We start from the raw sequence: 72,089 nt of genomic DNA, 5'->3' as shown, positions 1-72,089 counted from the left end.
GAGCTTTAAAGAATGAGAGGACTCTATTGCTAAGCAGCTCTAGTATCTCAATAAACCTTTTAATGCAGTTTTTAAGTGACAAGGAGCATTGGGGAGAAAAATAAAATGGCAGATGGGTTTCTTTTACTTCTCTTTAAATGATGCAGCGCTAATCTAGGGATATTTTATGAGGCAAGCGGAAAAGCACTTTTAACTATCTATTTCCTAGAAAATATGGCGCCAGGAGGCAGACACTCAGTGGGGTCAAATAATGCGACATCACCCTTCCCCCCACTTCTAGCGGCTTTGTGCAAGATGAAGTATTTCTAGACGCAAGCACCAAAGAGAGATGAGAGCCATTTTTCCTGCTGTAAAGACTCAAACCTTAACCAGTCGTTGGTCTCGTCTTAAATTCAGGAGCCGTATGTCTATCCCATGCATGTTTAATCCCCTCACTGTATTACCCTCTACCACCTCTGCTGGGAGGCTGTTCCACTTATCTACCACCCCCAGTTAATAACCGTCGTGTTGAGATGCTCTCCTACCAGGAAAAAAATGTCTGCCGGGTAATATATTGATCAAAAGAATCTATGCAAATCTGACATTTTAAAATATTTAGAGAAAGACAAAGCCTTTCTGCCTATCATATTTTTTCCTTGTCTTTGTGGCTTTTGATTCAGTATACAGTACATTGGTATCATTTCAACAGAGTTTTTGTTTTTTGCTATATTAGAGAAAATATAAAGATGGTCGGGGGGGGGGGCTTTTTACGCCATCATTTATTAAACACATGATCTGCATACCTTCCATATTGTAGTCCGGATACATTATTTACTATGGATAATGGAGAGACTGATATAGCCCGTCATCAATCACAAGGCGGATTGAATAATGCTCTGCTGCATTGCTGATTGATCACCCCGGAGCACTGTCACAATGTATCGCTTGTTAATTTTAAAGAGGCTCTATCACCTAAACCATAAAGGGACCCTGTCCTATTTCACAATCTCTGAAGTGGGTACGACAAGCGATAAAATTGCAGACGCCTTCCTTCAACGTCATAGATCCAAAAAAAGTTGGGCTCTCAATCTATTTGGGTTGTTCTTAATTTGTGGGATTTGGGTTAAGCAAATTAGCTTAGTGATGTCATAAGTGTGATGTAGAACTGAATTTTGTCATTTTGCTTTCTATCTATACAGAACAGAGATAATAAAATATTAAAAAAACAAAAAAAACTTCTGTAACGTAGCAGTCCGTTAAGGCAGTCGCCTATCATATCTTGGCAGTGTGCCTTAAAGAAACATAATGTATTAATTTATTTTGTAGATGTTCCTGTGCTCTACCCGTCATGGGGCGCAATTTAAATATACAGGTGCCCTGAAGGCCAGGACCTTGTTCAATAAATTTGTGGCCACTTCAAGCCTCTCTCTTTTACAACCCTTGGCGCGTTTCTCAGCCTCAGACCTCTAGATAGTCGGTAATGCTATTAGAGGTTGGCCGTCTGTAATGTTATGATGATAAATAGCATTTTGCACGTCGAAGGCAAATTATGCAACACACGCTAATCGATCGCCGATGATAACGGAGAGTTTCGAGACTATTAGGGCTTCAAACATATTGAATGAAAGTGTTCCAGATAATCAGCGGCGAGCGTGGCGACTCGCTGCCGAGCTGTGATTACAACGCGCTTGGTTTGTGTGAGAGCGGCTCTGTCTTCGCCAATATTTCACCCGGAAGATCATAGAACGTTTCCAAAAGCTGCTTAGAAGTGGAAGCCATTGATTTTCAGATAACCCCGCTGTGCGACTTATTAGTTTGAGTTCCACGCCAGACTCAGAACGCAATGGGGGGGGAAATGTTTCCATCGCGCTCTTCGGTTTTCCGTGACCGATGGCACGCCTCCCATATCTCTGCATGCATTAAATTGTAAGTTGTGGTTGCCGGGATGGTTAGGTGATTGGGGGGCACCATTGATATGGTAGAAGATCCTATGAAACCAAGAGGACAAAGAGCCAAAACACAGAGATCTAAGGAGAGAGAAGAGCAGGGGAAGGGTGCCTTGTCCTACCTTAGAGAGCTTCACCTAAAAGCCTCATATTACCCCTTCATACTGTCTGATCACGTGGAGGGGTATAATGTGGCACCTACCTTCTTCAATAGGGGGCCAACACTCCCATAGATTCCAAACATTTAACCTTGTTCTTCTTCAAGGGGTGGAAATGGACCAGGAGTGGTTGATGTGTGATGGCTGACCCGTTGTTCTTGCCATGACCCATTATTATTCCTCCTCTTGTTATTATTGTTCCATGTGCTGTAATTGTAAGTATTTTCCTGGAGATATTCCCTGGATTCAGCTGGGGGAAGCTATCTGGCAGAGGCGCTGCCAGCACCATTCTCTCTCTCCCTCTCTGCATGTCCAAGACAAGTCAACAGCAACAAAGCCCAAGAAAAGTTGTTACAAGAAAGGGGCTGACGGTGAATGACTTGCTAGTCGACGACCATAAAGCTGCTTCACATTAGGTATCTGCCTCTATTAGGTTTATTCACTAAAAAGGGTGTTTGCAGACGAAAATGATTGGAGGGCCGGAGAGAGGACGTCACCGCAAGCGCCGGCATATCGCCATGAACTCAAGTGAGTGCAAAACGACGGCACTTTAGGTGACGTCCTCTCCCCCGATTGGAGCATAGAGGAGAGGACGTCATGGCACGCGCCGCCATTTTAGCAGAAGTTCCTGTCGGATTATGTCCGCAGAGATGTGGACGAAGATAGAAGAGAAGGCAGAAGATAGAAGAAGAAGAAGGTGCGGAAGTGGCCAGAGAAGGTAGGGAAACATTTAGAGTGTAAATTTCTGAATGAAAGAGAATGTGGGCACAGGGGAAATATGTAATTCCCAAATCAAAAATGCACCCGAATTTTCAGTCGAACCCAATGGGCAGGGAACAAAATTCGTTGTGGGAAAAAATGTTCAGAATGATTTTTGGCCCATTTGCACGTCTATTAGTTGTCATATTCATGTTCTTCCGTGTCATATATCCTTTCCATAACAAGCTGTCCTCCTACAAAAACATCACCAAAAATATGCGGAAGGTTTTCTAGTTACGAAGGTCCGTTAATTAATGTGTTTGGATCATGTGTTACACATTCACGCGCTTTGAACTCAAACGATGATTTTGTCCATAAGAACCCGGCCTGAAGAAGAGAAACGTTGTAGCTAGAAAAACATTTCTATTGTTTCCTTCCTCGTTAAATGCCGCAGGATAGTTCCACTTCCTTGTGGTTTTGACGTAACGTTTCCAACAATACTTAAAAAGTTAAAAGCTTCTAACTCATTTCATCAGGAATTCTGCGCCCCGCGCCGTCAGAATGGATGCGATCGATATCATAACTACCTCTGTTTGACCACAGCTGCTTTCTAGAGCGACGTTTGGAAGGATCTGCGACTGTTCCGGGCAGAATTACGTTCGGAATAATAAAACAAGTAAAACCAGCTGTGTTTTCAGCGATATTCTGCTTGGTAGGATGAGATAAGAATGCTGGCTAAGGTTCCACGGATACATTGGCACGAAAGGCTGTTGGTGTCGCTCCTGCATGGAATTATTCCAAACATTGTTGGATAGTAAGATAGATGGAGTGTTCTGGAAGTAGGATAAGCTATTTAATGATAGCCTGTGAGATAAAAGCTTGGTCTTCTAAACGGTTCTCCTATTAGAGTGGCCCTTTTGGATTTTTCTACCCATTGGGAAACTGTTTGACTTGGGGTCCTCCAATGAGGTCATGCCCTACAGATAGCTCCATCATCTCTGTCAGACCTCTAGCGCTGGAGGTCTTTGTTATCATCGGAGTTGTCATGTGTGTTGGGAGGTTAGTGGGATGATAATAAAAGTTTCTACAAATAATATGGAAGTCCACAAGCCAACGGGAAGCACAATTCGGATGGTACTCGTGTATGGTGGACACGGCCATCCCCCTCAGAGCCGGCCTTAAGTGTTCTGGTGCCCTGTGCGGACTACTCCTCTGGCGCCCCCCCATCCCCAAAAAAAGAAAGGAAAAAAATCTCCCCCCCTGCCCCTTCTCACTGCCTCCCCCCCTCTGCCCCTTCTCACTGCCTCCCCCCTTCTCACTGCCTTCCCCCCTGCCCCTTCTCACTGTCTTCCCCTCTGCCCCTACTCACTGCCTCCACGAAACGCCGGCACCGCGACAGAGTCACGGAGAGTGAGGGGCGCCGAGCCGTTTGTTGTTAAATAAAGTAAAAAAAAACTTTATTTAACATGGAGGATGTTAAATAAAGTTACAAAAAAACCAAACTATGTTATAATTTAAGTCCCGGGCGGTGCCCCTGTTGCCATGGCGCCCTGTGCAGCCGCACAGGTCGCACACCCCTAAGGCCGGCCCTGATCCCCCTCAACAAACAACGTATATTAAAAAAAAAACAGTACTATAAGTATTTAAATAAGCATTTGTTAAGCTTGAATACATATAATATTTATGTTTCTAGACACTGATCGGCTGAGCACATCTATTTCAAGCCACAAAGTAGTGGGGAGAAGGGGCAGTTACAGGGGCAAATGCCCCTGGGGGGGTTCTGCAGAATGCCTCCATGCAGTTACAAAGGGGGCAATAATGACATTTAAAGGGTAAGAGGAGACAAGGAAATACATAGTCCATTAAATATCAGGAAAGATTATCCTTCCTCGTATAATTATATACAAATGAACGAGAATAATCAAGGAAACGTTCCGTATGTAGCGCATCCATCTGTGAGAATCCAGAATTATCACACACGGCAGAGAGATGACTGGCGCAGGCGTTTTCTGCCCTGATTTAGGATAATTATACTGGTTTCTCACAGTCCTCGTCTGAAGATGTATAAACAAAAGTGGTTACTTAACAGTTAATTATGTAAATGTACGTAAAGCGGCGCAGCTATATCTGGAGCTTTAAATATAAAGTGTCATCTCGTTCCTGGGAGACGCACAATGACTTCTGCGACCCAGCTATAATTAAACATCTCACAATATTATATACGTTAAACCCTGGTAACGGATAACGCAGTAGGAAGTTGTGTATAAATTCTGCATTCTACACAATGAGTGTGTGTGTGTGTGTGTATATATATATATATATATATATATATATATATATACATATACACACGATATGGCCAAAAGTATTGGGACACCTGACCATTACGCCAACAGGGGCTTTGATGACATCACATTCTAAATACACAGACATTAATATGAAGTCATCGCCCCTTTGCAGCTATAACGGCTTTCGCTCTTCTAGGAAGGATTTACACGGGATTTTGGGGAGTTTCTGTGTCAATTTTTGCCCGTTCATCCAGTAGAGCGTCTGTGAGGTCCGGCACTGATGTTGGACGAGACGCCCGGCTCGCAGTCTCCGTTCCAGGTCATCCCAAAGGTGGTTGATGGGGTTGAGGTCGGGGCTCTGTGCGGCCGGTCAAGTTCTTCCACCCCAAACTCATCCCATCATATCTTTATGGCATTGTCCAAAATGTCTTGGGCATTTACACATTACAAGGATTGGATACCCGTATTTATTAATGCCGCACAGTAATAGCCGAGGAATAACGTGAATTATCCACACATCAGAACAATGCAGTCTCTGATTTATCATTCCCACAATATCCATACCTGGGAGTTCTCTGGATTTGCTCCCAAGTCTCAGGGTTTTTGCCTCAGTTTTAGGGTGAAGGGGCAGATTTTCAGGGTCACACAGAGCTGACCCCTTCATATTCACGTGTATGTGTTGCAGTGTGTGTGAGTATGGGTATGAAAGTGTTTGTGTGTGAGCATGGATATAAGTGAGTGAGTGTGAGGATGTATGTGTTTCTATGTGAGCATGGATGTGTAAGTGCACATTAGCATGAGGGTGTAAGTGTGTGTTAGTGAGTGTGTGTGTGTGCATGTATGTTGGCTTGAGTGTGTAAGTCTGTACATATGTGAGTTATGGGGGGGCAAGGGGCTGATGGAGGAGGAACCAAATATAGGATCCGCCCCAGGTGACAAATACTCTCGGTACCCCCTGCATAGGCGCTATACTGGGTATTAAGACCCGAGGCATTTTTATGAATCAGTTCCATAGCTAGTAAGGGCCCTGGTTGCTGCGTTTAATCCACCACTGAGTATAAAATAAAGGATTCCCCAAATATACAGTACATGTCCCTATTATACAATCAAATAAAAGCGTTGTCGTCCCGTCAGCTAATTGCTCACCTACCTCCAGCACCAGCTAATACGTTTCTTGTACTAGAAGGAAGAGATTGTGAATGTTATCCTCTCTCTTACGGTGTCCATTTCACGTACTTTCTAAGTTACCAATTAGTTCTCACGGATATGGTTTCCCATAATTGGAATTATTTAAATATTTCCCATTAGCAGTTTGCATCTCCTCGCCTCTGCATTTTTCATGTAATCCCCAATTCCCGCGGCGGCCATTTCCGATCTATTAGGAGCAGCTTCTGTCTTCCCTCGTTTACGGACGGAGCAGGACGGAGACAGCCAATTCTCACCGTTACGATACTTAAGGATACATTTCTTTATCGCATGTAATAGGGAATTACTTGGAGGAACGTACCCGTTGACTGACCCGGACGGCCCTCTAAATGTTAATCCTTTAACAGTCGGTAATCAAATTATTCCAGCACCGCTCCGTATGGAAACTTTAACTTGATTTAAAGGTGTCAGATGCTTCATGGTGCTGCCTGTATTTCTCTGTCAGTAGCTAATGTTTCACCATGAAGATATTCTCTGCTTAAACTGCAAAGCCAAGGAGAATTCAGGCAGAAAAGAAAGATGTCTGCCGGTCTCATTACTTGCTTCTGTAAACTTTTTCCATTCATATTTTTGATAGAAAGTGTGTGTATCTGTGTGATAGAAAGCGTGTGTATCTGTGTGATAGAAAGCGTGTGTATCTGTGTGATAGAAAGTGTGTGTATCTGTGTGATAGAAAGCGTGTGTATCTGTGTGATAGAAAGCGTGTGTATCTGTGTGATAGAAAGCATGTGTATCTGTGTGATAGAAAGTGTGTGTATCTGTGTGATAGAAAGCGTGTGTATCTGTGTGATAGAAAGTGCGTGTATCTATGTGATAGAAAGCGTGTGTATCTGTGTGATAGAAAGCGTGTGTATCTGTGTGATAGAAAGCGTGTGTATCTGTGTGATAGAAAGTGTGTGTATCTGTGTGTGCATATACATATATATGTGTAAGTGTATGGTGTTAGGGTGAGTGTGTGTATAACCAAATGGTGTTAGAGTCTATGATTATTGTATTATGTTAGAATGTGTGTGTTTTAGTCTATAGTGTTAGCGTGAGTATGTGAGCATATGGTGTAAGTGTGTGTGTGAGCCCTATGTTGGTAGCGTGAGTATGTGAGCATTTGGTATTAATGTATGTGAGGGCATGATTTTAGAATGTATGTATGGTGTAAGGATGAGTGTGTGTTAGTATTTGGTGTTAGCGTGTGTATGTGGGTAGATGGTGCTAGTGTAAGCGTGTGTGTCAGCATACGGTCTTAGCGTGTCAGGAGGGAGCCGACTTCCAGCACACAACAATAATTGCAAAAAAGGAGTATTGTAATAGGTATTTTTTTTTTTTACTGAACTAACACAGTTTATAGGATGAGCTATAATGTATCAACCTCTGCTTATCAAGCCAGAAGCTCAGGTCAGGCGTTTGTAGCCGTGCACAGGCCGCAGAAAACCAGGGTACAGGTCACATCAGTCTCTCAGAGGATTAGAATGCAGAGGGGAGGGAGAGTTGGTCAATTACACACGAGCGTTGAAAAAGAAAAAAAAATATCTAGTTATCGGCAGTGAAGAACAATTACTGTCAATGTCAGAAATGTTACAACGTTGGGGTAATGCGTCAGGAAACACTGTGTCCGGATTTTAGTGCCTTTAGTACTGAATTGAGTGCCTGCATCATTGTGCTTTCAAATAGCTTTTCCACTGAATATCCTTGAAAATCCCTTTCAATGCTTTGGTTTCTCTTTCTGGATGAATTAATACCTTGATTTCAAAGTCTTTTTTTTATGTATTTAGGAATATTATCTCCGAAGTTAAAGTTAACCAGGCAATTCGTCTTTTTTGCCTCCTTTTCCTCCTTCTCCTCTTATTCCTTCTCCTTCTTTTCTTTCTCCTTCTCCTCCTTTTGTTTTTCTCCTTCTTCTCTCTCTTTCTCCCCTTTTATTTATTTAGCACCGGCATTTCCAGCAGCGCTTCTTACAGCGCAAACATTCAAAAGGTCTGACAAAACTAGAACTTACAGACAAAGGAGGAAGAAGAAGAGCGACATGTTAGGTAAAGAGGACCCTGTGCGCAGGCATAAAACCTAGAGGCAATGTAATAAAGTAGCAAATAAATTCAATCAGGGTGTGCCTTCAGCCAGCTCATCTCAATCAAGTCCTGTTTACATACACACATGCAGTTTTCCTCGCACACACGTATAATATCGTCCTCCCCACCCCTATAATGTTAATGATCGGTGATAGAAGGCAGCTTAGGACAACATACACACACGCACGCACACGCACACACACACACGCACACACACACATACCCTCTATGTCCTCCTCTCTTTCCCTATCCCAGGCACCACTAATCCTAGGCTCACTGCTCACGCTGACACACACACTCATGCTAACACTATGATCCAGGAGCGAGGCTGCCCAAGGTGCAGGACAGCTCCTTTTGTTCTTTAATTCAAGCATGTGTGGTCAACCTAATGTAGAGGCGATAGCAACCTCTTCTTGTTCTTTGGTGATGTTATCCACCCTTTAGTTCCATTCACCTGAAAAAGTTTTCCAAGTCGGATAAGAACTGTATGTGAATTTGGGCAGAACACCAATCCCTTGGACAAAACAGATTTTTCAGTTTCTGAACACTTTGTAAGCTGGTTGTGTGATATTCCGGGTCAGCAGTAAGGGTTAATGGTTAGAGTGTCCGTTATCTGTATAGAATGCTGCTTGATCTACTTCAAGATTTATTCCCAAAATGCTTGTTTCCTCTCAGTTTTGTCAAAAAGTTGTGCATCCGTCACGCTGTTACCTCTCCTTCGTGATGAGAATATACAGTTATGGAATAGATTGTAAGCTCCTAAGAGCAGGGTTCTGTTTGTATATTGTTAAGGTTACTGTTAATTTTCACTCTCCTATTTTGTGATAGCGCTACTGAATCAGCTTTTTTATATATTTTGCAGTTTTTATGCCTGGTGGATATTCCACTGCTGCGTTTCAACAGATTTTTCATTATATTGTGATTTGCGACGAGCAAGTTTTTGTCCAAATGGGATAAGATTTTTTTGCTGACATCATGACAAAATAGAAATGTCACTGCTACATTATATTGGTTGCTATGGTGATGGGGTAGAGTTCCAATCCCCATGCCCCTCTTTCCTCCCTTATTACCCTCTCTCCTCCCCCTGATGCCCCTCTTTTCTAGGAGGTCGGAATGTTTGCTGGGTATGAGGGGATCGCAGGGTTCTACGGTCCTAAAAGCCCCCAATAATGTGTATAGAAACAGCAGGGAACGGCTTTATAAATTAAACGGGGTAAATAAAACCCATTATTCTTCTTCTAAATGCCCCACTCAGTTACAGAAAAGCCCCAGCCACGCCGATACAAAAAAAAATATCTCTTTTGGACAATTTATTTTTGTGAATTCCTCCATTACTTTGTCTACCGCAGCTAAATAGAGGAGCAAATCGATCTCTATGGCATCGGCCAAAGTGTAGAATGGATTGTCCTCTCTGACTCCTTGCCCAATATCGAACCGGCCATCATGAATTTGCTGTTGAGGTGACATCAGATCATAACGTTATTTACTGCGACCCTTTAGGGAATTCCCTTTATTTATTCTATTCATTAATCATGAGATTGGGCAATTCAGATCCTGCCTTTACTGACCCCCCTTGTAAACATGGGTTGGCTAAAAATTTACAACCCCTTAAGGCATCACAAAAGTGCAATTAACCGGGATATTTCCTGCAATAAAAACCCGCCAGACAGAGCTTCACACTTCTAGTTCCAAGAGCCGGTGATTCCTTTTTAAGAGTTTATTTGGACAGGACTCTTACTGAATAATGCGAGCGGTGATACATATCATTTAATTCAACGGTGAAACCAGCTCTGGCCTTTAATGTTGGTGTAAAGTTACCTCTCATTGAGTGAAACTAGGGACGCCATCTTTTCCGACGCATTTCTCAGACACTCTTAAAGAGGCTACACCAGGGGTGTAGCAGAGAAAAAGGAAAGGAGAGAGAAAAGAGATAAAGCAGGGAGAGAAGAGGAAGGAAAGTAGAAAGATTTAGGTGAGAGGAGAGAAAAGAAAAAAATAAAGGAAAGGAGGGTGAAAGGACTAATGACTGAAAACAGAAAGGGATAGAAGGTAATAGAGATGGGAAAGAAAAGAGAGAATGTAGAAGATGAGATGAAAAGAGAAGAAACAAAGGGTAGGATCAAGAAAAGAGAGAAAGGATTAAAATGAAGAAAGGACAAAAGAGATGGATGATACGAGAGAAAGGAGACAATAGATATATTCCAGAACATTCCAGGGTCCTCCTAGGTGTGGCTGTTCCTTTTACTTGTCCGAAAGCTGCTCATTCCTTCGCCTGCAGAATTGAGATTCACATGGCCACGGTTCCAACATTTCCATTGTGTCATAAAGAGATACATGAGGGACACGAGACTTACCTCTTTGTTCTGGCACCCTCAGTGAACCCCACCAATTAAACGGTTAAAAGCAAACCGTTAGCAATCATAGATACATTTGAACTTAACATACCTCGCACATTGCTATGTTGGTAATTGGACTTAATTCCCCAACAGCATTTAGGGTTAGTGGCACCTGGGTGCTGTATTTCTTCCCCACCTGCCAGGCACTTGCCCCATTACTAAAATGCAAACACCCATGCACTCGCTCTAACACTTTTCCATACCAACACATACACTCCCTCGCCCAGACACCACTAACCCTAGGCCCCAACACACACACTGCAAAACCATATGCGGATACACACCCCACACTAAACACTAACATACACACAGGCAATCTAACACTAAACACACATACTCATGCTAACACCGTGCACTTACACACACTTACACACGCTAACACCATATGCTCACACACAAGCTAACACTGTATACTAAGACACACATACACTGACGTACACACACCTACACACTCTTAACACATGCAATTCAACACATAATATACACATACTGTAACGTGGTACGTGACCCCGTTGAACATCTTGGTAGCAGATGCAATCAAATTGGGTGTGGCTTAGTAGAAGCCCAGCCCACATTCACCAGGCCCTCCCTTTTCCATTTTGATCAAAGAGATGTGTTGCGTCTCATTAATGTGCGTTTCCGTAGTATCTTATGTTGGGTGTTTATATTTAAAAAAAAAATGAGATACATAAATCTTGGCATCTTCTCTTACTTTTTGTTGCTTTTCTGCAATGCTCTAATGTTCTAAGGTTCCGTAAAGAGATTTTTACAAATATATATTGTTTGCACAACAACCAGATTTATATATAATACACATAAAGTATATATATATATATTTTTATAAAAAAACATGTCAGTGTTATTTTATTTAGCACAAATAAAAGTAATATATTTACCATACCGGTCTACTAATAGATACGGAAAACAGAAAACCAAGTTCAAAAAACGCTGCGTAAGAGGGATATGGGTTATATAATTCAGGATTTAGCATCTTTTCCACTGTGCTGAGTTAGACCTTTTTCATAAATTGTCCCACAGGGGAGATTAAAACCTATTGCAGAAAGTAGATGCATAAAATATGATATATCTACTAAATTGTAGAGGGAAAAATATAAATTAACCTAAAGGGGTCATTTATTTAATGAAAAAAATCAAAATATACATTAACGCCCTATTTTAATACTAATCCTTATCTTTTTTCATTATGTCTATAAAAAAAATATGGTGTGAATTAATATTTTTAGCTCGTTCTAAAACAGAACCCTCCCTTCCTGGGATCTAAACCAAAACCAAACAACAAAATCCTCAAATTTGGAAAGCGTCTTGATCTGGAATAATAAGTATTCATCACTATTTTTTCCTTGAGTTTTTGTTAAAATGTCTTTGTTGGGAAAAAATAGAAGAAAAAAAATAATATTTTTACATTTTGTTTTAAGCTCATTGAATGAAATCTGTTGCTAAGATACGCGAGTCTGCAATGAAAATCATTTTATTCCCAGCATTCTAATAAAAGTATGTGTCAGGAGCTACTCCAGAGACTATTATGTGTTCTTTCTACTAAAGCTACTTTTGTCTATATCACGAATAGACTGCAAAATCAAAAATGGGGGAATCTCTTCTCCTTTTGTACCAGAATTTCTTAACATTCACGGACTCCGATGCTTTTTACTGGAAGTAAATCGGTGCAGGCGTTCTTTAGTTGTTGGCGTTAGAAAATAAGACTTTTGTCTCACTTAGCTCCTCCCCCAGCTACCTCTACAAAAAACAGGAAGTGTTCATATATAAACTTCCTGTACACGTTCTCCCATCGAAGTCAGTGAAGCAGCAGCCAATCACAAGCATGCTAGCAAAACATCAGTGTTCGGATAGCATTGGTAGCTGAATCCCATTCATCGGAATGGAAGTTCTACTGCGCATGTGCACGGAGCATACTGCAGTAGAGGCCGCTGGGGGAGGAGTAAAGAGGCAGAAGGACCCCCGTAACTACAGAATGCCTGCACTGATTCGCATGCAGTAAAATTCTCTGGAGTCTATGCAAAATTATATATGTATATGTACGGTTTTCTACAAGTATTATTAAACACTCATCTATAGACACCAGACAAGCCAGAAGGCATCAGAAATCTCATGCTGCTGTCACAACCACAAGGGATTCTGGGTAGGCGCATGCAAATAAGGTCAACAATGATCACCTTTTGCCTCTATATCCACTTTATACATGGATCCCTTGAAAGTAATCACCCGCTGTACAGGACACCCTTTGACAAAACTCGGGAAGAGGTGCGATACCCAGATCACCGCTCATGGACATCTTTTTTTTTTTTCTGGAAGCCCGAGGTGTGCGCTCCTCTATGTGCTGCATTCTGTGCTTATAAGGCCTGTACCAGACTAAATTCCTTCCCCCCTCTGCAGGAGGGCCGGATCTTCGGGTCAAACCCTGTAGGGTAAGACCCCTTTAACTTCAGGTCAAACCCTGAAAGGGTTCTACTATACCTCTACCAGCTGAATCTAGCTGCAACTACAGTGCAGTGCCCAAAAACATAGCGAGGACTTCAGTGCATATCGTGCGCACACGTTTCACAGTGGATGTGCAGGCCGTGAAAAAGTGACTCCAGCATTGCACTAGGGCAAACAAGCACATAGGGTTCCTTGCTACCTTGGCCCTAAGACCAGAGGATTAAGTGTTTCCCCCTCCTCCCTAAGGGTTTTTTTTTTCTTTTTTTCTAGCCCGAGGTGCCTGCTCCTAAGTGCGGCATCCGTGCTTGGAAGGCAGTGGAAGCCTGTAAACTATTCTGGGTTCCCTCAAAGGGAAAACCCAGACAGAATTCCTTCCCTCCCCCATGGGAGGACCGGATCTTCAAGTCTCACCCCAAAGGGTAAGACTCCTTTATACTTCGAGTCAATCCCCAAGAGGAATGACCCCTTTTTTGGATGGAGGGAGGGGCCATAAGGCTCCCTACACCTCCTACAACGGAGACAAGCGCCACTGCTAGAAAAACAGCAACCAAAAAAACATAGCGCCAAAATCATGATCCAAATCAAAGTGATGGCTATGCCGTGGGTTCAAAAACCATGCATTAACCCTAATTAGTAGGCACTTGTGCAAAAAGGTGATTGGCTAACAAATAAGGGCCAGCCATTCCTGGCAAGATTGAAAAAAAACTTGGCTTAACCCCAAGCCCATAAGAGTCAATGGGAGAAGCATAGATCAGCAAGGAAAAATCTAAGCGAGATCATGCACAGCAATATGCAAACTATGCTTTTCTACAACATCTAGTGGCATCTCACTAGAGTAAATCCATACCTCATGCTCCTTACCAGCCTAGCCCTAAAGCAAGAGAATCAAGTTTCCCCCCCATGCCCTAAGAATACCATGCATGATTTTAGCCAAGTGCAGTACAGCTAGCTTATCCTTAACAAGACTCACTAGCATGAGGCTGAATCCAGATTAATTGTCTAGGCGTGGGGTAGCTAAGAAATACCATTACATAAGTTATGGTGAGTAAAGGTGATGGAAAACCCTTCCATTTCAATTTAAGGGGGTAGTAGAAGTATTATTAAACACTCGTCTACAGACAACAGACAAGACAGAAGGCTTGTTTTTCCCTCAGAAACCTCATGGCGCTGCCACAGCCACAAGGGATTCTGGGTAGGTGCATGCAAATAAGGTCAATAATAATCACCTTTTGCCTCTATATCCACTTTATACATGGATCCCTTGAAAGTAATTGCCCGTTGTGCAAGACAACCTTATCTGCATGCGCCTACCTAGAATCCCTTGTGGCTGTGGCAGCACCATGAGATTTCTGAGGGAAAAACAAGCCTTCTGTCTTGTCTGATGTCTGTAAATGAGTGTTTAATAATACTTATATGACCCCGTAAATTTAAATGGAAGGGTTTCCATCACCTTTACCCACCATAACTTATGTAATGGTATGTGTATGTACATATACATGTCATTTTGCATACAGTATGTATATGTATGTATTTAACATACATATATGGTTGGCATGTTCTTTTAATGGGATTTATACCTCATTCTATCGTAGAAGCACAAGTCTGCTGGCACTCTACAAATAAAATGTAAAATGAGTGTTATTAACACTTAATGGCAAGAAGTAGAAGATCGTGTGACACCAGCTTGGTGACATAAGGCTAAAATAAACAATAATCCTTGCCACGTGGTCTAAAATAAAACCTTTTTCTTTGTGCAAAAATGTTTCCAATTTTTGTAATGTCTTTATTGTGTGACCTTGGAATGAGGCCAAAATTTAGCATAGCTCTTAATTCGTGTCCTTGTCACAAGAGCAAAGATCCCTCCAATTCTTTTAACCTTTAGGTAATAAAGGGATAGAAGAGCTTTGGGTGTTTTTTTTTCTGGTAAATGCCAGCTGTCCCTCCGCTATCTCCAGCTCTTATAATAAATCACAGATGGGGGAATTTATTCCTGGATAATATCCCGGTTTTTCAGTGAAACTCAGACGTCTGCTGGCAAATACTCAGTCTGGAGAGAGAGATACCCCTTTATTTGAATAAATAACTCAGCCGGAACGGGTTGGAAGGCGACCCCGTCCAAAAGCTGGACCTGACCAACAGGTGAGACATCACCTGAAGGAACCCGTGAATGCAGAATACTTGGGCAAAACCTGAATTTCATGCTTCTTATCCATTGAAATAATCTTTTTTTGTAGTATTAGCATTTATTCAATTAACCTTTAAGTGGTAACATCAAGTGTCTTTTTTTTTATCATTTTGTTGAGAAGATCAGCCATCTGCCACGTATTTAATGACTTAGCCACCGGCATTATTTTCAACTCTGGAATATAAAACTAGAAATAAATTCACCGATTTAATATTTATAATTTATTGTGTCATCTGAAATCTTTTAAAAAAATGGTAATTTTTATAATTCATATTTTTTTTCTTCAAACCTAGATGTTATTAAAAAAAAAAGGGATCTCTGATGAAACACTAAATTTAAAGTACACAGAATATGTTTTAAATAAAGTTACTTATTCTGTCGCTGTAATCTTTTACACAAATACTATCATACAGGCTGGCATTTCATTAATATAATATATTATTATTGTTATTATTATAACTTATTGAGTGAGTGATATAGCGCCACTATACTGCACGTCAATTTCCCTTCCCTTTTGCTTGTATATTTACATCGTTTTATATTTTAACTTTTAGTTGATTATTTTTTCAAAGATAAAAAAAAACAATAAAATAATAAAAAAAAAAAAATTCAAAATTGCAATAAATTAAGTTTACAAAATTACCTCTTTTGCTTTTGGCCATTTCACATTTTGTATGATATTTGTCACAAGAGGAAACTTATTGTGGTTTTCTTTTTCTTACCTTTGTTTTATTGTTTCTGTACTGCATGTTTTTTTTTTTCCGGTTGTAATATAATTTTACTAGTAATATTTTTTATTATACTGATTATTGATAATAATATTGCACATCTTGTTGTTGAAAGCAGGAAATAATAATAAACATAATTTCAATTATTCTTTATTGAAAAAAAAAAATTCAATAAGCCATTAAATAATCACAAGGCTGCATGCAATGCTGACATTGCAAAACAATAAAATATGGGTTTTTGTAAGTGCCTGCAACTTTTAACTCTGCAAGTTTCAGGTGAGGGCATGTACATTTTTTCAAATTATGAATAAAAACAAGAGTGTCCTCAAATTTACAAAATGTAATAAAATCAGCCCCACCCGCAATGTCCCTGCATTTTAAAAACATAAGAGAACAACTTGGAGTTACTACACATTAGAAAAATGATTATAGAAACAATTAATTTCATCAAGGGATTCAATTACACCCAAGAAAGAATCATTCTTAATTAAAACAGGCGTACCCAAACCTCAGAGCATGATTTATGCCTACTAAAGGATAATTGGGGAAAAAAGTGGGAAAACTCTGCCTCACAGAATGAGTAGGAGATGCAGTTTGTGAACGACTAGCCAGAGGAGAGATGGCATCTTCTGCCCCTTGCCCTCCCAGCCATGTACCTCACATACACACTGGCAAACATACACAGTCATGCTAACACACATACACACTTTAACACACATTCATTCTAATACACTTACTCCCCCTACACATATTTACACATACACATTCATGCTCACATGCACTTACACATACATATTCATCCTAACATACATACACATTCATGCTCACACACACTTACACATACACATTCATCCTAATACACATACACATTCATGCTAACGCATATACACATTTATTCTCACTTAACATTCATGCACACATACTCACTCCCTCACCCTCTCATACCCCTTTAACCTTAGCTTTATCTCTGGCTCCTTGCACAGCGCATGAGCAGCCTCGTTTTTACTGCAGGGTTATGCGACTCTGTGACCATGTTTCAGCTGGGCAAAGAACCGGGAGGTAAATGCATAAATGGCACGCGTCTGCATCATCGAAAGAGGAAAGACACAAGAGGAGGACCTACCAACTATGAAAGGTGACTCAGATCGAGCCCGAATAGCTGTTCCATGAATATTAAGTAAAAAGGGCAGACTAGATTGGGCTTTTTTTTTTTTTTGCTGCGTATCTATAACTTTTCCTTTAAAACATAAAATTAAAACATAAATGAAAATCTTGCTGGAAGATACTATAAAAACGCCATGCTAGGTTATACTTTGACCTCAGTCATCCAATATTTAGCTAATAAACATTTTACGGTGGCTATTCATTCAACTTTCTGTAATGTCACCATCCTGTTATCTGCAATTTGTTCTGATTATATGCCATAAACCAGAATCATTTATTACAATGAAATTTACATTATTTCCATTAGAAATATTCATGTTTCATAGTCTAGTTTGCTCTTTAATCGTGGGGTTACCGTGGCCCCATCAGTTTTTTTTAGAATCGCTCCTACTGCTGATGAAAGCAAAAGCCCTTACCAGAAATAACCCTTAATAATGTAAAATGTTTGCCTAATTTCAAATTTGCATATTTTATTCATTTGTACGAATCTCGGAAAACTAAGTGAGACCCAACAAAAAAACAAACAAAAATGAACCAAAAATCTCAGAACTTTTGTTTAAAATTTGTCTCCGTTGACTACTTCCGTGTCTGGCACCTCCGCTTTTTTCTCTAGCCTATTCTTCACCTGCTTGTTCTTCTCTCTTCTGTCTTCCGTCTTCTTTCTTCGTCCGATTCTCCGTGGACATGACCTATCCGTGAACTTTTGCAAAAATGGCGGAGCTTCCAGTGACGTCCTTCCCCCTGATTGGAGGGCGAAGAGAGGACGTGACCGGAAGCTTCAGCTTTTTTTGCAGAAGTTCACTGCAAATTATCCACCATTTTTGTGGAAATTCAGCGGGAGGTCACGTCTGCGGAAATGCGAACGAAGAAAGAAGACGGAAGACAGAAGAGACAAGAACAAGTAAAGGAAGAAGAGGCTAGAGAAGAAGCTGGGAGACACAGAAGCGGAAGTGCTCAGCGGAGGAGGTATGGAGATATCCAGAGAGCGTGAGAGAGTGAATGAGAATGTGATAAAGTGAGAGTATGAGAGAGCGAGAGGAAATGTGGATGTCAGACAACAAACTTTATTTCTGAATTTTAAAAGCCCCACAATTTCCGTCCGAAACAAATGGGCAGGAAATGGATTCTGTTGTCTGAAAACTATTGGGTCAAAAATTAACTGAAAATGTCCAAATTATTTTTGGCCCATTTGCACATGTCTGCTATTATCCTGTTTATATCCTTCAATGGGCTCCGTAGACTTGAATAGGGCCCATTGAAGTCAATGGAGGGTACAATGCAGGCTTCTTTCACTAGAGGCCGCTGGTGCACAGCATGCCGCCATTTTTTAATCCAGTGCAGTTGGGGGAAGATGGGTTACCTTTAACTTTTAATTTTTGGAGGCAGGTTTTTTTTCAGCTGGCTATTGTTATTTAACTTCTAGTGGACCATTTAACTTCAGCACATGGTGGATGTCTGGCCACATTCCTCCCCTCTGAAAAGGCCAGCTGTTGGCCCATCGATAGGCTACCCTGGCATCTTTTTTCAAGGAAATAAATCAATATCCTGAGTCAACATAATTATTGGGAAACACTTAATAATGTCAATGTACAGCTTGGAGGCAGGGAGAAAGATTGGAAACGAAAGAAACATTTAGATGCATAAAGAAGTTAAAGAAAGGGTATAGTATAACCAGAGACATAGATGTAATAACATATCTCACTGAGAGGGCACTGAATAAGTGGAACAGCCTCTCAGCAGAAGTGGTAGAGGCTCATATAGTGAGGGGATTTAAACATGCATGGGATAGGCATATGGCTCCTGGCACCTGAATCTAAGACGGGACCAAGGACCAAGTAAGGTTTGAGCTCCTACAGTAGCCAATAATACCGGCAGACCCAATGGGCTCACACAGTTGTCAACGTTTGTGTCCTAAATATCAGTCACATCTCCAATATCAATTCATTAATTAATCAACCCTACAAATTATTAAGTTCTCTGGCTTTACTGTCGAAGCCTCTGAAACTTTACGTTTGTAGCAAGAATATAATCCATCAAAGTCACTCTGATTCCAAATAACGGTACAGAGGTCCCACCAGAAATGGCCCTCGCAGCAGATTGTGACTATCACCACACCATCACTGTCGATCACTCAGCCACTCCCGGTGGAACTTGATGTTCTTCAGGGTTCTGTCATAAGAACATTTGGAGTATCAGCAAACCATTCCTACACTGACTTACCAAGACTAAATCGGTTCCCGCAGAGACATAACAGAGGTCACTGGCGCCCCAGGGGAGAACTATAAAGCTTCATTTAGCAAAACTGAAAAGCATTTGAAGGAAAAATTACACTTTGAGAGACGTTAACTCCGGGGAGAATTCAGGCACAGAATTTCTGCTATCTCACGGCTAGCCCCAAAAAGCTTCAATCAGCTGTAAATTTAGGGCAGCTTCTCCAACAGATGATAAATTAAATTCGTCCTTAAGTTCAATGCTTTGTTTGCTTACCTGGTTATCCAACTAAAAAAGGGTAAATTATTTTAGAAGACCAAAGTAAATGAATGATGGGGAATCGGCCACAAGTCTTCTTTCATGTTCAAAAGTAACAGACTCCAAATCACATTGAGGGTTAAGGAGAACCCTTCTTCTCCCCTCTTTGCCTATGACGACACCCAGGAAGGTTGGATATCCTAGACTCACTCTAGAGATTCGGACACTGAAGGTGATGGCCAAAAAGGACAACTTGCTCACCCCAAAGCCAAGCCTCTCAGGCTTATCTCTCTAGTACGGTATTTAATTCCACTGTGACATATCCGGTGGACATACTAAGAAAAACATGCAAAACTGTTGCATTAAAAGACGTTGTTATCACAAACCATAAGCATGCATGCTTTAAAGTCAGATCACTAGATGCCACTGATATTTTCAGTATAATGCTGTGTGGCAAAGATGTCACTGACAACCTGTTTGGGCACAAACATGTCACTAATAAGCAGTTTGGGGAGAAAGATGGTGCTGACAAGCTGTTGGGGAGAAAGATGGCATTGACAAGCAGTTTGGAGGCAAAGATGGAACTGACAAGCTCTCTTGGCACAGATGTGGCACAGACAAGCTGTTTGGGGGAAAAGATGGTGCTGACAAGCTGTTTTGGAGGCAAAGATGACATCGGCGAGCTTTTTTGAGGGGTAAATATGAAACTGACACGCTATTAGGGGGCAAAGATGGCACTGACAAGCTGTTTGGGGGACGAAGATAGCACTGGCAGGCTACTTGGGGATAAAGATGCCATTGGTAAGTTTGGGGGCAAAGATGGCACTGAAAAGCTGCTCTGTGGGATGTGGGTAACATGTTATTTCATGAAGTTGGGGGTGAATGGTTGTCATAAAGAGAATGGGTCGTGGTTAGAAGTGTCAGGTTTGTTATAGGGGCAGTTAGCAATACAGCCACACTAACCTGTTGCATTCTGGCATCAGTGACCCTAGGCTCGGCCCTGAATGGCCATAGTGTCCTTGCTTAGTTTGGCCAGTCTCCCTTCTTCCCTCCCATGATGCGCCTCTCTCCTCCCCCGATGCCCCTCTCTTCTCCCCCGATGCCCCCTCTTCTCCCCCTGATGCCCCTCTCTCCTCCCCCGATGCCCCTCTTTTCTAGGAGGTCAGAATGTTTGCTGGGTATGAGGGGATCGCAGGGTTCTACGGCCCTAAAAGCCCCGATAATGTGTATAGAAACAGCAGGGAACGGCTTTATAAATCGTAACTAAAATTCAACTCCCAAGAAAACATTTAGTTTATGGGTTTTAATGCAGTGGATTATGATTAATAACCCTTGATATAAAGTGGTATCTATTACTCTATTAAACGTATCCCTCAAGCTCCATCCTCAAGCAGGTTAATGTCAAGGCCAGGACCCGGTTTGCATTTCTATGCACAGAAATTGCAGAATTCTATAATTTTTTTAATTTTTTTTTCAAGCAATACCTCTCACGCTTTATTATCTGCTTTTCCAACAAGTTAATAATGTATGCAAGAAATTAATCTTTGCTATTACAAATCGCCACCCCGCTAACATTCGCATTACCGTGTTTACAAAATATCTGCCTCGGATGTACTCACCGACAAAAAAGAAAAAGTCGTCGTGGGCGGAAATTCACAGTAAACACAAGAGACATTTTAATTAGATTTGCTCTCCGTGGGGGGGGGGTACAATGGAAGATTTAATAAAAACACGCGGAATGTCGCCGGTTTACGGGGAAATGGTGGTCGTCATCAGTGACGGCGTTCTGCGTCTGGATACCATTCCGTGTTCAGTTTCATTTCTTCCTAAGAAGATAGTTGAGATATGCGTCCATATGTGTACATGATAGTGAGTCATACGTGTAGCGTGTTTTTGGGAAGGCACACGTATAACTTAACATTTGTTTTGGGGCGTCAATTAATCTCTTTTTTATCGCCTGCTCCGCGTCTAAAAATATGCCATTTGTGGACCCATGCCTTAGATGTTTCTGTGATTCCCCATTTTTTTCGATGTGGGAACCAATAAATATATAATAATTTACAATATTAAATATCAGAATTGTTTTGATAAAATTATTCATGTATTTCCTCAAATTTATGGAAAATCTAGATTTTTTATTATTTTTAAATGAATTAAAAACCTAGAATAAAAATATCAGCGTTTGTCTTTCCCTGAAGGATCTAGACCTACGTTTTCCTTGATCTCCACCAACGGAGGTCTTTTGCGTCAGGGGTCTTGGGGAAGAAGGCGTTTCCTAATTGTTTAAGATCTTTGGAAAAATAGTTATATTTAGTAAACGTTACAAAAAAATAAAAGTAATACGGAAAACGAAAAGACATTATTATTTATTGTTTTAATAGCGCCATCATATTCGGTATCGCTGTACAAAGGACATAATTAGTATATAGCATAACAAGAAGAAACAGCAGTTGAGGACAGCCTGGCCCAAAGAGCTTACAATCTAGAGGTCCAGTACGCAGAATTTAGATTGTAATCCCATGGTGCCTCTGAAAATAGCGCCCTCTTGGGTCCAGGTTGGAGAAGTACGGGGCTATTCCTTGGCACCTGGGTTTAGTGAATACCCGGCAGATACAATGTATCAGTTATCCAGCGGTTAATATGTAACAAGCCCAGAATTCCTTGAATTCTCAGCCTTTGCCAGAAAATCATAATAATATCTGGCATCGTTTCCCTTTAACACTTAAAAAACCAGAATGAGCTGCGACCTGCTGGCGGAGCGGACAGTTTAGGAGGATATTAATTCATACAACAGCGGGCCAAAAGAATTCAAATGTGATGTCATAATATCCGTCCCGATCAAATACTTCATTCAATGGATAAAAATACAAATTTTAAAAATCATTGTGTACATTTTTTGTCTTTAATATCCTTTTTTGGGCTGTTCTTTTCTCTTTAACCATTACCTACCTAAACTACAGCCGTACTATTATTTTTCTATTATTTTTTCTCCAAAGTCACCGCGCCCTTTTATTTTCAGTGTAAATGTATGTTTTTTGGTGATTTTTTTTTTGCTGATCACCTGCTATGAATCTCTTCCTCCCCCACCCTTTTTCAGGTTCGCCTCTCCCCCCCCTCTCTCTCTCTCTCTCTCCCCCCAGTCTCCTGTTTTACGCTCTCCCCCTCCCACGCCCCTGTAATTGTGTTTGAGTGAATGTCAGAGCGTAGGAAGTAATGTCACGGGGAGGGCGGGGGAGGGAGAAACGGCTCCTGAAAGCTCAGTTGCCCCTGGATGGGAGAAGATACTAATTAATGCCCATTTTGGAACGTAGTAACATGCGCAGCCTGTACTGATTGGCTATTTTGCCTTAATTTCGTGTTTTATCGCGTCTCGCGCGCCGCCGTCATCACCGTTTAGTAAGTTTAGACTCGAGGCATGGAGACTGACGGTAGATAAGAACCGCTCGGTCCATCTCGTCTGCCATTATTTTCCCTGCTGTGTCACCGCACTGCAGAGAGGAGCCGGTAAGACGACGATGCTTTCCCCGGTCCTCCCAGAGGCTTGGATGCAGTTGCCATGGAGACGCTACCTCTGAGTCAGAGCTATTAAGAGTCGCCATGGCAACAAGTGCCTCATTTGCAGAAAGTGAGCTTGCGTTTCTTTGATGACTCTCACGCCGGGTAGTAGGAGGGAGGATGCGGCGGGCGAGCAGGAAGTAACTGAATTTTTTTTCCACAGTTTTCTTATTTTTTTTATTTTTTTGCGTTTGTTGGGATCTAATTGGACGTCCTGGGAGGGAGAGAGGGGGGACTTGGTGACGTTATAGTTTGTGAGAAGTTTTGGTCCTGCCGTAATGTCCGAAGATTAACCCCTTCAGTGCAAAGTGCTGAGATCTGTTCCAAACATACTGTGACCATAAAGGCAGTGTGACGATTCTGGCGATAACTGTAGGGCAGTTACCATAGCAACCGCTCTGCATATCACTTCACCGGATTTGCTTATAGCTTGAACCCTCTGAACACCGGAGGTGTTACCAATCCCATTTTACAGCACTACTGTATATGATGGCGCTATATAAATTAATAATTACCATTAGCGCATTCCGGTGCCAGAGCGTTAGGCGACCGGGAGTGATACAGGACTTAACTATTTAATCTCCAAAGAGGGGTTAAATGCATCGCTTTGCGGTTTACTGCTTAACCCTTTGAGTACCAAATTCATTTACAATGCCCTGCCATGCACTATAATTTATAACCCCTTGAGTACCAAATGATAATGATGATGGTATAACGCCACGTCCCGCTGGTCGTCAGAGGTCTAAAGCTATATTCTTCTATATTGATTACTGTTTTTTTAACCCTTTTCCTGCAGCAAAATTCATTTATGGAAGGCTGCTCGTCCATCCAGCATTGAAGAAGTTAAAGCTCTTTAATTGTCTCTGAGGTGCTACAAAACCATTCCGTCTCAGCGTTAGAATTTTATCACTTTACTTTAATTCTAGAAGTATATTCTTATATTATTTTCTAGTTCAGAGCTCAGCAATTCACTAACATTTAACCCTTTGAGAAACAGAGACAATTCATATCAGGGCCCCTTTATTATTTCTTATAGTAAAGACTAAAATTACTGATAAATTGATAAAAACTTCTGATTTCCCCCCAGGGTTCGATTCTTTATGGTCTTTTGTAGCTTCCTCCCTCATTGTAAAAAATATTGATTGATTATCGTTTTTGAGATTTTGTTCCTGGTATGGCGTGAATCTAAAGGACTTGGTAAGGGTTAAGTGATCTGTGGATATTACATATAATATTTTAATATCATACCATATGCCTAAAATATTTTAATACCTTATGGCCTCTGCCTACTATATAAATCGATAAATAATAATAACATTCACTTCACCTAAACCCTGAGACCCCAAAAACATGTCAAAGCATATGAGGCCATGGACACGATACCCCAGATTCTCCAATAAGTACTATTTTTACCCCAAATATCTTAAAAGGTCTGAAATGAGTGTTATTTAATATTATTTACATCAACTCAATTTTCTGTATTGATTAGTAAAATTACTTATTAATGGCAATTGTTGTATATTGACATTTTACCGCACTTTAAACGTGCACATTTCTGGGAGAGAACTAAACAAAGCTCATTCCTCATTAATGAGTTAAAAAAGGGAATTTATTTCTCAAGAGGCTATAGGAAGATAATCCAAAAATATACAGACTATTAATGCTAAATTGTTAAAACAAATACAACAATGTCTAAAAAAAAAACCCCTTAAAATAAATCATTAACCTAATCACTCCATCTAATAGATTGTAAGCTCCCAGGGCAACCCCCTCTTCTCCTCCTGTGTGAGTCTGGATTAATGTTAATCTTATATTTTGTTAATTTTAATGTTAATATTTATTTAGCGTTATGGAATCTGCCGGCGCTCTATTACTATAATGTAATATAATAGTATTATTAATAAAATGTAATACCCCCCCCCCATGACACGTCTGACCAGGAAGTCATGGAAAGAGACGTTCTTGATGAATACCAGGCAGGGAAAAAAAACACCAGATCTGCTTTTATTTGTGTTATTCCTGTATTTTTTTTGTTTTTATCATAAGACCTAATTATTTGACCCGGAACGTAACTGCCACTTTTTATCTTCAGTAATCGCTGGAGCGTGTCTGAGCTTTCTTTTTATACGGTTTGACGGGGAACAGAGCTTTGAGGTTCACACGCCACGTCTCTGGAGTGACGGGTATATGTTGGATCCAGGTACCCCTGACAGCCTGTCATACGTGCCTCAACATTTGATAAACCTGTTACTGAGCCGTTCCCTTTAGATTATCAGCAAACAATCTTTATTTTAAGATCCTAAAGTGAGGTTTTTATTTAATTTAATAAGGGGGGCGAAAGAAATATTTTAAATCCTGCGCAGGAAATAACATATTGTGGATTCCAGTGTATCTCTCCAGCAAAGGCATAACGAGTTTCCCTCTAATTGCTGACAAAGCTCATGGTTGCTAACAACCATGTAGAAACATTATCAAAGACTCGAATCCATTACCATTCTGCAGGGTGGTCTCTTTATAGAATGAGTTCGGGCAATGTGACATTTCCTTTTCAAATCATAATCCATCAAAACTTCCAGCAAAAGACAGAAAAGACGGAAAAGAGCAAACATGATCATAAAAAAAATTAAATCATGTATATTGTTGAATTTTAAAGGATCCAGGACTCCAATGCATTTTATTCCATGCAAATCGGTGCAGGCATTCCTGAGTTATTGCAGTTAGAAAATGAGACATCGGTTTTATTTGACTCCTCCCTCAGCCGCCTCTGATGAAACAGGAAGTGTAAGCAGGAAGCATTTGTATGTACACTTCCTGCACATGCTCAGTAGTACTTCTTCAATGTTAATGCTTCCTGTCTCCAGCAGAGATAGCTGGGGGAGGAGTTAATTGAAACAAAAGTGTTATTTTCTAACTCCAGTAACTAAACAATGCCTGCACTGATTTGGATGTAGTAACACGGACAAATTCTATACTCTTATGTTTTAGGTTGTGTAATGCAAGTGAGGTCTCAATTATATTGCTTATCGTAAAGCAGGGCTGTATGGTGGCTGAGGCTGACTAGGCCTAGGGTGCCACTTTAGGAGGGCATAAAGAGCTACCCCCACGCCCGCTCGGATGCCCCTACCTAAAGGCCCCCTGTGTGGTAATGTGGCACCCCCCTGCTAAATGGCACCTGGGTCGGTAGCGTAGGTAGGGGGGTCACGTAACGCAAGGTGCCTCACAGCTAGAGGGAAAGCTGCAGTTGTGGTAAGGGGGTGAGTGAGGGAAGGAAGGAGAGGGGAGGGAGTATGCATGTATGACTATGTAGGTTATAGTGTATAAGTGTTTGTATGTGAGCATGTATGTGTATGTATAAGTGCGTGAGCATGTACAAGGTTGGCACTGTTAAGCTATGTAGGGACAAACATGGCAGAGACAAACTGTCTGGGGATAAAGATGTCACTGGCAAGCTGTTTGGAGACAAATATGGCAGAGACAAGCTGTTTGGGCACAAAGATGACACTTTATGTATGGACCAATATGTGCTGCAGCAGCTGGAGGGCCGCAGCTTGGACGCCCCTGCCACAGACCATACTTTTGAGAACTCCTTTGATAAAAAAAATATCTGTCTAGAACGTATTTCTGGAAATGTACCCAATTCTTCTCAAATTTCATCCATCTTTTTGCACAGTTGTTGTGCTGCTAAAACGCAAGAACTTCATAGATAATAATTATGGTTCTTCAAAGAGCCTTCAAGCTGAATCATGGAAGCTCAAAGTTTTTTTTAGCGCTGCCAGATGATAAGGAATCAGACAATGGCAGAGGTCTCCTAAGTGGAAGATAACGCGACCTACTGATAATTGTTAGGTGATGAAACACACGGCCCTGCGTTTATTTCCCATCCCTGACTCTTTTATTCCATGTAAACCTCTGAAAATCCCATAATCTCCCTCTGCTTCCCAGAACACGGCGGAAAATGGATGTATTTTCTGTAAAATGCCCAATAAAGGGGCGGAAAGTACCAACAGCTTCCGAGACATTAACAGAACGACCTTCGTTAGGAATCTAAAGTGTTACCCTAATGGAAGCTTCAAAAATCTTATTAACCACAAAGAGACACTTAAGATAGTTCTGTTACCAATTCCTAGTCTGTAACCGCGTTTTAGTTATGCATTTATATCTTAAACATAAAAACATAGAACCTGCCGGCAGATCGGCCCCCATCCGGCCCCCGTCTAGTCGCCCGTTTCTCCTGCTGTAAAGACTCAAACCTTAATCAGTCGTCGGTCTCGTCTTAGATTCAGGAGCCGTATGTCTATCCCGCGCATGTTTAAATCCCCCCGACCAGGCTTGGTTTTTTCTCATTTAGTCAACCAGCGTTAATTAACTTTGGGAAGAATACAATTATTTTGCAATAAATAGCTATTTCTTTAGATTCTAGGAATAAATTATTGGATTTATAGAAATCAGTCATAAAGTCCTAAAGGGTTGCTCATTCTATTCATTTTTAGAGATTATTTTCCGGAGGCAAACATTTCTCCTTCGATGTCTTCTTCGAAGAGGTCAGCGTCCGTGGGCTAAAGTGACCGGCGTAGGGCGAGATAGATGTATATATTATTATACCCTAAATAATGAACCTGTCCTTCCAGAACTCCCGCGGGCGACCTCTTGCTATCTACTCCAGGGTGATCATACGCAGCCTGCTCTGCTCCACGGGTCTTCGCATCAGGAAAACACCAGCTACAAGATGTCAGTGAACTCCATTCCTCAGATCAGACTGACTTTATATTTCCTCCCCGTGGAGAAGAATTCCCATCCAGGGCATCTCTATCTAGAGGCTCCTGCCGGCAGACAGCGTGTCGGTACCAGCTGGGTGTGGGGCTCACCAATCACTTGCCATCACATTTAGTAGATTATTTATTTTAATATTATACAATATATATATGCTTTATTTGCCCTAAGCTTTACATGATGTAATTATTTGTAAACCATGGAATGGCCTGGAAAAAAAGATCTTACCAAGGATTTGCTATCAATCAAGGAGCCCTCGGAGATCTGTGACCTAGGGGTGGCACACCATGATATATTTATTTGGGGCTAAGTTTGGCCCCTAATCAGCACCCCGAGTCGCTCACCGGGATCTACCTTGCACTGTAGTCCACTGAGATCTTATTTCCCAGTAAGGTCCATAAAGACATGGATCGATGAGTTTGGGGTGGAAGAACTCGAGGGGCCGCACAGAGCCCCAACCTCAACCCCATCGAACACCTTTGGGATGAACCGGAACGGAGATTGTGAGCCGGGCGTCTCGTCCGACAACAGCGCCTGACCTCACAAACACTCTACTGGATGAACGGGCAAAAATTCACATAGAAACTCCCCAAACTCTTGTGGAAATCCTTCCCAGAAGAGCGGAAGCCGTTATATCTGCAAAAGGGGGGATGACTTCATATTAATGTCTATGTATTTAGAATGTGATGTCATCAAAGCCCCTGTTGGTGTAATGGTCAGGTGTCCCAATACTTTTGTCCACAGTAAAGTGTATTTTACTGTTGATTTAACAAAGTCTAATGAAACGGGAATAACACAAGCGTCTCGGCGGGAGGTTACAGCGTTACCGCTTTTAATGTTTACTTGAAAACCAACCCGGGTTTTAATTCCAATAATTATCGAGTTTGAAATGTTTGTCGCAAAACCGTGAGTGACGGATAATTGGGGCGGAATATAGGGGGAGATGCTTTAGAATGTTATATTAACCTCTTCATTGCCAGGGGGAAGTTTAGATAGGATCACACCTGGGAATTTCGTTAATGAGCTGACCCTGAGACTCTAGAAATATTAACCCTTTAATAGCCCACCATGAGGATTCTATGTAGCGACTCATCAAATGTGTTACCCAAATGGCTCTAATACCGGCCCCCATGGAAACCTTGACTTGTCGTTATTTAAAGATACACTTAATTGGGTCACCTGCATTCAAGCAGGGATATCAGCCATACTGGGAGCAAAAACACCAACTGGGGGTCTAATATATGATCCCAGCGAGGGGGGCATAGGAAGGAGTCAGATCCAGACTGTGTGACCTCGAGAATCTGCCCCTTCACCCTGAGATTGGGGTAAAACTAAAAACCCTGAGACTTTGGGGTTAAACCCAGAGAGCTCCCAGGTTTGGACATGACCATTAGAAGGAAGATTACACCGGAAACGATGGAGCGATAGGGCTGCCAATAAACGTTATTTTCCCTGTTCCGCAAGAAGAAGAGGTAACGCCAGGGCAGAAAGGGCCGCTTCTTCTTCTGCGCAGGGGTTAAAAAAAACCACAAAACGCAATGACGGAAAAGTCAACAAAGACGTAATAAAATACTCGAAGCTAACGCACCAGACGGTTACTATGGCAACTGTAACCCAGACTAAAGTAGCTTTGCATAAAAATCAGAGGCTTAAAGGGCACAGGAATAAACGCGATCGGATTTTAGATCACACACGTATGGATTTGAATCCAGTTTTTGGTGAGTTGGCCGGGTCCTTATGGTGGAGGTGAGCCGTTCCGCGATATCTTCCGATCCCGGGTATAATATCAACGTCAGCTATTACTCTCCATTGGGTTCCTGGAAGCCCCGCTGACTTCCATCATCAGTCGCACCAATTCCCAAACCGATGCAGGTTTTCAGCCTGAAATTGGTAAACCTGGTAGTTACAAATTACTAATGAATTAGAATAAAATAAACTCATAGCTGCATAAAATAAACTCATAGCTGCTAACAGTCTTGGATCTCCTTAGATGTTCTATTGGCGTTGGCAGCTCTGCACGTGTTAAGTAAAAAATAGACAGACAGACTCTTGATGTCACAGCACCGCGCATGTATCACACACTCTAGGGTGTTCTAGAACCTCGGTAATGGACTATATCGCCTTATTGGATTTCCAGTAGTACTGCTTTGGGGCCTGCGATGTTGTCAAGGAAAGCAGGGATCTTGCTTCAATCAGCAGTCCAGAGACTGGTAGCACCCCATGTTCACCCGTGAGTCCAACCCTTGAGTGTCGGCGTTCTGGTGCTGACTTTAGGACCTTTAGACTAATCCTCCCTAAGCCTCACTCACCTGCAGACGACTCATTATACCGGCCAACAAATTAACTCCCCATTGTACAGCGCTGCTGAATATGATGGTGCCATATAGAAAAAATAAAATAACAATTAACAGACAAAAGAATTAACCTCTCACCTGACCCTAGGTGTTCAGTTACTCGGGCTGTTACTCGTAACTGAGCGCTCCGTCTGTGCCCCACCTGTGAATTCCTTTTGCTGTTTCGTGGCCCTGATCCAGTCCCTTACTGTTATCTCCATTTTAATCTCAGCTACATCGGGGACTTAGAAGTTATGTAACATGGTAGCGTGGTTTATTAGTGGAACAGCTTTCCAGCAGGGTTGGCGCAGTTTAATAAAGCAAGTGAATTTAGAAACATAATTTCCAGTAATACTGAATAAAAAAAAACTTTCACCAGAAATAGTTCTTTAATGGTGTAAAACATTGCTTCATTCTATTTTTTTTTTTTGCTGGGAGAACCTATTTGTCATGTGACTCACAAGCAGGCATTGATAGGTCGTTGCCATACAACATGAAAAAAAAAGTTGTGTTCTTTTTTTTACGCAGTTAAAAGGAAACATTCCAAAGAGTGCTATCGTTTTATCTCAGCGGGACTGCACCTTTAAGCCTGGATCGATAGACAAGGCTACTCCGAACATAAGCCAAGGCCTAGGATCAAGTAAGGTCCGTAAAAAAAAAAAGAAAATTACCCAAAAATCTTACAGTATCCAAGAGGCCATTAGTGCCGCTTTGCCAAGAGTTCCTGCAGCCGGAAGTTGGCCAATAACGTTAAATAAGGGGTTAATACATGTTACCAGGCATACAGGCGCATGAGCCGGGCTCCGAAGAGATATTCCCAGGGCTGCATCAACAAACTGATGATTCTGAGAAAACATTGATCACAGTAAGTGCTGATCGATGGAGGCTTTTGTGTTTGCGTTGAAATGGTAATGAATCCCATTTTATTAAATATTGAAACATAGAGGAGAAGAAATAAAAGTGTTTGCTTCTTTGCTTATGACGCTGGGATCTGTAAAGATGACTTACTTATCAGGAAGACGGGGCGCGCTCCAAAAAAAGTTTTTAGCCACTTTACGGAGAACTCGTCTTCTCCCAACACCGACTTCCTCTATAACTCTGGAATACAGATTAAAACTCATATATTAATTCGTTGGCAGCGGTCACCTTAACTTCCTGTTCTTTGTGATTATTCCTCCTTATTTAATTATCTCTAATTAGGCTAATGTATCTTACTGCATGCGCAGGAAGTGTACTTAAGTATGCTTCCTGCTCACACTTCCTGGTTTCAGCCGAAGCAGACAAGGGGCGAGAACAAAGGGAGATGATTTGCACGCAGTAAACCGCATTAATGTTTGTGCAACATGCTTTGAAATATTAGCCACTTTAAGGGCGAGGGCGTGCAAGGGGAAAGAACTTCAGGAACGGAAATGGATCAAATAATATCAGCTACGCCACAGGCTGCCACCGATTTCACACAAGGGGTGTTTGCTTGAAGATCTAATGGTTTAAATGGGACCTGGGAGTGGTTGTGGGAGGTCAGACTGCTGAGGTGGAATACATGGAGGTGGATCTCTTGGAAGAATGACAGGTCTCTGTTGCTAAGCAGCTCTTGTATCTCAATAAACCTTTAAATGCAGTTTTTAAGTGACAGGGAGCATGGGGGAGAAAAATAAAATGGCAGACCTTATCTGGGGATGTTTTATGAGGCACCCTTGGTGGTGCAACACCTTTGACAGCACCTCTTTTATTTGATACATTTCAAAAGACAGCAGCTAAACGTATATTATAAAGGTAATCATGTTTAGCAAAGTTTTTTCGGATACAATCCTCCTCTGACACATTGAGTGGGGCTGAGCGGCCGGGTTAGGTAAGGATGGAGATTTACCGTATGTTTGAGCCGTTACAGGATTAAATTTGTGTGCGGATGACTCATTCCTCAGACGTGTAGGAGCTGAGAATGTCTGTAAATTGAAAATAACTCTGATGCAGTCTCAGTTTATGCAACAACAGGGGAGAGGAACATCAGGTAATAAAGAGATTTATGAAAAGCAAAAAAAAAAGAGAGATTTGTGAGGCCGGGAGCAGCAGAGAATAAATGTGATTTGTGAATTGTAATTCAGTTGTAAAGGAGACTCAGAGGCAGCATCGCTAGGAGAAAAACAGCTGTAAAAAAATCACTATTTTTATTATGTAGATTATTATATTGTCCAGCTCCCACATCCACCAATGGCAAAGATAGGGCATTTCAAGCAAATCCCCCTCCGTTTCCCATGATCCCACAGCGCATGTGGTATCGGAATCCTCCCGTCAGCCCGAGCAGGAAGTTGGAAGCCACTTCCTGTTCTCTCCCGTCAGCCCAAGCAGGAAGTTGGAAGCCACTTCCTGTTCTCGCCCCAGGTTGTTTTAGCGGACGGCGCAGGAGCCTCTAGCGCTAGAGATTGTTTCCAGCCGCGCAGCTCCTCTGTAACGCTATTATCACAGATATCTCAGGGCGACGGGCGATTTATACCCTGTGACGAGGCAGCAAGATGGCGGCTCCCACATGATGGGGAATAACAGGTAGACTGGTACCTTGGTTGCTGCGTCCACTTGAAGACTTCAGGGGTTCCTCTCTTTGAGGGGGACCTAGAAGATCCAGCCCTCTATGGAGGATAGGAAGGGACCACATATCTCAGTGGGGTTGCAGAAGAAGGAGATTGGGGACCTGGGTCTACTATGGCTTTCAAGTTATTTCGGAAGGACTATTTCTATCATCGCACGACACCTCAGGCTTTAAAAAAAAAATTATTTCTACTTAAGGCAAAAGGAGAAATAGATGGCGTGCTCTATATGTGTGTAAAATGAGACAGTTGCCTTTTAGTGGATCTCTCCGTCTGAAGTTTAATTGCCATGATCTGAGCTTTTAGCGAAGGGCACTTCAGGGCAATATTTGAAAACTATACGTCGGTGCTCTTAATGGGCTCCCCTGGATCGGTGCCAGCTGGCACAGGTCCCTGGTAATAATCAAACATTTTATACCCTGGAGACTCGAGGGGCCAACATTCAACACCCCCCCCCAGATCACCAAAACCCACAGTCAGCATGAAGACTAATGCAGATCAGAGTGACAGGCATTAATGAAGAAGTGGTGATGGATAATATGATCATTTATTTATGTGCCAACCATCCTTAAAAGATTCCGTTAATATTTAATGTTACATTAATATAATAATATATATCGAGAGGGGCATTCTTATCTTTAATAAACAGCTTATTGGGACTGCAGCTTTAAATTACAGAGAGCAGCGATGACTTTAAACTAGGAGGAGTCATAAATTATTTAGATGGCCTTTTTAGATTTTAAGCAGTGGAAGCTATAAATGTAGATTGTGGACGTTCCCTACGTGTAGAGAGCTTTCATGAAGGCAACAGGGAGAGCCTGACGTTAATGTTCCATTAGACACCTTACCGAGCCTTGTTTGCAACACATACGATAAATACGAACATAAATTAAGTTTGTGTGGATAAAACACACATGTAATAATGTCCACTGGTGAACAACTTTTAACCCCTGGTGGGAAATGTTGATTCCTTTTCTTGAGATGTTTTGTATGATGAGACACCAGCTCAGCCATTCTTGTGGAAGACTCAACAGGGTGGTGGGCATTCATTTTAAGCTAAAGGCCCGCAAAGCTCGGGGTGAGGAGGGTTTGCGGGGGGCCACTTAGTTCTAATGACTCGCTCCACGGCCTGGAAACTGACCTGGAGACCCAAAGGAAACAGGGCCTCACCTGGAGACCATACCTGGGAACGTCCACCTTAGTTACACCTGGTGGGACTTCTGCTGGACTTCCATCTATCACCCCTCTATCCTGTCCTCCTAATGGTGACCACATAGGCCATTTTTCCCCAGACACATACATTTTCCATGTTGCTGAAATTGTTAATATTTTACAAGGCACATAAAAAAATAAACCCTAAATTAAAATGATTTTTTCCTGGTTAAAATAAATTTTAATGAATAAATAATACTAAATGGCCATTGAGTTCTAGAACAGCCCCGGAGGGAAAGAATTGGACAGAGGGGCCACATGAATGTAGTGCGGACGAGGTACCCATGGTCAAGCCTGTTTAAGGGGTTAAGGCATGACTAAGCGGAAATTTTGGCACTGAAAGCGTTAAGTACTGGTGGCACGTGCAGGGCCAGAGGGGAGGGGGTAATTACCCTCCCTGAGGGGTATATAAGGAAGGGTCGTGGCCTAAAGGGGCAATTATTTTCAAGAGAATGTGACCGCCGTGCTAGGGGACGCCAGCAGTTCCAGCAGAGATACAGGTGGACGCCCATACCAGCAGGTTATTAATTTGGTTATTAAGTGGTTATTAAATGGTTACAATTGGTTATGTTTGCTTTCATTTTGACAACAAATTATTGATATATATTGTGTCAAATTTGTGTGTTTATAATATTTGACACTTTGTGACATATTAATAAAGGTTGAGTGTCGCGGTGCTGAAGTATTTGAAGTCCGCACCGCGGACAAATAATTCCATATCTGACGTTTAATAAAATTTTTGAAATAAAGAAGTGTCTCTTGTTTTTATTTGTAAAAGAGGTACCGAAACTGGACGCTACTTCATTCATGGTTTACAGAAAGGGATTGAAATCAAGGAATCGGGTGATTCTCATGCGCAGAATACTGATAGAGGAGGGCGGAAAGAGATTCATTTAGAAGCTTCTTTTCCTTAACGGAATCTCCCATTAGAACAAGGAATCAGGTGACCCCCAGCATGACCTTTAATTATCCAATGAGCCGAATTCCTTTTATCATGCAGTTGATTCGATTAAGATCCATTCTTTCCGCTGAAACAAATGACCAGGTTGTCAAAACGCGACACTCGTGCCCTAAAGCTCCCTCGCTAAAACAGTAACAATCAAATGAAAAGTATTAACCCATTAAAATAAATTAATAAATTAAATAATAGAAAAATATTTTCTTTAAAAAAATGAACCCATTAAAATAAATTTTAAAAATAATAAAAAATATTTTAAAAAATATATATATTATTAACCCATTAAAATAAATGAATGTAAAAAATAACTTAAAAATTTTAAAAAAATATTAACCCATTAAAATAAATTAATTTAAAAAAAAAATTTAATTAATAACCCATTAAAATAAATTAATAAAAATATTTTTTTAAAACAAACAAGTTGTGAACCCATTAAAAAAAATTAAATTAAATAATAATAAAAAAAAAAAGATCATGGTGCACCGAACAAATTGCTTTATTTAGATCGAGTGTGTTTTTGTCAAAATTAAACATTTCTAATAAAATAAATCCTTCCCTAAAAGACTTACATTTTACTTTTGGGGTCACCCTTGGTTTTCTAAAGTTTCAGGAAGACCAATAAGTTTCACATAACCCAGAAAAGTATATATTTCTGGATTTTTCTAACGAATATTGTGCTATATTTTATTGAAAACCTATTGGCTGGTATCACATACAGCCTGAAGGTAATCAATATGCCTTTCAAATGGACCTCTCACCCCTGACCCGGCCGTTAGGTCTTTAACGGGATCAGGATTGTGTAAACTGTGCGAGCGAGGGAAATAGTTTACAGGAAATTGGAATTGTGACTGGTATGGCAATCTATCAATCCACCAATAAGAATGATTTCCTGTCAGTCTCGGGCACACAGAATTTATGCGATCAGCAGAAAAAAATGGTATTAAATACACATTCTGTCGATACAATGTGTGACGGATACGCAGAGCCATGGATAAATGAGAGATGGATAGATAGAGGGACAAATAGATAGATAGATAGATAGATAGATAGATAGATAGATAGATAGATAGATAGATAGATAGATAGATGATAGATAGATAGATAGATAATGGATAGATAGATAGATAGATAGATAATGGATAGATAGATAGATAGATAATGGATAGATAGATAGATAGATAGATAGATAGATAGATAGATAGATAGATAATGGATAGATAGATAGATAGATAATGGATAGATAGATAGATAGATAGATAGATAGATAGATAGATAGATAGATAGATAGATAGATAATGGATAGATAGATAGATAGATAGATAGATAGATGATAGATAGATAGATAGATAGATAGATAGATGATAGATAGATAGATAGATAGATAATGGATAGATAGATAGATAGATAGATAGATAGATGATAGATAGATAGATAGATAGATAGATAATGGATAGATAGATAGATAGATAGATAGATAGATAATGGATAGATAGATAGATAGATAATGGATAGATAGATAGATAGATAGATAGATAGATAGATAGATAGATAGATAGATAATGGATAGATAGATAGATAGATAGATAGATAGATAGATGATAGATAGATAGATAGATAGATGATAGATAGATAGATAGATAATGGATAGATAGATAGATAGATAGATAGATAGATAGATAGATAGATAGATAGATAGATAGATAGATAGATAATGGATAGATAGATAGATAATGGATAGATAGATAGATAGATAGATAGATAGATAGATAGATAGATAGATAATGGATAGATAGATAGATAGATAGATAGATAGATAGATAGATAGATAGATAGATAATGGATAGATAGATAGATAGATAGATAGATAGATAGATAGATAGAAGGGTAGATGGATGGATAGATCTGCCCCATTCACCCCGACACCCTGTAACTGGGGTAAAAAGGCATGTTATACTCTGTGTCAGCGTTAATACGTCTGTATAATGTTTCTACGATGGACAGAACCGAGCGCTTTAATTGAAACAGGAAAATGCATTAAAGAAGCCAAAATAAATGTTAAGCTCCAGCAACCAAAAATGGAACAGCCTCCCTGCAGAGGTGGTAGAGGCTAAGTTAAATATACATGGGATAGTCATTTGGCTCCTGAATCTAAGACGAGAGTCGAGACTTAATGCTGAAAATGTGTATTTCACCCTTATTTTTATTAGCGGCAGGCGACAGGTGGAGCGGATGGAAGTTTCTGCCTGTTGAATTGCGTAGATTGTCCCTGGCGTTGGCACAGCATCACTCTCTGGGTACCGGTAGGGGGTTAAATCATATATCTCTTAAGTGTAAAGCAGGGAGCTGGGCCAGTCCCCGTTCTTCCCAGCAATGTGCCTGGATCTGCCGGTACCGGAGGTAGTCGCTAATTAACAAACGGAGCCATGTGCGTGGAGCTCACTCCTGGCAGAGTTACAGCAAAATTCCTGCTAAACGATTTCATAAATTGATTAATTAGAGGCCATATTATCCACCCACAGCATACCGCCGCCATACTTTGTTACCCCCCCTCCCCCGTAACCCACAGAACTTGGTGTGAATAAAATCGGAGCCGAAACCCAGGATTAAAGGTGCTGTACCACTTCTACAAAACAGTAGATAATAACTATAATAAAAGTATTTTCTGGTAAACATGTCCCATAATCGTATGACGTATGGAAAAATCTATTTCCTGCACCAAAAGCTGGCTGAGCGTTCTGGGAGTTGGGACATCATTTTGATATTTTCCTAACAGTTTCGGTGTCTTTTCCTTGAAGAAGCCTCCCAGCCACACCCAGTAATCCCTGCGAACAATGGAGATGAGAAAGCGAGCCCCTCGGCCTCCGTGTCGCAGGCGACGCTGCCTGCGGCTTATTTCTTACGTGCTGTAATTTAGGAAAGCAAATCAGTGAAAATAATTAGAAAAAAAAATGTGTTTCAATATTTCTGTTTAATGGAAAATTAGATTATTAACCACTCCTCCTAGACAGAAAAGATAGTTTTATCTGTTTTATGGTAGGTTGATTGCTCCCCCTTCTGGTCAAGAGAGGTATTGCACATGTACAAGGGTTTGTACACTAAGGCTATGAGATATTATTATTACTATTATTATTATTATTTATATCGCACCATCATATTCTGCTGCGCTATAGAATGGGCTGTTATTACTATTATTATAATTATTATTTACATTATTATGTTTTATTTATATAGCGCCAACAGTTTACGCAGCGCTTAATACAATACATATATTCAAGGGGTCTGACGAGACAAGAATTGACAGAGTAAGAAAAACCGATACATCAGGCGTAGAGGCTCGGCTCGCAGGCTTACAATCTAGAGGGAATTGGGTGACAAACATAAGGCACAGAAAAAGGGTGAGAGGTAGTGTGGGGGGTATCAGTGATGGGGACGTTATGGGGAGGCTTCTCTGAAGAAGTGGGTTTTGAGATATTTCTTGAATGTGGGGAAGCAGAAGAGAGGCGACGTGCAAGGAAGATAAGCTTAGCAGCGGCATTAAGGATAGACTGTAGAGGAGAGAGTCGAGACAGTGGAATGCCAACCAGAAGAGTGTTGCAGTAGTCAAGACGGGAAATGAAGTGAATGAAGCAGAGTTTTTGTGGATTCTTGGGTGAGGAATGGGCGGATACGAGAGATGTTTTTTAGGTGCAAGCGGCAGGATCTGGCGAGGGACTAAATGTGAGGGATGAAGGAGAGGTTTGAGTCAAGGATGACCCCAAGGCATCGGGCCTGGTTAGTAGGAGAGATAGTTGTGTTGTTAATGGTGATAGAGAATTCAGGTTCTGGGGTGGAGATGGAGGGAGGGAAGATAATGAGTTCCGTTTTAGAAAGATTAAGTTTCAGGTAGTGTTGTGACATCCATGAAGAAATAGCAGACAAGCAGCTGGTAATACGGGACATGAGAGACGGAGAGAGATCAGGAGAAGACAGGTAGATGATACTGGAGGCCAAGAGAGGAAGTATAAAGAGAGAACAGCAGAGGGCCGAGGACTGAACTCTGGGGGACACCAACCGAAAGCGGAAGGGGCGATGATATATGGTTATATCGCACCATAGTATTCTGCAGCACTATAGAATGGGCTATTCTTACTATTATTATAATTATTATTATTAGTTATTATTATTTATATCGCAGCATCATATTCTGCAGAGCTATTATATTGGGCTATTATTACTTTTATTATAATTATTATTATTATCATTATTTTTGTAGCATTATATTACATGGACTTTAGAAGGGATGACTTCTAACTAAATCAGCTTTTTTGCCGTGATGGGAACAATTTTGTCTGGGTGAGGATAATGGGAGTTGTAGTTTATCAATAGCTGGAGACAATAGCTATGGCAATGGAGAGAAAAAAAAAACCCATCTCGCTTCTTGTTTTTGCGTTAGCGTATTATGCGTTTTTTGTGCAATGATTATGACAAAAAGGATTAGTCGTGTAAACTCTCCGAATGACTCAAAAGAAAAGAATGGGAGATTTGCTTTAATTAACATAATAATATTCCCCCTCCAGGGCTCTTATCACGCTCACAGACAAAACGGCTCGTTATACAACAGTCTCTCGCTAACAAGACAGCAAGGTTTTTTTTGTTTTTTTTTAGTAAATAAGTGAGTCAAAGAATTTGATTAATTTTCCTACAAAAAAATAAAACACTAGCTTGAACTGGCCTCGTCCCATTGGCTGGTGGGGGTTGGGACACATTTTCCCTGGCAATTGTCTCTAACAATATTAAGGCGACAACATATGCACGATTCCGAGCTGATGACCGTATTTACTATTACATTATATAATGTAGAAAATAATACGGGGGGGGTTCCAGGAAATATTACTTTACGGAAAGGGTAGTGGACGCATAGAATAGCTTCCAGCAGACGTGGTAGATGTTAATACAGTAAAGGCATTTAAGCAAGCATGGGATAGGCATAAGGCCAAGCGAGATATAGGATAAGGGAAGGTACTGAGGAAAGTACTTAGAGGTCGGGCAGACTGGATGAGCCTACTGGTTCTTATCTGCCGTCACTTTCTATGTTTCTATGTCTCTTTCTCTGTGGATCCGTCTGCATTATTCTGGCCTCCTGGAGCACTTCCACATCTGGGCGGAGCCTCGACAAGCACTACGGCAACAACCTCCCCGCAGATTGGATGTTGTCCCTGTGGTGTGCGATGAAGGTCCGCCCTGATGTAGAAGTGCTCCAGGAGGCCAGGGTAACACAGCGATCCCTGGGAGAAGAAAGAAGAAGGAAGAAATGGAAATCAAGAAAAAAAAGAGGAGATGGAGAGAGAGAGAGTGTGAGATAAAATGTGTGACAGAGTGAGTGAGACAGTGACAATGAATATTGTTTTCCAAATAAAAAAATTTCCTCCAAAAGAGTAGAAAATGGAGAAAATTCATTGTAGTTGTCTATTGCCCATATAATGATGTCACGTAAGAAATTACCCCGGATTTGCTGTTTTTCCTTATTTTATTATAATATAACAAACCCATTATGGCTAATTTTAGAATTTTCCATCTAGTCGCCCGTTTCTCCTGCTCTAAAGACTTAAACATTAATCAGTCGTTGGTCTCGTCTTAGATTCAGGAGCTGTAATGTCTATCCCATGCATGTTTAATACCCTCACTGTATTACCCTCTACCACCTCTGCTGGGAGGCTACTCCACTTATCCACCATTGCCTCAGCAAAGTAAAACTTCCTTGCATCACATCTAACGATATATATGCTGTATGGGCCAAATGTTCCTTGGCAATGTTCATTTAAAACTCCTTCTCCCGCCATGCTCTCGGTAACATTGTATCTTTTCAGTATTAAGACGTTATCGCGCTCGCTGAGGTGTCTGACGTTCTAAATCCACAGAGGATTCCGGTGGGATTTCCACGGCTCCATAAAGCCTCCAGGCAATAAATGTGACGCGGATCTCGTATGAAAGGAGAGGCGGAGGTTTCGCTGGAAATAACGAGAATTGGAGTACGGGAAAATTTCATACCCCTCGGGCGCTTTGCTTTAAGTCGAAATCCTCCGCTTTCCCCGGAGCGTCGATAAGATCTGCTGAATCATCGTTTCTAAAGATTCCTTCTTCGTCTCCTCCGTGCTATGAAGTGCTTTCTTTGGTTCAAGAAAATCCAAATGATATTTTTTATTTTTAAATTGGACTCTTAAAATTGATTTTTAATATTATTATTTTTTATTTTATCTTTTAAACAGGCAGTGCGGTGTCCATGAGCAATGATCTAAAGAGCCGCGGGGAGGATCAGTTACTGCGAATGGAATTGGCCGGAGCTTCAGATAAAAGTCAACGTCCACAATAAAAATAAAAAATAAATAGATTACTTTGACACCAATCTATTCAAATAGGGGGTCTGTGAATATTTATTATTGAAGAGGAGTCTGTCACATATTGCAGAAGATTCCTATAAACTAAACTAGAGGGTCAGAGGCTGAGATGGAATGGAAGGAAGTTTTACTTTACTGAGAAGGTGGTGGATAAGCGCAACAGACTCCCAGCAGAGGTGGTAGAGGGTAATACAGTGAGGGGATTAAACATGCATGGGATAGACATACGGCTCCTGAATCTAAGACGAGACCAACGACTGATTAAGGTTTCAGTCTTTACAGCAGGAGAAACGGGCGACTAGACAGGGGCCGGATGGGGCCGACCTGCCTGCAGGTTCTATGTTAAACTGGCTCAATCCCTGATGATATCCGAGGTGCCACAGTAGGCATTAAAATAATTTCTCTATGAAGCCCAAAAGGACATGCGCCCCGTCGTGTGACAAACAGGTAGGGGCCACAGCGGAAACCAGGTCCCCTGTGTTTCTATTTTGGGGCTGGGCTCCCCACGGGGATACTTGGCCCCTTCCTCTTCCTGAAGCCAGAGGACAGGGTCCCCAAGAAGAGGGGTCTTCAAAGGTTTATGATGGCCAAACGCTGAGAAAACCACCAAAGATCAACTCAAAAAGTCACACGGGGCAATTTAAGTGAGAGGGGTAAACATCAAGGGCAGGGCCGGCCACGACAATGGAGCCGAGTGGGGCACTTTGCCGCCCCAAACCCTTTTTTTTTTTTAAAGCCAAGAAGAGAGAGAGAGAGAGGGGCGCCGAGTGGTTTTCGCTTACCAAGTTGTCAGTACCCGCTCGGCGCCCCTCTCTCTCCTCTGCGAGCCCTCTAACTCGTTCTCGGTGCCGGCTTGTAATGTTGAGCGCCGGAAGATGACATCATTTTAAACTTCGCCCCAGGTGGCATTTTGTCTTGGGCCGGCCCTGATCAAGGGATGCATAAAGAAGTGTCCCGGGTGCTAGAAGGGGCACTTACCAGCTTGTGCATATATGGTAACAAAAATGCCCCCGCACAGCCCCCGCAGGTGCGGATCCAGAAACCTTCTTTTTTTTATAAATTTACAAAAAGACCACTTCTGGGGAGAAAACAACAACAGCATGTCGCATATTTAGGGTTAGAGCTCACCCCCTTCCATCTGGGGCGGAGGCTTTATATACACCTGGCCCCAAATTTCCCAACAGCCAATGCTTTTAATAACCCAGAATTATAAAAACACATTTATTAAACAAAATAAACAACTTTATAATCATCTCTAGCACTAGAGGCTCCTGCGCCGTCCCCTAAAACAATGCGGGGAGAGAACAGGAAGCGGCTTCCAACTTCTTGCCGGGCTGACGGGAGGATTTGCAAGAAATGCCCTGATTATGCCTAGGATGGAAAATATAAATCCGAATAACTTAAAAACCAAACATTAAACTAAGATAACAATAATAATAAGAATATTATTATTATTATTATTATTATTACTTATAGTGCTATATTGTTTCCAGCGTATATTAAAATATCACTCTCTATTATTGTGGAGGTACTCCGTAAAATATACATTTCTGTCATATTTAATTATGATGGATAACTTTATACCGTATTTACACCGTATATGGATTTATTTTTATGAATTTATAAAAATGTATTTCAAAAGAAATATTTATTAAATAAATAATACATTTGGCAGCGGGGTCATCGACATTTCCCCAGGTACATAATATGTTTCTATAACTCAGGTATAACGAATCTCTGCCTGTCCGTGGAGCCCAAGCCGACGCAGCGTTGGGGCTCGGGTGTTTAGAGGGCGCGTGTCCACTCCCTACCACTAGGTGTCGCACTTTCCAAGCTTTCCGCAGAGCCGTAAATTTGAATAATTGAACCTAATTCAGCTTCACGCTGATAATTTTCACCTTAAACGTTTGTTTTATAGCAAGCATTTCCACGGGCCCGCTGAGCGAGCGCTTCTATATAAATAAAACCGTGGCGTTTCCCTCTCCTTATATCACGTTACCTAGCGGAGTAACATCGTGGTTCAGTGTTTGGCTTATTGCAACGTTTTTTGGGGGGTTTTAGGTTTGTTTTTAGGTCACACAAATATAATGTCCGATCTGGAAATCTGGGATTCGAAGGGCTGTGTCCTCGTCACCCATAGGCACTAATTATGCAAATTTCCATCTTTCACTATAATGCAGTACAAAATATTAATATTATTAGTAAAGATGACATCAAAACATTCCCTTAAATGTTAAATGCTCATCGCTGGCCATTACCAGCAAAGGGAGCGACAGGTAGAGAAAAATGTGGGATTTATTCACTAAAGCAGGAGTTTGTAGGCAAGGGTGAGCCTAAGGTCAGTGCTCACCTTCTCCCGGTAACTAAAACACTCGCACATACTAAAACACAGACTCACGCTAACACCATACACTTACACATATACACACACTATCCCATCACTATGCTCAGCCCTGATACACCACACACTAACATACACACACTCTAACGCTTTAATTACACACACACACACACACGCTAACCAGCATACACTCACACATACTAACAATAATACCATATACTCACACTAACACCATACACCAACATACACACTCTGACACCATACAATGACACACACGCTAACCAGCATACACTCACACATACTAACAATAATACCATATACTCACACTAACACCATACACCAACATACACACTCTGACACCATACAATGACACACACACTAACCAGCATACACTCACACATACTAACAATAATACCATATACTCACACTAACACCATACACCAACATACACACTCTGACACCATACAATGACACACACGCTAACCAGCATACACTCACACATACTAACAATAATACCATATACACACTCTGACACCATACAATGACACACACACAAGACCAAACACTTACACATACATACACACACTTACACATACAATACATACACTCACACAGTTCACCCTCCCTATCCTCCACCCTTTTCTTACTAGACAAACCCCCCGACTCCTTATCATACTGCCTGTGGGGAACAATAGAATGGCTCAGTCTTAATCACTAAGCCGGACTCTCTGATTAATGAAAGTCTATGGAGGAACGGACTTCATTAGCATTACTTATCTACACGCATACAGCACTGAGGTTTATACGCAAGGAGAAATATACATTTCCCTTTAAATACTTCATCAAAACAAGATCATTGTTGGCTTGATTGTTCTTAATGCCTTTACAGGGCACACGTCCTCCATAATGCCTATTTGAACATGCGCAAGGACTGCTTTGGCTCTTAACAGTCCATCTACTCAGTGCATAAGAACTCAGGACATTAGCATGGAAGTCCCGGCAGGATAGAGATGCGGCCATAAGAAGGACCCGGTGTCCGTTGCGCGCGTGATCAACCCAAAAAGGGCAAGCTGGCCAATTCCGGCAAACAGTTGCCGCGTCCGGCTTCGGCTTCTGATCAGCGGATCTGGCAAAAGTTTCTAAAAATGCCAACAAGGCACTTGGTCAACCTGCCAGGGGCAGCAACTGGTGGCGACATAAGCGCTCACCCATAACGTATACAACGTACACAATGGCACACATTGCGTCGGAGTCCCCGTTCTAAGCCTCGTCCATCTGTTGTGTTGCGACCGTGATGCAATCGCCCTTTGTTTTTGTAATTAGTTTTTTTTTTTTTTAAATCAGATTCATATTAATCCAAAAACCTTAAACGCCCTTAAAAAAAAAAAATGAGCACAGATAAGGTCTTTAATTTAATTAGCCGGATAGGCGCTGGTTGCGTGGAATATGTCGGGTTGGCAGCGTCAGTCGGTTTGCGTCCCACCTTCTGTCTCCCTGGTCGTCCCGTCCAAAAACCACAACCGCAGGCCGGCCTCGCTCTGGTATCGGTTAAACATATGGTACGGTCTTTGGAATTAATAGACTCATCTCAATCAATGAGACCGTCAGAAAAAAAGGGGGAAATTGGTTACATTTTCAAAAAGTACGTTTATTGTTAGCGGAGAACGCAGAGGATTCCGAAACGATATCGCTTAATGGTGATTTGTTGGATTTGCTGGGAAAAAATATATATATATTCTTTATGGAGTTTAAATAATGTGACTTTTTTAAAATGACATGTAAAAGAAACAGAAGGTTGGGAGCAGATGGATTCGCCGGAGAGAAATGTAGAGAATCCTCCTAGACTCGAGTACGGCAGCCGCATCAACAGCAAATGTGTTCTTTTAAAGTTAACGTAAAAAGGTTTCATTATTTTATTCTCGGGGTATAATGAGTAGAAAACAGGGGAACAGCACATGGTGGCAACCAAATGGTTAAAGTAACGGCCCTTACGGGAACTATGACTGGTGAGAAGGTGGAGATATTCGGGAATGAAGTCACCTGTGCTCAAGCAGGGAGTCCAGCTGTGGTAAAGTACCAAACGGAATGCTCAGATATCATTAGATCAGAGGAGAATATGAAGGTGATGTTGTCCATTTACCCCGAGAACACGAGATTGGGGTAAAAATCCTGAGAATCTGCCCTTTCACCCCAAGACCCTGAGACTGGGGTAAAACCCTGAGAATCGCCCCATCCACTAAGACTCTAAGATCGGGAAAGATGTGTTGCCCCCTAAAGAAGCCTAAGGACCATAAGACATAGGATTTACACCCCACGTAGACTGCTCAAAAATGGGAGGAGACTGGTAAAAATAGGGCGGTGCCACCATCAATGGGCAGGGCTACCTTTAAGCCCCCCTACCTATCACATGGCTATAGGCGGATGCCTAGTTTACCTTCCTATAAAGCAAGCCAGCACCGCCCTATGTCAACAAACGGTTAAAAAGAGAGCAATTCTCCGTCAATAAATAATAAATCATATATAATAAAATATACCCGATGCATATAAATGAAGAGTAAAATATTCTGATGGCACTCAATCCAAACTTAAACACAGACAGGACCAGGTCTCCGAGACAAGCCGTTCCTCGGCAACACCCGGGAACATTCTGTCCAAAACATCGTCTATTTATATTTCCCATGGATTCGCGTTCACTGATTAAACATTTTTTATTCCGCGTTTTTGTTTAATATATATCCGCCCATCGGCCGCGAAAGCCGGAGAAAATGGGGGCCGTTAAAAGCCAAGATCGGGGGCAAATGACTGAAGAAGGTCCAGGAATCAGATAAATATCAGAGTTTAACCCGTTTACTGATACAATGTTTCTCTTTCTCTGTTTTGGTTATATTTTATCATTTTTATCATTTTTTCTTTTCTATCCGAGGATCACCGGACCCCAAAATCTTCCAAAACCACATGACCGGAAGGGATATGCATACTGGGGCATCTCCATGGGTTTTGCCTGGAGACTCCGAGTCGTGAGAGCGGCATTGAGGCACCCCAACTCCTTACTCACCCCCCCAAAAAATGGCTTGTGTCCCGTGATGTCAGGGAGATCGCCTATGATGTCAGCGAGACCACCAATGATGTCAGGAGGACCGCCCACCAACACTAGCAGGTTCTCCTAGCTGGAGCCATGAAGTTCCCATGGTATGGTGATAAACCACCCCTTCCCTCCTCGGCCGAAGCCCCCAGGAGGATCCGATTTTCTTGGTCCCTTGAAGTCTTGAAGGAGAGATGGGAGCCATAATCCAGCTGCACCTCCCCCGCCAAAATAAAAAGAACGTTCTGAAATTGGGCTCCACTGGGTACAGAGTTTCCATGTGATACATTTTATTACAAAAAAAAGAGAGCGGAACCACTGAAGTCTTCAAGGCAAAATGTTGGCCAAAAGGCACAGCCCACCAGCACCACCAAAAATCAAGTCTTATCGGACGCTGCACAGCTGCAGCATTTAAAAAATGCACAAAAACAACAAAAAAGTGTAAAACAATTGGTGCCATTTCCAGCCGCAGTCCATGGCCTGTGTTATAGACCGTCCCACATTGTCATAAAAAAACAAATCCCATTCTTTTATTTTTATTATTTATTGTTTTACATAGAGCCATCATATTCCACAGCGCTGTATTTTATTGCATGTTCAACTCTTTTCAGATACTAATTGGGCAAACTTGCGTATAAAGCACACGCTAACACCGCGCAAGACCCCGTAACCCAATGCATGGTCTACTGCGGACCCCCAACTGCATAGAGGAGTTCAGGTCAATTTAGGGCTTTCAGAACAAGAACTGCACTACCCGGTTTGTCCAGTAGATGGAGCTTCTGCTTCAATCCTTTTTGCGATGAGCCAGAAGCGATTGAACGGAACCAATTATTGGCCATAAATGATCAATATTTCTCCTTAATGAGTGTTCCAGACACATTCAACAATAGCCCGAAGTCCAGCCTTTACATTTTGTCACTAGAGTCTCTAATTATATAGGAAACACATTCTAAGGGGAACAAATCCTGTTCTTTCTTTTATTTTAAATGCAATGGAATTGTATGGATCAAATCCGTTTTGCACGACGCATATTCTTCATAAAATAGCAAAATGATCTATATTTTAAATGTGATTTTTACATTTTATATGGTAAGTCATGGGGGGCATTAAATCCTGTAGGCATGTGACACTAGGAAGAGATACTAATTGACTTAAATGCTTTGTTGCCATAGCAGCAGAAAAGTTTTTCTATTACTCTTACATATGGAAAATTTTCAGGACAGAAATCCCATTTGAATAAATTATTTTTTTTGGAGATCGGTTAAGTCCGTTACCTTAATGAGCGTGTTTTGTTACTGAACACGATACTGGGATTAAATCTGCATGGTGACTATTATCTCATTGCAGTACACCGGGGCAAACATACTAATAAAACATTATTTCCTCCTAATGGAAAGAGAAAAAAGCAACTTAAATCACACTCTGCAAGTATTTATTCACAACTTGCCTTTGCAATTTTTTCAAACGAGCCCCTTTTATGATTAATTAATATTTCTTTATGCAAATTGAGTCATTAGCTCATTTCTCCTATCGTGTCGGGTATTAATACAGTAGGAGGCTGCTTTGTACCACACGTCAGGCTTCATTTGGGGCCTTGCGTAATTGTATATTGTTGTTTCAGAGCACGAGTTACAATGTAAACATGCTTCTGCGTACGTTGTCGGAAATAAAAAGCCGTTCAAATAGCTTGAAAAAAAAGAACACAGAGATATCTACCTGCGTACAGATCGTACGCTGACTCACTCACACACACACACATGCTAACACCAAATACTAACACAACACACTAACACACATACACACATGCTAACACCAAATACTAACACAACACACTAATACACATACACACATGCTAACACCAAATACTAACACCGTACACTAACACACATACACACATGCTAACACCAAATACTAACACCGTACACTAATACACATACACACATGCTAACACCAAATACTAACACAACACACTAACACACATACACACATGCTAACACCAAATACTAACACAACACACTAATACACATACACACATGCTAACACCAAATACTAACACAACACACTAATACACATACACACATGCTAACACCAAATACTAACACCGTACACTAACACACACACTCTAACACCATATACGAAAACACACTTTAACACCCCACAGTAATACTCACACACATAAGCTAAAACATACACTTGGATATGCCATTACAGTAACACATTCCTTCTAACACCATTCACACACACACACATGCTAACACCATTCACACACACACACATGCTAACACCATTCACACACACACACACATGCTAACACCATTCACTAACATACACACAAACACACTCTAACACCATATGCTACCACATACACGCACATGCTAACACCATACACACACACACATGCTAACATCAAATGCTAACACCATTCACTAACATACACTCACACATGCTAACACCAAATGCTAACACCATTCACTAACATACACTCACACACACTCTACCATTCAGTAAAACATACTCACTCTAACACCATACACATACCCACTCACACACACTCCTTCTCCCATCATCAGCACAGCTCTCCCTCCCTTCTTACACTCTCCATGCGAGCTGTCTCACTGCTTCCACCCTGTTGCCATGGACCCGTGGCACTCACTTTAACACAGGTTGAAACAGAGTTTAAACGTGTAGAATCTGGGAAAAGTGACATTTTATGAGTGGCTACGTAGGCTTTTCACAGCGCTGTCCCCTTTATATAAAACTTACTTTCAGGATTTAGAGAATGAGGGTTTGGGGCTCAGAAAGGGAAAATAGTTCGTTTTTAATAAATGGCAGCTAATTTATTACTCTTTACAATTATTTTTCAACTTTCCAATTCTCAATTTGCTTTATTTAAATAATAATAATTTATTCATTTTAATATCGCTTTATTTAAAATGCACAGAATGTAAAAAAAAAAAAAAAACTAAGATCACGCTCTCCAAATGTATACATTTTAACCAAAAAAAATAATCTCTTTATTGCTACAAGCTTTCTAAATGTAACCCTGAGACTTTTTAACCCTTTAATAGCCCATCAAAATTATTCTATTCCAGTCACTTATTAGTAGTGGCAGCCAAATAACCTAATAACGGCCCTTATGGAAGCCTTGACTTGTCGGGAGGTAAAGATATTCTGAATGCAGCCACCTGTGTTCAAGCAGGGATTCCAGCTGTGATATAGCAGGGGGAAAAGCACCAAACGGGATGCTCAGGTATCACTAAATCAGAGTAGAATATGAAGGAGTCGGACTCCAGACTGTGTGACCCGGAGAATCTGCCCATTTACCCCCGAGACCCTGAGACTGGGGTAAAAAGTCTGCCCTTTTATCAGATGACCCTAATGTTAGTTATTTCCAGAAATAAATGGAATTTTCATGTTAGACGTACTGGCGGACAGGGCTCTCCCAGCTATAGCCTATGCAGCGCTTGCCGGAGCCATTGTTAGCCATCAGGACCGCGCCGCGCAGGTTCGGGTCTCCATCGCATTTGATATATACGCTCCCGGCAGCGAGAAGGCTGCGCATGAGTCACTGAGCACATCTGTTTGTTGAGAGTAAAAGCTTCTCGTGAGTTGAAAGAGGTTTCATGTGTGGGTGTTCTGTACGTCGATTCAATACAGCCTTCATTAACTCCGGCGGAATGTATTTTATACTATTAGCCTATATAATAAATATTTTAAATCGCTTGCATTAAAATAAACGACGTCCTGCTGATCTGACGGAGCGTCGGGCTTTCACAATTATAATATCTCGTTTTAATGTCGACGATTAGTGGAGACGGCTTAGCCTTGGTAAATGTTTTGAATAAAATGATTTCCCCCCCCCCGCGATATATAATAACGTACGAGGAGAGCGCATATGGTTGGCTCCGTTTCAATTTCTGTTTTGTTCTTTTCTCATTAGGAAGGGATTCCGCGCTATGCGTTTCTAGGTGATTATTAAGTCAAATCTCTGGTAAATGCCGCGCACGTTCGCCATGATTATCTCTGACCAGCTGCTGGGGAGGGTGGGGAGGAGGTCAGGGAGGAGAGTCCGTGTCACCTGGGGTGAAAGGATTGGAACATATTTGGACCTGTAGATTTGGGTGGAATCTATTTTGAAGGAAGGGGATTTCAGACATTTTCTAACCCTAACCTAACCCAATAACCCACCCTAACCCCCTACTCTAACCCCCTAACCCCTACTATAACCCCCTAACCCCCTACTCTAACCCCCTAACCCCCTACTCTAACCCCCTAACCCCCTACTCTAACCCCCTGATCCCTAGCCCTACCCTAACCGAAGACCTAACCCCTAACCCCCTCCTCTAACCCTACTATAACCCTACCCTAAGCCCTTCTCTAACTGTAACCCTACCATAACCCAAACCCTATCCCAAACTCCCTACTTTAACTCTTACCCTACCCTAACGCCCTAACCCACCCTAACCCTTTTGCCTAACACTTACCCTATCACTAACCTTCTAATTCTACTCTAATCTCTAATTTAAACCCTATCCCTAACCCAGAAACATTAACCAACTCCAAACCCTAACCCCCAAACCTTACCCTATCCCTAACCCCCTACCCCTACTCTAACCCCCTGATCCCTAGCCCTAACCCTACCCTAACCGAAGACCTAACCCCTAATCCCCTACTCTAACCCTACCCCAACCCCTACTATAACCCCCTACCCTAACCCAAACCCTATCCCTAACTCCCTACTCTAACTCTAGCTCTAACCCTACCCCTACCCTACTATAACCCTAAACCTACTCTAACCCCTACTCTAACCGTAACCCTACCCTAACCCAAACCCTATCCCTAACTCCCTACCCCTACTCTAACCCAATCCTTAACCCCTACCCCTACTCTAACCCTACCCAAACCCTATCCCTAACTCCTTACTCTAACTCTAACTCTAACCCTATCCCTAACCCCTACCCAAACCCCCTACCCTAACCCCCTACCCTAACCCAAACCCTATCCCTAACTCCTTACTCTAACTCTAACTCTAACCCTATCCCTAACCCCTACCCAAACCCCCTACCCTAACCCAAACCCCATCCCTAACCCAAACCCTATCCCTAACTCCTTACTCTAACTCTAACCCTATCCCTAACGTGGGAGTCGTATCCAGAGTGCCTGGAATCCCCGAAGACCGGCACATCTACTCACTCAATGATTTGTCGCAGTTCGTGTCTCGTGCCTTGAAGGAAATGTTCTTTATAAAAATGGAAATATACGATTTTATTCCAATTAATTTCTCTTAACTTCCGCTCCATAAGAAACCGAGATAAAGGAATGTTTTATTCTGCAGTTAATGCATTTTTAAATCCGTGGCTCCTGGTAATGCGGCTCAATGAGTTTCTATGATGTCATCATTATTTCCGTGAAGGTTCTGAGCGCGGACGTCTACTGCGAAGACAGGGGACCCTGCGAATCTGTCGGGGGCCACGGGCCCTTATAAGGGAATATTCCGGCATGGGTAGACTGGAATGGGAGAAAGGCGGATCGCGGGAGCGGAGTTCTGCCACGCCCCATTCCCCGCCCACCGCGGCCAATTTTCCTGCATGTGGCCACGCACACAAAACCAGTAGGACTGCACACTAAAATATGCTAATTGTGTGGGTGGGGCAGAGTGGGTGGGGCTTTTGGGACAGTGGGTGTGGTCAATTTTCAAAAAAGTAATTGATGAATGTTCTGCAAAAGTGCAACTTATGTCATAGCTCAGCGCCCGGCTTCATTACCACGTGAGGGGGTAAGGCAGTTGCCCCTTAGCCCTTCCCATAATCCCATCCCTGACCACCGATAGGGCCACTACCTATAGCCACACCCATACCTGGGAACGTTCTGTCTCCGGCTACCCAAAGCCCCCTTGCGGAATACGCGTAGGAGGTCCCGCTGGCAGCAGTGGGCGGTCCCACCGGCAGCAGTGGGCGGTACCACGGGGACACACACTATTTTTATCGGGGAAGTGGGCGGGGAGTGGGGCATGCTCCAATACCGCTCCCCAAGATCCGGAGTTTACCCTTAGTGACCCGGAGACCTGGCGCTTCACCCGGAGTCTCCCCAGGGAGGTGCGGAGCCCAGTAATACTTCTACGAGAGGTTTTAATAATATTTCCATGTAAAATGTTTGATTTTTGTCATGTTTTATTTTTGTGTAGCAATGTCATTAGAATAAAATGTGACATTGTCTTTAATGTGGGACATTCCATTTAATGTTTAGGCCGTTTCCTGTTTATTAACGCAGATGCCAAATAAACCAGCTGCAGCAGAAACATATTTCCGCGCCAACCATATGCTACATCCAAATGTTACAAGAAAAGTAACAGTAAAACTTCAAAAAAAAAGTCCACTGGCCCCTAAACAACACATATTTAAATTATTTATTGGTCTGTATAGCACCATCATATTCTGCGGCGCTGTACAATGGTGATGTAACAATATTATGCTCTGGGCTCATGTGCATAGCGCTCCATGGAGGATATGGGACCCTGTGGAGCTCTAGTACGTATACTCTAATAAATATTACATTTTTTAATGTAAATGTAGCTTTAGAGATTCTGGAAGTTAATTTTTCCTAAAATTTCATTTTCTCTCATATTTTTTTTTTTACGGCGATATAAATTTTTCATATAAAACTGTTTCTTACAACAATTCTTTATTCATATAACTTTTTGGTCAATTTTTGGTTTGGTTGTTGCCGTAGAAACTAAAAATGCTTCATAAAGGAGCCCTGGCTGCCTCTGGTCCGCTGGGGCCAGCACGTGGCCGCTCATGCACAAGGGGCTTGCATGAGAAGCCCCGTGCCGGCCCCAGCGGCCCAGTGAGCCCCGGCTATGTCTTAAGTGGCTGGGTTGGCTTCATTTTTTTTTCCTTTTGTTTTATTCCACCATTTTTTGGAAGAGCTGTTATCTAAGAAGGAAGTGCGAGAGAACATATGGGAAAGCAGGAGACCTGAGTGAATAATGAAGGAAGATTTGCAACACTAGGTTCGCAAAGGCACAAAACTGATGGAGTGGTAGAAAAGTGGAACAGCCTCCCAGCAGAGGTGGTAGAGGGTAATACAGTGAGGGGATTAAACATGCATGGGATAGACAAACGGCTCCTGAATCTAAGAGACCGACGACTGATTAAGGTTTGAGTCTACAAATGGGGAGACTCCATGATGATGCAACTCCCAACACCCCTATCCAGCCCCTTTCGTTCTTATCTTTATGAAACGTGGCGGTTTCATTCCTGAGCGTCTAACCCGCTCTCTCTTTTGGGTTGTTTTGCCCTTCTGTGCGGGGTCAGTGTTCTCTGCAGAATTTCCCAGGCTTTTTCAGCCCTGCCAGTGTTATGCATCAAGAATCTATATTTATAAACGTATTTATTTGTTTGGTTTCCGGAGTTTATTTTCCTTCTTTGATGTAAAAACATATTTGTGCCTTTGTTTAGCGCTGGGGGCCGTTTGAGGTAAAGACTGCGCTTGTGAAATACAAAGAAACAAAGAATTATAGTTTATTGACTTAAACCTGCTTCATTTTAATGTAAAATGGCCCTGTAATTAAAATATATAATGTATAGATAAATCAGTGAGCCGGCCCCCTGTATAATGTATCGTTAAATCAGTGAGCCGGCCCTGTATAATGTATAGATAAATCAGTGAGCTGGCCCTGTATAATGTATAGATAAATCAGTGAGCTGGCCCTGTATAATGTATAGATAAATCAGTGAGCCGGCCCCCTGTATAATGTATCGTTAAATCAGTGAGCCGGCCCTGTATAATGTATAGATAAATCAGTGAGCTGGCCCTGTATAATGTATAGTTGAAACAGTGAGCCGGCCACCTGTATAATGTATAGTTAAATCAGTGAGCCGGCCCCTGTATAATGTATAGATAAATCAGTGAGCTGGTGCCCTGTATAATGTATAGTTAAATCAGTGAGCCGGCCCCTGTATAATGTATAGTTAAATCAGTGAGCCGGCCCTGTATAATGTATAGTTAAATCAGTGACCGGCCCCTGTATAATGTATAGTTAAATCAGTGAGCCGCCCTGTATAATGTATAGATAAATCAGTGAGCCGGCCCCCTGTATAATGTATAGTTAAATCAGTGAGCGCCCCCCTGTATAATGTATAGCTAAATCAGTGACCGGCCCCTGTATAATGTATAGATAAATCAGCGAGCCGGCCCCCTGTATAATGTATAGATAAATCAGTGACCGGCCCCTGTATAATGTATAGTTAAATCAGTGACCGGCCCCTGTATAATGTATAGATAAATCAGTGACCGGCCCCTGTAAAATGTATAGATAAATCAGTGACTGGCCCCCTGTATAATGTATAGATAAATCAGTGACCGGCCCCTGTATAATGTATAGTTAAATCAGTGAGCCGGACCCTGTATAATGTATAGTTAAATCAGTGTTATGCCCTGTATAATGTACAGTTACATGATCTCCGTGTTGCTGAATGAAGCACATGCGTGACGGAGAACAGGACCCTAAACAGGAAACGACCTACAGACCCTCCTTGGCCTGGACCTCGCGGACCCCGAGGGCGGCCCTGCCCACGTCTGTAAATCTACCCAACATGTTCAGTAACCGATACTGAAGGACTGGAGGCCAACAGCCTGCCTCATACATACCGAGGAGACCTCTTACCTCTGAGGCTGGGCCATACCAAGTTTAGGTTGTGCGGGGGGGAGACAGTAACGTACACTTTTTGAGGTAAACCCACTAAACTAATAAACCGCTAAAAATTGTTAATAAAAAAGCGGCGATCAGAGCGGGTATCAGCGGGTTTAATCCTTAACGAGATGCCATTAAGGTGTTAACGGGCATCGGCTGCCCACACGTCATTAACGAGCAGAGATGTTTCTTTTATTGCTATTTATTTTATTATCACAGATTTCCCGGGCGTCTTATTCCGTTGGAGGAGATATCGGGACGCGTCTATAAAACAAGCAGTTCTAAAGAAGGTGCAGTTGTCATGGAAATCAATGGAATATAAAAAGGCCCTTTTCTACCACATTTAACCTCATTTGGGCCATCCTTTCTCTTATTCATCTCTCCGACCCACCCTCATTTATTTATACATTCTGAACCCACCTGGCCCTCATTACTGCCACAAGACACCTCCTTTAGATTGTAAGCTCACGAGCCGGGGCCCTCATAAGTCACCATTCCTGCCAGGAACTTTGCACCATAAGGCAAGATGGCCGCTCACGGGCCGGGTTCTCATCTCACGGTGTTGTCTGTATGCATTAATGTATATTTGTTACGTATGTGCTAACTGCCCCAATGAAATTGTACAGCGCTGCAGACTTTGTTGGTGCTTAATAAATAAAGGGTAGTAATAAAAAGAATGATACACAAATGCCGTCATATATATATATAATTTATATTACTTATTTATAATGTGTCTGAATGTAGTATAAGCGCAGTTTTCACTATTCTTTTTCATGACGTATCTAGAGGCAGTGGTACCTAGGGACTGTCCCTGTAAGCCCAGGCAGGTTGGCAGGTGATCATGCTGCAGTACCCATTGGCGGTCGGCAGGGGGAGCCCGCGCCCTCTCCCTACTCGGCCTCACACACCCTGCGCTCCCCTGACCTCTTCCACCTGCCGAGGCTCGCGGCGCCAGACTGAAGGCTGCCCCTCCCGCTACCCGCACTCAGCCAATGAGCAGCTGATTTGTGCACGTCACACAGCTCGCGGCATCTGATTGGCCGAACCGCAAGTCTGTCAGCCATTCGGCCGCTACGGGGTCATTTAAGTTTACAGGCAGGAAATAAATAAATAAGTAGGTCCGGCTGGAATTAGAAATGCGTGCTGCGTCATAACAAGAACGCGTGAGACAACCTAATTTGCTAGGCTGCTGGGCGGAGAGCATAGTAATGAGTGAAAACCCGCAAGTCCAATCAGCGCCGGCTCCTTAATTTTAAGCGCGATACATTGAGGGGGCGGAGTCGGGCTTGATGACGCATTAAAAGGGAACAATTACCGGGCTAACCAAAGTCTCAGACGCATTAGGTGTCAGCCAGGGGCAACATTGAAACTCCCAGCCAATTACAGAGCACCCTAAATGCACCACCTAGCTCAATAAGAATGATGTTCCCCACCACCAATGACTGTGCCGCCTAGCGGAACTAATGCCTAGTTAACCAATGACTGGGCGATATTATAATCAAAAGGCGGGGCTAAGGAGCGGAGCCGCTTGATTTGTTTTTGGGCGTGGTTACCCATCGTTTCTGAAGGCTGCCCCTCCCTGATTGTCAACTCACTGGGCAAATGGATTGTGAAGGTAGCGGAGCGGCGGCCAATGAGGAGTCAGAGTGGGTGTGGTCAGATAATGGCAGCCCAGGTGACAGTTGTGAGGAGAATGGAGATATTAGCGTGCGGGGAGGAGGTGGCGGCGGACACTGGCAGCCTGGAGCCCAGGTAACCAGCACACGCACGGCAGGCCGGCGGCTGGAAGGCACGGGGGAGGGGAGCAGGGGCATTAGAGAGGGGGTAAAGCAGAAACGTGCCCCCCCTCCTCTCCCTGGAGTCCCCTCCCCCTGCCGTGTCCCCACATGAACCGCGCAGCTTCCTGTCAGTGACACCAGGTCAACCGCGGCCAGTTGTGCGTATTAAGTAATAATACGTGTAATAATGATGTACATACGCATATTTATACATTTACACACACACATATATACACACATGTATAACTTTGTCACAGAACAAGTATCTGTATATATACGGTTTATAAATATATATATAGGGCAGTTATATTCTAACACTATATACAGTAATAACATAACACTGTATTGCCCCAGTAAGACCCTGTAAAGTTTTTGGGATTCCCCATCACTCCGAGCCGTGAGAATAATAATTTCAGGTAAACGGATGGGTTTTTTTTTGTTTTTATTCTTTACTGGTATAAAAGTGAGAATTTTATACCAGTAAATCTTCTGCGAGCCATCTTACCCGTCACCCCAAAGCTGTGCTGTAATCTTATTGGTTGTTATTGTGTAGGTCTCACTGTTTATTGGTTAATGTGTTCCAAACTCTTCAAGGACCCGGTTTTGTCCCCCAATAAAGGTGTTGCTGTGAATCCGCCTGGCGTGTTTTAGTACATGGCTGGTATAAAGAGTCCCCTTTGACTCCCATCACCTAGGATTGCTGTTTTGGACAGGAGAGGATACCCCCCCCCAGGAAGCCCCGGGAATAACGGCCAGGGACCAATCAGGTCTCCTGGTTCCCGTTATGTCGTTCTTTCCATGTTTATCTGCTAAAGTTGGGAGACAAAACGTATTTTTGAATATTCATAGGAATCTACCCCCCCAGTACCACATATAGGTGCCACGGTGCCCTCTTGCCCTTGATGTGGTTTGGGCGCTGGCATTGGGGGAAGCCTCCTTTGAAGACCATCCTTTGGCGAGGAAGACTCCAGCCATGCTGGCTTTCAGAGGGCTCGTATTGCCTCCGGCACCCTCAGGCTTGTCAACGAGGCCATTGTGTGGAGATCAAAGATAAAATTTTGCGCATCACTGAAGGAAACATTTAATTTTAGTTTTTTTTTCACACAGTTTTCCTTCAGACAGAAGACCGGGAGGTTCTATTCCTAACAGAAAACAGTCTGTTTATGACTCGGCCCTCGTACGGTTTACATAGATGCCGGAATAAGCTTTAAAGGGCATTAATGCGTATTTTTAATTAAAAAAAAATTCTATTTTAGGGACTGGTTTGCTTCGTTTAGCTGGTAGCCGCCTGCTGGTGATGTCTGTTGGTCAGTTAAGTTGGGTACCTGCGCATGTACGCATTCACAGTGTATCTGAGAAAGGAGAGAGGCTTTTACTATCCGGTGGCAATTCTTTCATATCGGGTAAACACAAAATCTGTCCCATCTAGTCCAGACTCAAGCCTTGAGCATACCTCAGTCTCGTCTTGGATTCAGGAGCCATATGCCTATCCCATACATGTTTAACTCCCCCACTGTATTAGCCTCTACCACTTCTGCTGGGAGGCTGTTCCACTTATCTACCACCCTCTAGGTAGGCTGTGTTTTTATTTCACAGCATCATGTTCTGTGTTCTATCGGTGCACAAGACATCTGAAAGCCAACATAGTTTAGGTCTTCATCACCAAAGCATGGTCTCCAAAGGAGTCTTCCCCCAATGCCAGCGTCCAAACCACATCAAGTACACGGTCGTTTGGAATACAAGCGGGCACCGATGAGCGCCCCGGCTTACCAGAGGTTAATGGCAAATCTTGGAGGCATTTTAGCACATCTATTTGTAGCAAAGTGATCACTTTGCAGTCTCGGGAGAGTATCTTGTGTCTCCCACGTTGTTGTGATTTATTAATGCAACTTATAATTCTTTACTCGCTTTCCCTTCAGTAAAAAAACCGAATGGAACGTTAAACTGGCGCTGCACTCACATAGTCCGGGCGCAGCAGGGGCAGGTCGTAGGGTTTATCATTTTATATAAATGTTCTGCACATTCCGTTTTTTTTCTTCCTTTGCTCATAGCAAATATACCCACAACAAAAAAAAGTACCCCAATTTTGACAAGTTCTACCTAATTCTGATGTTCCTTCATTGGTTAGCATGGAGGTGAATCGCCAAATGTGCTCCGTTTCCAGGGCGTGGGACTGGTGTTTAGGCACACCCTCTCCCCCACCCTATCCCTTCCCACTCCCATTCATATTTAAGATATCTGGGACTAGACCCACCCTTAAATGGGGCAAGCCATGCCCCTCACTAAGGCACTCTCACTATAAAGAAGGAGGGTTCCAGGTATGGTGGTTCAGACTCTTCTGTGGTTTATGACCCTCTGAGGATTGGATAGGATTCACCAAACTTGGGGTGCTTTGACGTAGTGATGGGCTAAGCAACGTATGGCCGTATAGTGTGACGGAATCCCAAATATTTTTATCTAACGTGCGCTTTAAAATGCAGTTTATCGCATTTCAACTGTGTGTGTTCCTTGTTTTGTTGTGTGTACACACCGATCGTTTCGTTTTTTGTATTTGTATTATATATATATATATATCGTGTGTTGACTATTTTGGGTTATATCTAGGAGCCAGCCAAACATTGTAGGAGCCGGTTTTTCTCTTTTGATACTAACACACGTGCTAACACACTTACACATACTAACACACACACATATTTTAACATACTTACACACACATGGTAATATACTTACACATCCTAACACAGTAACATACCTACACACATTCTAACATACTTACACATGCTAACACAGTAACATACCTACACACATTCTAACATACTTACACATGCTAACACACACACTAACACTTATTTGTACCTCTACTTTTGTTGGCTCTGGACATCTCTTCTGCCTGCTCCCTTGTGGCCCTCACACTACTTGTGTCTGAGGGCCGGGAACCTCTCCCCACACTCACACTCGTGATGCTGGCAGTAGCGGGCAAAATCCTAGGCGACAGGAAGGACCCGGCGACTGAGGTTTGTCAAGCCCCCCCCCCAAAAAAAAATATATATAATAATAATGTCTTTTTCCGATCCCGAATCATGACCTAAAACAACATTTTTTACTATCAGATAACTGCTATGGAATTTTTTTTACATTTAATCTTGATCTGTGTAGTAAACTGAGGCTGAGTTATTGTTAATTTATAGTTGGAATATATATCGGTTAATGAGTAATTTGGCTCTGTAACTTTCCTAGAACTCTGTGTACACATTCCCCCCCCCCCAACAGGCTCCGAAAAGAAGCGCTTTCCTCCCGTTCCAAGTCGGTTATATACAAACACGCTAATAATAGTTACAATAAATCTGTGACCTCAACAATGGGGTCTGCAGACCCGAGGCATTCTATCCTGTCTCTGGACGAGAAAAGAAATTCACTTACGCTGCGTCCCGGTTTGCATGGAATGTCCCTCAGAACATTGGGGGTTTATTTTCTTCTTTATATTTAATTTAAAGGCTTAGGTGGATTGTTACCGGGAGGGTGGGTTTTAAGTGGAACAGCCTCCCAGCAAAAGTGGTAGAGGGTGATACAGCGAGGGGATTTAAACATGCATGGGATAGACATACGGCTCCTGAATCTAAAGACGAGACCAACGACTGATTAAGCAGGAGAAATGGGCGAATATACGGGGGCCGAATGGGGCCTATCCATGTTTCTATGCATTTTCCCTGCCCACATAACAGCGTAGTGCTAAATGCTCCGTATCGCCTGTCCTTCCCCTTCTCTTGGTTTGGATTTAACTTCATAAAATCATTGTTAGCTCTGGGCGTACCTGGGAACTTTCTAAATGAGTTGACTGTGAGACTTATTAAACATTAACCCTTTAATAGTCCATAGTAAAGATTCAACGTATCGCGTCGCCAAATGTGTTCCCCAAATAGCTCTAATACCAGTCCTCACAGGCGGATATCCGCTGTAGCAAACCGGGGGGTTGTTTAAAAGTCCGTGTCATCACCAGCAAATTACGCGGAAATATCCAGATTAATATCAACTAGGAGGTTATGTCTGGAGAAGGCAGATACATGAGCCAAAGTATACGGCGGTTACACTAAACAACGGATAAAGAGCAATCTCATCACCGGGCGAGGAACGTCTCTGATTTAAACGCAAGCAGCATATAAGATTTTGGCCAGATGTGCGCGAGATAAAGTGGAGCAAAAGAGAAACCCTAGAGCCGTTTGTCGCCCTACTTTCCGTATGCGAGGCTATTATATTACACATAGAAAATGGCACTGGTCTGTAGATAAAAGTCCAGCGGTAATATAGGTCTGCGAGTAAAAATCCTCATCTATCCTACTAACCCCTTCCTGTAAATATTAAGGGGCATTCCGATATATTTTGTATTAAATAATAAATATGGATCTTGTGGCCTTCTTTCTCCGTATCACCCGATACCTCCAAATCTGGAGGGTTTGTCTAATTTTCTGAAATATGTGAACCGTAGTCTGGAATGAATTATTGGCCGTCCAACTTGACACTTTGTTCCCTCTGTCCAAACCATCGGTTTAAATTCCGATACAAAAAGGATTTATATGCGTTAAAATAATTCAAATAAACCCAAATTATAGATTTAAGATTTTATTCTTTCCCAGAAGGGACTTTACTGGCTGTAAAATGCTGGCGAGTTTTGGGAAGTTATGTTAAAAATTCTTTAAACTAGAATATTATTGTTATTTCAGGTGAAATGTAAGTTTTGTTAACTTGATGAGCAGGACTTGCAGGAGTCGGGGCTGCTTGCCGGCTTCACAAAGTCCCTTTAACTGCTTGTATCACTGAAATAAAGGCATCACGTAAACGACTGATGGGCAAGTGGGGCATCACTGTCCCTTTGATGCTTTATTATCATTCTTAAAGTGGCCAGACACGTTTTGCTGGAAGGATTGGGGTGGAAAAATCTAATCAGTGCTGGGAGTGGATGCTGTGGATCTCTTGGTTGTGAGGTTTTACCACGGCAGGCAAGTTGGACCAAAAGAGAAATATAAATCAGCGATTGCTGATCTAAAGCTCTCCTTGTCGCCTTAACGGAAAATACGTTACTTATCACTCATGAGAACCCAAAACGGACGCTTCCTACCAGGAACTGCGGCCTCAAATCACGTTTCTGAGACACATAATAACGGATTAAGAAATCTATGGGAACGCGCTTTCGCCTTATTGCCCCAGAGCCACAACTCAAAGTGATTTAAACGGCAAATTGATTCCCGTCAGTTTCCCATAAAACACAAAAAAAAAAAGGGGGGCATGAATACTGAATTTCAACAAGTTTTGTGATTGAGCGGCTGGAGGGGTAACCAATTGTGTCAATGGGGGCAACACCGAGAAGAACGCTATACCGGGAGCCTCTGCGGATTGCTGCGGTGGGACAGTTGGTGGTCAATTAACCATTTAGCGATTGTTTAAATAGCTTATTGATGAAAGACGAGCGGAGACACATCTGGTAAATATGTTGCCACCGCTTTGATAAAATGTAACGGGTTTCAAAAACTAAAAAAAAATGGAAACCACAGTGTACGGATTTCAACCCGAGACAAAAAAAGAAAGTTCTCTGCAGGAATGATCTTTGGCAGAGTTGGTTCCCGAGAATACTAAATGTGGGATTAATGATTTTCGCTAGAGAAGAAAAGGGAATATATTCTATGTATTTGCTGAACAGTTACATGTGGGAACGAGTAAAAAAAATAAAAAAGACTGATTTATTGTGCTAATCAGCCGCGGGGATGTCATTCATTACCCTTACAGTAGTGTGCAGTCAATGGCAATTAAGCTAACAAGCAGGTGCCTACCAAAAAAAAAGAAGTTTAGAAGAGGCTTTTCAGCAGAAGAGACCCAGTCGACGAAAATCTACATGGAGACTGTCCTTGGAAACCAAGGGCCACAAAAGGGGGCCGCAGCTTGCTAGAGAAGAAGCGAGGGAATGAATGTGGTTTCCGTGAAGGTTAGCGGTAGCATGAAGAGGTCAGGGTCCAGTAATGTAAGAACGGGTCCCAGCACTGGCATGGCGTGTCCTAAAAGCCCGACAGCGGTCGTCGGCGATGATGTTTGTTTGGCAGGAGGTTTTTTTTTTTTCTTCTCGTAAGGGGGAAAGTGCTAGCACCTGGCAAGCTGAGTGACCAAAGGACTTCATATGAGCGTGGCCAGGGGTCACGGGAAGACATGCCAAGCTAGGAGACCAGGGGACTTTATACAAGAGTGGCCAGGCGTCGCAGGAAGACACGGCACGCGGGGTCACCGGAGAACTTTGTACAGGAGCCACCAGTGGTCATGGCAAGCTGAGTGACCAGAGGACTTTATACAGAGGTCACCGGAAGACATGGCTCACTGGGTGACCAGTTGACTTTATATAGGGATGGCCAGCGGTCACCGGAAGACATGAGATGCTTGGCAAACAGAGGACAGGGGTCACGGGAAGACTTGGCAAGCCGAGAGACTAGACAACTTTATACAGGAGTGACTGGGATCGCAGCAAGACCACCTTACACTTGTATGAGATGGGTGAAAACCTGTGGCCTATATAGAGTTACTGCGTTCCACTGCCCAAAGGACCATACAATATTTGATCTATACTTTGTTATCCAGATTCCTAATACACGTATAACATAGATCATTGATAAATAGTTTGTTATATGTCGTTGGCTTCTCAGCGCTTACTAGTAATTTAAAAAAACAGGTAAATGTGATAGATACAGCTGTTATCCAGTTTGGATAATACATTCATCTTACAGGGACGCTTCTGGGGAAAGGGCTGTGTAGAGTGTCCTGCTCTATACATTCATATCTAGTGGGGTGAGAATATATTAATATTCCTATTCTGCAGATTATTGCTTCAGTTATTCGGAATAATAGAGACAGACACGCTGTTCCCATCATCGTGACCTTTTATTGTTCAGTTATATTTTATTGACATAGTTTGCATTTTTAAGAAAATAATGTGCAGAATCTGATATTCCAGCCACTTGGTCAGCCAGACAAATATCAAGTCCTGCCAGCTGGGTGAAATATGCAGTGTGTGTAGCAACCAGCCACGTTTCTTTATTATTATTATTCTTTTCATTTTATTTTATTATAAAATGTATAACTGTAATCTTAAGGTCTTTGCCCCAATATCAGGGTAAATGGGCAGATTTTCAGTGTGGAACGGACATCAGCTTGTTCTACTCTGTGTACACATTCTCTGCTGTATCACAGCTGGAATCCCTGCTTGAATACAGGTGACTAATTAGAGTATGTATACCTCTTTACAAGTCATGATACTTGTAACGAACCATTAGGTTGTGAGCCGTTGTAATGGAATTTGCGTAGGACTATTAATCTAATATCGGAAGGCTCTCAGGATCGCGGAATTTGTTCTCAGGTGGAATGTTCTACAAGAAAGTTTTCTATCGTTCCCTCACTTGATTTTTCTTTTTTATTGGGAGAGGAAGGTTGCGGAGGGTTCTGGAGCACAGATGCCTTTGGGGTCTCTGTACATTAGAGCAGACGCTGGTATACGCCACACAAATCCATGAAGAACCGGCTCTAGCGGAGTCATTATTCCGTCTCAGCCTTTATACTGCGGCCACAAAGCAGCAGATGGGCTGAAGAAATTACCCCTGAATAAAGTGTAGGGGTTTTTTTTTTTTCTTTTTTGACCATTTTCTGAGATCAGCAGCTGCTCTAATGTTCCTTTATTTGCTCGAGTCCTATTTAACACGGCGGCAATTATTTCCAAAATTTACCTTGGAATATGTGTCGGAGAACGAGCGTCGCAGCCCTCAGTGTTTCTCCGGAGTTTATAATGAATCTGGGAGTCGCAGTCTTGGGCCTGTTCAAAATACGTCGTGTTTTTATCATAAAAAGGCTCACCGTATCGGGCCAAACGTTTTCATTTCCTTTTAACCCACAGATGCAGTTTTTCTAGATGAAAAAGGTCTGCTCTGAATTTAAAATTCTGGAAACGTTTTTTGAGCGAACATGAGGAATAATAGTACGGTTGATCCTTATAGCGGACATAAAGCTGGATAGATTCCGTGTAATTATTATTATTATTATTTTATTATTAATATTATATTTTTTATTATTATATCTTTATTATTTATTGATTTATTATTATTTATTTGCAATTAACTTAATTTAAACTGGAACATCTGGCCAAGAATGTTGGGAGTCGTCATTACCTAATCGGCTAAGGGCTATTTGATGGGTTGGGGCAACTTGAGGCAGCTAGTGCTGGTTTACCAAAGACTGTCTTGCTGACTGAGAGTGATAGGATGGGTAGTGCAGCTGCGGGGCCTGAAGTTATTTTTCCCGTCTCATATCCACCGGAGTCCGAATCCCAGTTTACTTTGCGAGGAGCGTGGTTAATATTTCAGGACACTACATGCCAGACCACGGCTAATCTTTTAAGTAATGCATTCACTTTGCTGAAATTTAACCTCCGATGGGACGCGGGCTTCTAAATGCTGTCACTGGACGTGACGATCAAACTGCGGCAGCGAAGTGCGGCCAACTGCGCAGCGGATTTCTCTTAACCCTTTCATTTCCCGTCATTTTCCAGGCCGGAAGCTTCTGTATCGCCCGAAGCCTCCGTTAGCCGCTGACGCCTCTGGCCTGAAGAGGGTTAACGTATTTTAACAAGTGCCTGCTTAAAAAAAAAAAAGAAATCCTCTAAGATAAGTGGATCCTTGTTAACGTATGTATTTCCTCTGGTAATTCAGGTCAGCGTTTCCGAGTCCTCATGTAACCTTTTAAGTGTCTTGCGTACGTACAGCAAAGCACTTCACTCCCGGCGCATGTTGAGATCTTATATATATATTATATATATATTGTTTGAGCGGCTCCTCTGTCGATTGCCGCCGCGCTTGTGAGCTGTTTACTTAATAGGGCCGTCTCTTAAACAGTCAAGCAGCTTGCTTAAAACAGATACGACGGCTGAATGCGTTTTTTCCTCTCCCCGCCAGTGATCTGTAATGCTGAATTAAAAGGAGATTGTCTCCTTCACAGCATTTAGCGAGATCAAATGAATGTATCCAAACTACCTATAGCCGTTACTTCTACCTCCACGGCCGACCGAAGTCGTGTGTGGGTTAAAAACATATATATATAATATACGATATATGATTATATATAATCAGGAAAAATGAGATCTGTGGCAAAGCTAAGAGAGCCGATCAGTGTCCTGTCCTGACATTCTCTCCCCTCTCCATCCTCCAACTCCTTCAAAGGCTGCCCTAACCAATCGGCAACGATCAGCGACTTAGCAATCGGGGAGAGATAACAAGCGATATACTTACGGCCAGTCAGCTCCAGCACCGACTCTTGGGTCGGGCTCCTGTGCGCATGCGTGGAAAGTGCTCCAGTTCAGTTCCATGGGAGCTCTTTCCTGCCGCTGCCTCAAGCAGCCAATCAGTGGCAAGAAATTCTCTGTCCACAGAGAAAGTGGGCAGCTGCAGGGCTGCAGTTTCTACTTCTGGTAAGTGTTTTTTTTAATGTATTTCTATTTCCTTTATGAAGAACGCATATTATTATTATTATTATTATTATTATTATAAGGTACTCACAGAGGGCTGGTGTTCTTCACAGAGTAGTAAGGCTGTCCAGGGCACCCCACCGTCCCTTTCAGTTCCCAACTTCTTTTAAGAGTTATGATTTCATAGCAATCCCAAACCTTACAAAAAAACAATTAACCACTTCCTATCCGGGAAGTAGCCGGGAGCAAACGCCTTATGGTAGCCAGCGATATCTCTGGCAGATTGCGGGTTAAACGAAAGCCCTAAACCCCCGTTTTGTACATGGCGAAGCAAGCGATTTAGTGATTGCTGGCTGTTTGTTTGTTTTACCGGTCCGCGATATCACAAACAAACAACAGCAGATGTGTGTAATTTACCAGCTTTCTAAAGTCAGTCGGAGCGTCTGAAATCTCATTTGGGTTTAAAAGCTGTGTGAGTTTGAGTCAGATGAGAACATTTTTTTTTTTAATTTATTTATTTTTTTTACTTTTTTTTTTGCAGTCGAGTCTGTATGTAAGAAACACACAGAATGTTTTGACAATTATTTTGAAGTCATGTTAATCCCGGCAAAACAAATTCAATTATAACATTGAACTATAAAATGTGCTATCTGGGTACGGCGCGTATTTGTGCAACAATTGGTAAACGAACAGAAACATGCAATTTGAAATTCTAAAGTGCCAGCACCCACCCTTCTTCTGCCATCGCTAAATCTCTCTGCACTCTTTACAGAGATGCAGAACATCAAAATGCATCGCCACGCTGCCTCCCAGCAGAGGCGGTAGAGGTTAATACAGTGAGGGAATTGCATGGGATAGACATCCTGCCCGTTTCTCCTGACTCAAACCTTAATCAGTCGTTGGTCTCGTCTTAGATTCAGGAGCCGTATGTCTATCCCATGTATGTTTAATACCCTCACTGTATTACCCTCTACCACCTCTGCTGGGAGGCTGTTCCATTGCCTGTGAAGGTTTTCTTTCAGTGATGCTGTATCTTTGGAGGATAAGAAGCATATTTTGCTGTCATAATGGCTGTTTGTTGTTTTGATCTCTGGCCGTCTGTTTTTGGTAATAGCAGCAAAGGGCTGCTGTGTTCTCTGTAATCAAATCACGGCCCGAAAATACCAGGGCTGGAAGCACATGGTTTGCCGAAGAAGAAGCGAAATTGTTCTGCGTCCAGGGGTGGCACGCTGTTCCGTCCTTACAGATTTCCCGCGGGTCGGCTGGGGGACCCCGCGTCCGCGCTCGTTAGCGCTTTATAACCACATAGAGACAGTCCTTTTGAATGGTTGTCTCAGAAGTGGCAACTGCGTCCTGCTTCTGAGAGCCACCGCTGCTACGATTAATAATGATGGCAGAGGTTAATCCTCCTAAGGGGGCTAGCGGAAGCGGATCTGGGCAACATATGCCACGGGCTAGGAAGCCTGGCATATCGCTTCCCTGTCCACAGCATTATTCCTCCCTTGTTTTGAAGTTGCTGATTGCTGTTGTGTTCCTGCAGGTGCAGCCAAATGTAAGCTTTGCAGTCTGAGATGTGAGATAGAAGAGCACGGGCTATGGGTATGTCTCGGAAATAAACAGAGCTATGTATAGTATGTTTATAGTATAATAAGGAGGGCGGCATATATAAGAAGTACAGGGGTCCTACAGACATTATGATCCAGGTGTAATATGCATCAATACTGAGATCCAGTACAGATTACTATCCAGATAGGGGGCCGTTCCCCTTTAAGGCGGATTGTATAGATCTTATATTCCGCTTTAAGGCACATTCATGTTTTATGCAGATAGACATTTACATGAAATACGCATTAACTGAACGAGGGCAAGTCCAAAAAAACAGCTTTCCCCATCCTACTGAAAGAGGACCGTGTCCTTGGCCTGTTAACACGTACAGTATGCGTGCCACGGGCTACAGGCGGTACGGACAGACAGACTGCAGGGAGCCCATAGCGAATGTGGCGTACGCCTCGCTTATCCCTCCACGATGCGGTCGCGCTTAGGACCCCGACACCCGGATTCGCAGAATTCCATTCCCGTCCGTATGGATTTGCGAAAGAAACAGAATTCTTTTTCACGTACGAGCAGAATGTGTAAAGAGCGCTCCGGAGAGGCTGCATCGCGTTTCCTCCCCGCGTGGAATTAGCACACCAGACATCATTTATTATTATTATAAATATTATTATTATAATCTTTTATTTGTGTCTATACATTCAAAGGCTCTGACAAAACCAGAACTGACAGACTAAGACGAAACAATGCGTTACGTAAAGAGGGCTCGGCTCACAAGCTTACAATCTGTAGATCTACTTAAATCTACTGCTTTGTCTCACGTCATAAAGCGTAAGCGTTTCTGGAATATACCCCTTTGCATTGTGAGGGCTCCGCTGTTGAAAAGTTTGGGGTCACTTCGCTGGTTCTATGGAAAATAAGAAAATTTCCGGCTGTAACATAATTGCAAAAGGGTTTTCTGACGATAAATTAGCCTTTTAAACTTAAACTTTGATCAGAGAACACAACGTGTCACACAGGAAAAAAGGAGTGATGGGAGTGATAAAGGGCCATTGGAACACAGGAGTGATGGGAGTGATAAAGGGCCATTGGAACACAGGAGTGATGGGAGTGATAAAGGGCCATTGGGACACAGGAGTAATGGGAGTGATAAAGGGCCATTGGAACACAGGAGTGATGGGAGTGATAAAGGGCCTTTGTACGCCAATGAAGAGATTCCATAAAAAATCAGCCGTTTCCAGCTACAATAGTCATTTACAACATTAACCACGTCTGTGCTGGATTTCTGATCCATTTCATGTTATTTTAATGGGGAAAATGTGCTTTTCTTTGATAAACAAGGAACTTTCTCAGTGACCCCAAACTTTTGAATGGTAGTTTAAATTTTGTATCAGCCCTTTATTCATTTGTTGCAGAGATGTATTCCAGTAGCATAGTCATACAGTAGGTCACGTACTTGCTAAGCGGACAGTTGTGCTGCGCAGAGAGACAGACATCTGGACCGCAATCAGGGCACCGAGCTTCACAAAGGTGCATCCCAGACATGGAAGCAGGCGCAGCCAGACTTAAGAGCCGCCATAAGATATAAGCTGCAAGAGCTGAAGCTGCCTGCGTTTCACAGACAGCGATGAAGGCAGTCAGGGCAGAGTCGGCGGTAAGGTGGCTGCCGTCCGACACATGGATGGACAAATGCCAGGTAGATGGGGGGAGGTCATACTTTTTCACCTATCTTTTGTGCTGTTTGTATTATTCTTTATGGATTCTTTCATTTGGATAGAACAGAAACTTAAGTTGTTTCCTAACATTTCCCGCCTCTTACATTCTGTTTTTGCTCTGCTAATCCAAGCGGATGAATAATGAGGATAAGGTGCGAATGCTCGTCCTTTGGTCTTCCTTATATCTTAGAAATATTACGAAATCCAACATTCGGAAAGGTATTTTTTTCAGTAACTAGAGAATTGGTTCTGATTGAACGTCCGTTTGCCCTTCACACGTACAGCTGGTCATGCGCAGCCTCTGCCGTGCCAGCTGCTTGGTACATGAGGTCCATCACGCATTCATCATTCCTGGACACCCGAGGAGGAGTTTTGGTATTCTTTTCAAGATGCGGCTGGGATGCAGAAAGCTGGGACAGAGTAATCTCCCATCATGCGCGAGATGGTGGACATTCTCTTCTGGAACCATTCCTAAGCAGGTTTCTCTGATGCTTCTGAGCCCACTAAAGAAGGCTTTAGAACTGAGGTATATGTACTCCCTGCATGTATAAGAAGCAGACACCGGGCAGGAGGGTTATAGAATAAGAGATATAATGGCTCGGCTGCATAAGCGGAGGGTATATTTTGGGACCATGGATCTCCCCACAGTCAACAAACAATGCTAAAGACAGAAAAAAACAGTGTTGATGCATTCCCATGGACCCACACGCTGTGAAATATTAAAATGGCACAGGAAGAGTTGTGGGGGCATGGCATAGCCTTCCAGCAGATGTAATAAGGAATTCCAAGATAAAGATGAAGATTTTCTTTTGGATTGGCCGGCCAGATGGACCAGTAAGGACTTTCTTTGTGCCATGCACTTGTCTCCGATATGCTCACCCGCTGATGAAAGCGTCGTATCAGCACGTTCATCATCGTGAACATGTGCATAGAATTATGACTAATAGTTTGTACTTGGAGTCAGTACAAACACATACAAATGCAATTGTTACTCTAGAAACCAGATAACTTAACCGGCTCTACTCCACGCTAACATCCAAGGAAATGTTTCGATGCCGCTCGTCTTACAGGACAGGCGGCAGGTAAAGAGTCGCTGAAGCTCCGCCTGACTTCTCAGACCCTCAACGTGGGGCAGAAAGCTTAAAATGCTGGGAAGCCGCATACCCCTGTGGCACTGGATGGGTTAAAATGCCTTGCCCAAACCTCCCTGAGTGACAGATGGTATTGCAGATGGAATACCAAGTTGGAAAGCAAAACGATATTTATTTGGTTTTGTGTGGACATCTGTAATTGATATTGTATGCAACACTGAATGGGTGTGCGTTCGCTTTAAAGGAACAGTAAAGAAAAATGAGTGAGCATTGTGATGAGCCGGGCTACGGGACTATCCAGAGCCAGGTCTGATAAAATAGCCCTATCGGGTAAATTGTTGCATCGAGACATCCGCTGTCCCCTCGGTAGTGGTAAGCTTCTGACCTTGCGGTACTCCGCGGGAACCATGCGGAAGTTCTGTCAAGTTAAAGAGCAACCGACTGTTTGCCAAATCCTGCGTCCTGATGCCCCTCTCCCCCCCCCGATACCCCTCTCTCCTCCCTCGATACCCCTCTCCTCCCCTGATGCCCCTCTTTTCTAGGAGGTCAGAATGTTTGCTGGGTATGAGGGTATTGCAGGGTTCTACAGCCCTAAAAGCCTAGATAATGCTATTCGTCTTTTAAATGTTTCACATATAGGGCGCAAAGTCACATAAAAGTCTGGGTAAGGCCCCGCCCCCAGCCTCTAACCACACCCCCAAGAATAAAAGTGCCCCTGTCTGGCCATTTGAAATGGTGAGAGATACAGAGTTATCTACGCAAGACACCAAAGCTTTGAGGGGCTTGGAGGAGGCAGCGGAGATTCGTTTACAGAAGAAACTGACCGAGTCCCG

This window comes from Spea bombifrons, chromosome 2, assembly GCF_027358695.1.
Source record: "Spea bombifrons isolate aSpeBom1 chromosome 2, aSpeBom1.2.pri, whole genome shotgun sequence".
NCBI classification, from domain to species: domain Eukaryota; kingdom Metazoa; phylum Chordata; class Amphibia; order Anura; family Pelobatidae; genus Spea; species Spea bombifrons.
The sequence above is the reverse complement of the archived record's forward strand: the minus strand, read 5'-3'. Positions refer to the sequence as shown.